This window comes from Coenobita brevimanus, chromosome 94 (genome assembly GCF_032717465.1).
Source record: "Coenobita brevimanus isolate Jiangsu-jjx chromosome 94, ASM3271746v2, whole genome shotgun sequence".
Taxonomy (NCBI): Eukaryota; Metazoa; Arthropoda; class Malacostraca; order Decapoda; family Coenobitidae; genus Coenobita; species Coenobita brevimanus.
Window position 1 is genome coordinate 1,036,641 of NC_137047.1, and position 72,089 is coordinate 1,108,729.

Here is a 72,089-nt window from a genome sequence, read left to right on the forward strand (position 1 = left end):
TTCCTTTTTGTTAAGTGATGGTAAAACTGACCCTGTCAGTTAGTCAAGATATTCACTACATATCAATGTTAAATTTTTGCACTGTGTTTATACACAATATCAAAGATAATCGAAGAACACAACTATGCCCCTGTGACCATGTGTGTATGCATCTTGTGTATTTAGAGTAAAAACATATTGTAGGTACAAGTTTAAATTGCATGTCAGTTACAAGTGAGGTGAGGAAGTAAGTGCATAGATGAACCAGCAACTGCCAGTTGGCACCGGGAATATAACAAATATTCTCAAATATCAGTAGACTGGTAAATCATATTATCTATGAAGCATTACACAGATAACAAAAGTAGATGTAGCATTTCAAAAAAAGAATACAAAATACAATACAGATATGTAAGTGTTATCATTTAAGAAAGCATGAAGTTCATGATTATACACAAATATAATTTTATTTTTGTATAAATAAATGACTTTCTTAAAACAATATACTGCTACCAAAAGTCCAGATTTTACTTAATCAATGACTTGCCACCATTCAAATAAAGAAGCACCGATAGCTAAATGTGGACCTCAAATACAAAGACTGAAAAATAACCAATACTGTATACTTATCTACAGTCTGTATTGTGTACCATGAATTATTCACTAACAAGTGAAAATTAGGCAGTTTCTTGGCAAGACTACACAACAGTCAAGCCCCATCACTGACAATTTGAAATGACACACCATCTATAATCATTTTTAACCTGCACCTAGTCGATTTACTCATTTCCCAGTCACTGTTAGGATTCGTAAGAATATTAATGTTGAGTATGTATACGAGTACAGTATTGTAAATATTCTGGGATTGACTCACAATATTAAATAACAACTTCCTAAGCCAACTGATCATCTACAAACACCTCTGGTAGTCATACACACAATATACCACATGATGAAAACATGCCTGCACACGCCCGTCCACAAACACACATTTTTCATGGGCTGACCTGTACCCCCAAATGTGGGATCACTAGCATGGTGAAAAGTGTGGGGGCCAAGGAAGCCTCCACCGCCCCCTTCAGCTACACTACCGTGCCACCCGAGGCGATGGGTCCTCCTCCCATGGCTACTGCTGTGGTTGGGCTCGGCGTAGAGTGTTGGTTACTGCCAGGCTAAAACGGAAACCACAATCTATTAAAAACACAACACTTATTCCAAGTAGGCTAGAAACATGACAATTTCACTCCCCATAGGCTAAAAAAACACAACACTCTTACTCCAAAAAGGCTAGAAATACAAAATCTTACTCCGTATGGGCTAGAAACAGCAGTCTTACTCTACACAGGCTATAAACACAACAATCTTATTCCACTTATACTAATAAAACACAATCTTACTCCACACACATTACAGTTATCAACAATGTAATGCTTATGGAAACTATAAATCTCTTAGGTGGGAATGTGAGTTGGGATGATGATTTGAATAATCAAATGTGATACCAGCAGTCAGGGATAAAATTCACCTAACATTTAATCTCTATATCTTGCTTTCTTCTGCTAGCTAATTCTCTTAAGCTTGCTACGTTTCTCAGCTGACAGAGTATTCCATTTTACCTCCACCAAGAAGGTTATGTTTTAGCCAGGTTTGTTTGTTTGTTGTCTGTCTGTTGGCAGGATTACTCAGAAAGTTATGAACAGACTTTGATGAAATTTTGTAGTAGGGTGGGCCATGGGCCAGGGAGGATATACTGTATTATCAAATTTGGGGGTGGATCTAGATCTGCAATATCCTGCACAATATCTCCAAAATTTCTCAATGAATTTCAATGAAATTTTGTGGAAAGGTGGGCCGTGGACCAAGAAAGAATTGATTAAATAGCTATAGGGGCGGATCTGGATCTGTATACGGATCCTCTATCCACGGACCCGGATCCGGGATTACCGGTACTCAAAAAGTTATGAATGGATTATGATGAAATTTTGTAGAAGGGTGGGCCATGGCCAAAGGAACAAATTACTAAGTTTGGGAGCAGATCTGGATCTGGAGTATCCCACACAATATCTCCAAAAATTCTCAATTAATTTCAATGAAATTTTGTGGAAAGGTGGGCCATGGACCAAGAAAGAATTTATTAAATTTTAGGGCAGATCCGGATCTGGATCCTTTTTAATGGCAATGGCATTGGTGGAGGTATGCACTCTCTGAGTACTTTCTAGTTATGTACCGGTACTGTATTATGTCAGGGAGGAAAGTGATGGACTTGTTCTACACAGAATGGCTAATAACAAGCAAACTTTTGCTTCTGAGGCATTAATACAATATTTACCAGTCCCTGCTTAGTACAGTACACACAAAACGGTATGTGGTCCAGGGCAAATGGTGATTCAATTATGGTAAAATTTTACATACAGAATTATAATACCTGCTTCCCAGGCCTGCACCAAGTGAGGACACAGCCATCCTGACAAGATGTGATGACACAGTCCTCACGGAACACCAGCCCCGACAGCCGCTCATGCCCAATCTTCTTGCATATCATGGGCTCCAGCACAGGGCACTCATCCAGTCGGGGACATACCCACGTACCCATGGGCTTGCACCAGTCTTCTGAGGACCACGCTGACCCTCCAACTTGATTTTTATTCACTGAGCCTTTACAATTTTGAGTGGAATTTTTTGATGCTAAACTTAAGCTTCTTTTGTGGTCCTTTTCCCCTTTTTCTTTGTCTTTTTTCTCACCAAAGTTTAAATTGGCTAGCTTAGCAGTAAGGGAGTTCGTGGAGTGTGAATGATGCGAGGAGTCACTGCCCACAGAAGAATCTTTTGCATTGTTGCACTTTGCATTGGCTGTGGATTGTCCAGTTTGAGTTCCCCCACCTCCTCCACTCCCACTAACTCCCCCACTACTACTTACAACTGTACTTGATCTTGGTCGCAAGTATGGCTGCGTTAACACATCATCCTTGAGGTCCCACAAACATAGTAATGTGTCTTGGCCAACTGATCCCAGCCGGTAACTTGTCACAGATAACCCGAGTCCATCTGAGGCTAAAGAGTTCCGGTTTGAGTTAGGCTTGGAATTTGGTGCACCATTGCTTGCTTTACTTCCTCTAACATCATTACCATAGCTATTGTGTTTAGAAGTGTCTTCACTGCACATGTCTAACCCATCCATATCACTATATAACGTTGTATATGAGTCAAAAGCAACCACAGTAACCCAGCTCTTGTGCCCTTGTCCTCTGGCAACAACTCTCTTTTCATGAAAAGACCAAATAGTAATAAGGTCATCCTCACCTCCAGTAACGACATAACGTCCATCTGGCGACCAACAAACACACAACAGCCCACCATAGTAACTTCTGGCACTACCAACTAAGTCCATAGTATCAAAGTTAAACACTTTCAAGTATCCATCCTGGGACACCACAGCCAAGTATTTTGAGCATGGTGAGAAAGCAAACTCATTTATGCTTCCATCACCAATAACCCATCTGTACAATGGATTTCTAGTACTTTTAGTTTTACAAGTATACACAGAATATCCCTCGCCCTGTTTGAAGAGCTGGTAGTGCGGCCTGTCAACGCCACACATAAGCTCCTCATTGTAAGTGTACATGTGACCACTGCTATGTGCAGCCAGGAATTGGTTGGGGGAGCCAGGGATCCACCGTACACATGTCACCTTGGTCTTGTCTATTAGCCTCTGAAACAACAATGCACAAAATGAGCGTCTATGCTATTTTCAGTTCAGAATGAGCAATATAGTAATACCAGTACACTGTCATATGGCTTTACTCTCTGACAGAACAATGCATGAGCTGAATCTCTAGGCTCTGCCAGATGAAAATGAATAGAAAGGAAATACCAATTATGTTAGGAGTGGTTGAAGGAAGTTCAGGGAGCTGTTTTTCCTATGACTGAGAGGGCTCTCCCTCTATGCTAAGGGTCATTGTATAAGCATGTGTTAGGAATGCACTGCTTTATGGTAATGATACACAGGCAGTGAAGGAAGAGGATATTTGTAGGCTCACATGTACAGAAATTATAATGATCAGAAGGATGTGAAGTATTGTATGTCTTTGAATGAGAGACCTGGGGAGTTAGGACTGCGACTGAAGAGTTGAGAGGAAGGATGGGACTTTGATGTATTAGTGCTGTGATAATGAGAGGCAAATTGCAGTGGTTTGGGCATGCTGTGAGGATGGATGATGACAACTGGGTGCAGAAGGTGAGAGATGTGAAAGTCAAAGGTAGGGTTGTGAGAGGCAGGCCAAAGAAGACCTGGAATGAGGTCACAGAGTGTGACTTCAGGGACAAGAGACTGAATAGCAAGGCTACCAGAAACAGAGCAGCATGGAAAGCCAAAATTAGGTCACCAAGACTGACACATGCAGGCATACTGGAGCCTTTATAAACAAAACGAAACTAAATGAATATAAATTACAATTATGACTGACGAAGAGAGTGTATGTGAGTGAGGTGGAGGGGGGAAGAGGGAGGGGGAGGCCGAGGATGAGATGGAAGGATGGGGTGGAGAGGTATATGAGAGAGGGGGGTGTGAGTTGGGAGCAGGGCAGTGAAATGGCGGGGGACAGGGCGACTTGGAGGCGATTTGTTTGTGGCCACCCCAAACGGGATTGAGGCGTCTGGCAATAGATAGATAGATAGATAGATCACCTAGAAAGTGTGTTTCATCTGAAATATGGGAAGACTTCATGTATGGTGCAAAATACTAATAAATGAACATACAGCAATGTGAGCGCTGAAGAATAATCTATTATCCAAAACAACGAAACTTTACTTAAGCTATCATAATGGGGACAACTCCGAAGAAACCCACAGGGAGCTTTCAGAATTTTTTATGTATTCCCCCTGCAAGTAACTCTCCATCAATCATCTTGTAACAGCACTAGAACAGGTACTGGTACTACATTACGAACACAACATATCATTCATTATCCACTCCTCAGACTCCAAATACGGTATATAAAGAACATCTAGGTCCAGGGTTAGGATACTCAGTCTGGAAATATAAGGCAAGAGTGACCATCCAACTGCTTGCCCAACCATTCCTCAGATTTAAACCCTTTTGTAACACAACCAGTTGGTGGTAAATTTACAGAGAAGTACAAAAATATTAAATACCCAAACCTATATGGTAAAAGTTCTTTCTACCCTTAATCATCCTGTCCTTGAAAAGGATGAAAGTATACTTTTCTGCTGTCATGATGAATGCTGTACTGCAGTGTCACATGAAAAATCAACTCCCTGATTTTCAATCCACCTGTACTGTGTCAAAATCATACCCAGGACCAAATTATCTACAGTTAAAACCCAGGGCCCAAATGATCTGTTGTTACACTTACGGTACACTGAAGGTGTTATGAGAGTGAAGAGCATGAGTAGAGTATGTATACTTTCTGGGGTGAGATGAAACATATAACAGTAACTGTTGTTGTTGTTGTGGCCTTAGACTCATATGAATGTAAACTCAATGGACTGCAGGCATCAGCTAGCCTTCTGGAGTCCACCATCTTTCTTTCTGGTGCATACATAAAACTGTTAGGCTAAATGACTGACCTCTCCAGCATTATATGCCTTATTAACTTCTTTTGTGATGGGGTCTATCAGCTGGACTTGACCACCCAACAACCCCACCAGAAGTGACACTCCCTCTGAGTTTGCTGTTGTGGCATTGAAGTCATGACACGTTGGTACATCTTCTTTGTTGTAAGCTCTCTTGTCAATGGGTTTGGTAAGGTCAGCTGCCTGAAAAGTTGGAAAGGCTTAGTTATCACAAAGGAAACTGGGATACACAAGTATTACTGCAGAACTGTACTCGGAGTGGTACCGTATGTATGGTAAGATCTGTCACTTGAGAAGTCTGACAGCCTTTGTTCTCATACAGGCAAGTGGGACACATGAGCATTATTGCACTGTAAAATCAGTAGCCTACTGTACACATCAACCTATTTTAACCAAAAGGCACTGCAAAATAAGCTTATAGGACAAAGTTCAGAAAAGTTAGACCTACAGACATCCGTATCTTCAGCAGGACCTATAGGCCTAATCTCTGCACGTTTGTAACTCAATCAAATGAACCAAATCTAACTACACAAAAAACTAAAAAGGACTGTATGTAGTAGTCAACCAAAGAAACCTCAGTGCCTTTACCTTACCCACTGGACCACAAGGCATCCATTTCCTTATACGGAACCACATAACCTTACCACCTAATACAGTAACTAGTTACTTAGGCTATGGTACAAGAAAACACTGTGCTTGTCACTCAGTGTACAGTCACCTACAAGTAGCACTAGCTATGGTACATCAAGTGAGATGGTGGGTGCTCCAGCCCGCCAACCCAGGATTTTCAGTTTCTATTTTGTAAAAGAAAATTGATGTTAATATTGGGGGTGTGGTTATGAGGGGTTGACCGAGAAAGACATGGGATGAGGTCATTAAGTGTGACCTCAGGGTTAAGGGACCAGACTGAACAGGGAGGCTGCAATGGACCGTGCAGCATGGACAGCCGCCATCAGGTGACCAAGGCAGACACATGCAAGCATGTTGGAGCCTTTAAAAATGAAACGAAACGAAAATTGATGCTCTGGTTGCATATAAACCTGCTTTTCCTCTAGTACAGTACCTGCTTCACCTTTAAGGACATGGAAAAAATGATGAATGTTTTCATTCAAATAAAAAACACAAATCCATTTGTTCCATTATCAAGGTCAAGTACCTACACATCTAGAAGCCAAAGATCAGTGTAGTGATCCAAAAATCTGATTAAAAAAAAAACACACACACAAATGTCAACCACAAGGGAATACAGTGTATCATCAAACCTAAACAATTTAACCCAACCCCCTCACAAAGCTTATGAATTGGTTTATTCTTAAAACCTCTAAATGACATGATTAAAATCTGAAAGAGCTCTCATAAAAAAGCAGTTAGTTGTTGTTGTTCTTGCTTAATCCCAGACTGCCTGTCTGAGCAGATCCGTCAACCTAAGGTAAAAAACTGTTTCTGCAAGGCCATACTACAGGTAGGCTAGCTACAATATAGTATATACAGTACTCCGTGTAGCAAAGGATCCAGTGCCCCGATGTGGCAGAGAGCACCTCACCAGGATCAGACCAGGGCTCTTCCCACAGCACAGTGCAAAGAAGTATGAGGAGGTGTGGCTACAAGGTGGATATTGCAGATGCTCCATCCTCAGTGCACAGCACCATCATGCATAAACTCTTAATCTGTGCCTGAAGGGATTGGTGAACACTACAGCAACCTGGCTCTTCCCACAGCACAGTGCAGAGAAATATGAGGTGTGGCTACAAGGTGGATGCTGCAGATGCTCCACCCACAGTGCACAACACCACCATGCATAGGTTGTTCATCAGTGCCTGAAGGGGTTCGTAAACACTACAGCAACCTAACTTCTCCAGTTCAAAAGGGCTCCCTAAAGCTGCATAAAGGCAACTGGCAGCAGCAACAGCTAAATTAAATTGTCATCGTAGTGAACAAGTAAACTCCTTCAATTTGATGACATAATGGTCCAGCCTACCTCCTGATGATCCTGGAGAGGGATGCTTTCACATGGTGGCACACATATAATTGCCTGGTTAGCCCATACTGTACAAACGTCACACAACTACTTCCCTATCCCCAAAAGAAGAATGGTGGACAGCAGAAGGGCAGTTTAAGCCTGTAGTCCACTGGGTTCACATTTCAGATGAACCTGCAACTACTATTACTATCTCCTAATTATTTTATTCACCTTACCAGACTTTTCAACTCTGAGGGTTTAGATATAGCATTCCGGTTCATTAAATCTTCGCTGAAATATGTTTCTCCTAATCTGAATAAAATAATCAAACAAACAAAAAACTACTGTACATCACCAGATTGAAGGAGTTACAGGTATTACTTCAAGGTCAGCATAACAGCTTAACGGATCACTGATATGCACCTGGGGAGATCGAATTATCTCCTGATTAGGCTACAACACCAAAGGCAAAATCAATTCAACGGAATGGAACTGTGTTTCCTTAACTGTATAGACTATGGGGCAGCATTTAAAAATGGCACACCATATACCGTATCTGTACCATATTTCCAACATCACCCCACTCATAATTCACTGATAAACTTGTTGGGCTTAGCCCCCATCAACCTAATCACATATTTTTCTGCTCTATTACTGCTACTTTCAGTCACTTTTACTCAGCTTAAGAGGGTGCCACAGCAATGAAAACTTAATGATAGCTAGCTTGTACCGGTATCTAATCCTTCATCTAAACGCTCTCTCCTAAAGTGAATAAAGCTGTATGGCTACAGTATATCACGAACACTGCAATATGAAAAAGTACCGTATGTCATAAGGGTAGTAGTAGTAGAAGTTGTTCCCTAGGCAGTCTGGCTGAACAGCCCCAATTCCTTAGGGAAGGCCACAGCTGAGACCGGGCTGTCCCACAGAGCTGTCAAGGAGTGTATGTTGTGTTGTTGGCACAGGCCATTGTGTGCAATGCAGTTGTCCATATTGTGCTTAATAGTATGGGGTGCTGTGTTCCATCCTGGACAGACATCAGTGACTGAGTCATCCAGCCTCTTCTGATAACTCAAGAGGGCTGGATGGTGCCCACATCTCAACCTGACCAGGTGGACCCTGTCCTCATGAGGGAGGTAGGATTCAGAAGGGTGGATATCAGGAAGCCGTGCATGCAGCTGTCTGACGTCTTTGAGTGACAGGATGGTGCGACGAGTGATTTGAGTACGGATATGCTTCTGGAAGCTGGTTTGAGGCGGGCAAGAGGGGAGAGATGACATTACTTGTGTGTGATATCGTGTGCTGAATGTTGTTTTGATGTTCCTTGGTGTGTATGGATGTACTGCCATGCAGTGTAGTGGATGGTGTGGGTTTGTGGAGGATGCGGCAAGAATTTGTGTGCCTCTCATGTTTAGATGATCCTTGACTTTGAGGACTTTGATTTCTTGGTGTCGGTGGTTTGTATCCTCGGTGCAGTTGCTATGCAGCCTGTGATTATTTTTAAGGCCTTGTTCTGTATGGTCTGTAGGGTACTGTAGTGTGTTTTAGTGAGGTTGGAGGCCCAAGCAGGACTTACATAATTCATCACTGAACGTATGCATTATTTGTATACTGTGGTGGTAGTTTCTCTGTTGTGTCCGAATGTTGCATGGGCAAGTGACCTTACGGTGTTGAGTCTTGGTGTTATCTTATTTTTAATGTTTGTGATGTGTTGTTTAAATGACACTGATGTACTGTATGTTACATCAAGAATTTTGGTGTGTGTGTGTTTGTGTGTGGTAAGGGGATGCTGTTTATGGCAAGGTGTGGAATGTGACTATGTTCTGCTGTTCAGTTTGTGAGAAGGGCCACTGTAGATTTGGCTGGGGCTATATTGAGTCTGTTTGCAGTGAACTGTTCATGTAGAGTGTTGAGGTAAGGTTGGAGGATGTGTGCAGCTGTGTCTGCATATTGGTGTGTCGCCTACATGTACAGTAAGTGCTATGTCATCTGCATAGGAGGTTACACGTATCCGTGGTGTGTGGGGTGTGGATATGTCATGCATGTATAAGTTAAAGAGTGTAGGGGACAAAACAGATCCTTGAGCGACGCCATTTATGAAGTTTCTGATATTCGATGACTCACCGGCAAATGTTACATGCGCACATTTGCCTGCTAAGCCATCTTTTTGTGTTACTGTGCGTGTCTGTGTTGTAAACCCTATTTTGTTTGTGAGGTTATGGTGAAGGATGGCATCAAAAGTTTTGCTAATGTCTACTGTGACTAGGAGTGTTCTATGTGGTGGCCTAGCTGAATTGATGCCATCAAAAACTCTTTGTGTAATGTCTGTAAGAAGAATGCTTGTGGAGTGTAGTGGCCTAAAAGCATGTTGTGATGGGGCTAGGGGGATGTGAGGTGTTACTAATTATAATACTAGTCGTTTAGTGACTTTGGAGGGGTGCAGGGGATTGTGATGGGGTGGTGTAAGGAAGGCAATGTGGGGTATTTGTTGGGTTTGGGGATAGTGATGATAGTATCATGCTTCCAGATGTTGGGTATTATGTTGTGTGCGCAGCTGTAATTTGATATATTGGTGAGTTCTTGTATGCCTTGTGGTCCAAGATGTTTAAGGTGTACATTGCTTATGCTGTCTGGGACACTGGCCGATGAGTGCTTAAGGTTGCTAATGATGTGCTTCGTCTTGTTGTAAGTGAAGGGTGTGAAGTCTGAGTCTGTGGGAAACTGTCTCTTGCGTCGGATGACGCACTGACGTGTGAAAAGTGACTGATGAAAGTGTCTGCTTGTTGTCTGTTTGAGGGTATGGTGTCTGTTGTTGTGATGGCAGCGTGTGATTGTGTAGTGTTGCTGTTGGAGAGTGTGATGCTGTTTAATGTGTTGTAGAGTCTGCTGGCGTTTGTTTCGTGATCAACTGTTTGGAGATGGTTTTTCCAATTTAGTGTTTGCTGCTCTGATATTTTATTGTTTATTTGAGTGTTCAGTGCTTGTATTTACTGTACAGTGTCTTGTGTATGGAGTGTTGAAGAGTGTTGCAGTGTCGTGTTGACTGATGAGGCCTTGAATTTCTGGTGTGGAGGTGGGATTGCATCTCTTTCTGTTGCCTCTAGGGATGTGTCTTTTGTTTGCATTTTGAATAATTGTATTGAAAGTGTGCACAGCAGTGTTGATGTTTGTGATGGGTGTAGGCTACTGTTTCTGTTTCAGTTGTGAAGGCCTCCCAGTTGGCTCTCTTATAATTAGTGTATGTGTGTCTGTGGCCAGCTGGGGTGATTCTGGTTTTGACAGTGATGATCAGGAGATGGTCAGAGCCAAGGGTTTTGACCACTCTCCAAGATGTTGTGAGGGTGAGGTTTGGGGAGCAAAAGGTGATATCTGGGGATGATGGGAAAAAGAGGGATTGGTGTGGGATATGGGTATGTAGGCTATGGGTATGTCGTAAATGTAAATACAGTAGTTCTTATAGTACAGTACAGTATAGCCTATCTACATTACACTGCACAGTATAAAAAGTACCTTACTGTACTAAATCCATGAATGTACAGTGTTATCATAAAATTTTTCCATAAGTTTATCCTGTCAGTAAAGTGATACCTTTTCTTCCTCAATTCCAGCTAACAGCATAGCTGGTATGATTATTTTTATTTAGGAATGCTTTCAACTCCAAAACAATGATGACTTTCTCTGTTTGATTTTTGCTACCAGTAGCCTATCCTCTGGTGATACGTGATGGCAACCATCATCCACTCACTTGATGTAGTGCTGCCTACTTCTTCCTTCACCCTTGATATTCTTTTTCTGTGTCTGCCCTCCTCACTTCCTATTTCTCCCATCTTTCCTGTCACTAATTACTACTACTCTTTCCTTTTCAGGTGGCTTTACATTGAGTGACACACCTTATAGTTTCCTGTAGGCCAGGAAACATTTACAATGCTGGGTGGTAACCCTAAAACTAACCCATATGTGTTCTCTACATGTCAACAAGTGGGTTGGTGGAGGGTTAGTGCCCCTCCCCATAAAACAAGTACCGTACCTCAAAGTCAAACGGCCACCCCTTCTAGGATTATGGCGTCTGGCTATGGAGAGACAGATATACCGTATGGGGAAGGCGGTGGCTGAATCGGTAGAGAGGCGGCTTGCAGTCCTAATGGACCCAGGATCGAATCCCGGCTGGGGCAGGGAACAGTTTAAGGATTTGAATTTCCTAAAAAGCACACTTTCCTGATCTACAAGATGACCCGCCGACATGTCGTAAAAGTATCCCCGCTAATACCAATACACCAGTCTTGTAATGAGACAGCCCTAGCATGTATTTAATATGGACGGTGGGTGTTAGCGCCGAAGTGGAGACATGTGGAGGTGTAGGAGGACTACTGGGCCTTGGGATAGGCCACTGCCCCCAAGAAATAGGCCCTGAGCCTTTGCCAAGAGTCGGACACATAAAAAAAAAAAAAAAAAAGCTAGATCTTCTGTTTGGAAGTAAAAAAGTTGCTGCATGATAGTACAGTACAGTATTGTGATACCGTACCAACTCTAACATATGGAAGCGAAGCTTGGACCTTGTTGGAAGGAGACAAGTCAAGAGTGAGAGCAGTGGAAATGTTACCTGATAGGAGCTTGTGGAGTTACATGGAGAAACAGACTGACAAATGAGAAAGTGAAGGAGCACTGAGGTGTGGATATGGATGCGACAGAAAGCATTAGAAGTACAGTACGGTAATACACTGAGGTGGTTTGGCCATGTGGAGAGGATGGAGTGCATGAGACTAATGAAAAGAGTGTATGTGAGCGAGGTGGAGGGGGGAAGAGGGAGGGGGAGGCCGAGGATGAGATGGAGGGATGATGTGGAGAGGTACGGTAGGGTATATGAGTATGAGAGAGGGGGATGTGAAATGGCACGAGGGCAGTGAAATGGCAGGGGACAGGGCAACATGGAGATGATGTTTGTGGCCACCCCATACAGAATTAAGAAGTCTGGCAATAGACAGATGGATATCGTAGATCTTCTGACAATTTTATTCAACTTGGAAAACATCTCTTTTATTGAGAGATTAATGAAGGCTACATCTAGCTAACCCTTCCAACTTGCTGGCCATAGTCACAGACCTGTAAACATTTTCATACTAGTAAATTCAGTTCAAATCAGATAATAAATATCAGCTTAATAAATACCAGTACAAGCATTTATTTCTAGAGGCAAGAACACCAAAAACATAACATGAAAATTTAAAGATGAGAGAAATGCACTAAGGTACATTCTGAGATACAGTAGCCTACATAAAAATTATATTCCATACCGGTATAATTTTTGCAATAAAATGTTAATATTTTTGCAGTTTCAGTCCGTGAAACTCCTCACTTCGACTAGTTGGGTTATGGTGGGTTAGCTTATTTACGTTAGGTTGGTTAGGTTTGACTGTTAGGTTAGTTTAGTTCAGTTATGGTACAGGCTATTATTTAAGGTTATGTTAGATGTTCACAGATGACTTGTGGTAGAAGGCCTCTTCTCTACGCCTGTGGGACAGTACTCTATTCTTTAACTGGGTTAGGGATGGGGGGGAGGGGGGAATCTTGGGCTGCAATTTTACTATAATAAAATACAGTATCTGCAATGGTGATGATATAATTGTGAGAGAAGGTGGTATGACTTGAAAAAAGGGCAGCCTAATGGCAGGCAATGAGAAATGGAGGTAGGCTAATCTATCTATAGCCACATGTGTTAACCCCTATTGGGGTTAACACATGTGGCTATAAGCCTAGATGGATGGATATAGACAGGTACAGATGGACAGATAGGTGGAAAGACAGACACAGATACAGATAAATGTCACAAAAAATTATGAATACCTAACCATTCCATCACCAATGCAGTGGTATTATTTCATACCTGACCTTTACCGGTATTAAATTTTGATACCTTCTAATGCTTTAACCAACATATATGCATCACCAAGATGATCTATGTAACTAAATTCTATTTATCTTAACCTGGCTTACAAATGACATTTCCCTATCTTGAATGCTTACCGTACTGTATCTAGCCTATGCTGAAAGAATAAACTGACACATGAGCATAGCACTACACTCTGTTAACTTTAACATAGACATAAAATTAGTTTTTCACAATCTTCAATGCTCTGCTGTGATGAGATGCACACTAAAATAAGATGCTAATAAAAAAGAAGGGTGAAACAGCAGGAGGGCTCCCATGCATAGAACTTACAATTGCTGATTCTTTCCTCAGTCATCTATATACAGTATAATGTAATTATTACTGTGGCAGCTTTTAAAAGGTTGTGGAAAAGTGCAATATTCAAGAGTTAGACTTCTAGGTTGATGCAGTTCCAGAGTCAATCCATCACTAATTGTTCACCTCTACTAATCTATGGTAATTTACTATTACCTAACCTAACCTAATTCAACCAAACTTAATTATTTTGGGATGAATGAATTTTGGGTCCAAATGGACCCCTTGCCCTCCATTTGATGTCACTGCCGTCAAGAAACTTAACTTCGTGTTTTCGAATAACATGTTATTTTCCTGAATTTGGGTATCGTGAATGAATTACACATTATTTAGTACAGTTATATACATATTTCCACAGAATCTGGATGCCATAAATGAATCTACATTTGCGAGAGATAATTCATCAAAAAATTTTCAACATTTGTTAGTGGGAACTACAGAAGGGATACAGAACCACTCTATCTGTATTAAGTTAATCTGCCACTGATTACAAGACTAACTAATCCACTCTATCTTCACTAACCTAACTAATCTCTTACTAAATTTAACCTAACCTACTGTTATCTAAAATAAACAGGCGGCATGACTGGCCAAAACTGCAAAAACAGTTACCTAACAAAAAAATAAAACGTAATCTAGCCTAACCTACTTGTAAGCTAATATAACCAAGGGGCATGACTGTCAGAAAATGCAAAAATACCTAACATACCTGTAAAAGGCAAAAAATTACATACCCTAATCTAGCTGACATAACCAAGAGGTGTGACTGTCCAAAACTGCAAAAATATCTAACATAAAAGGCAAAAAGTATCCTAACTTAACCAACCTGACATAACCAAGAGGCAAGACTGTCCAAAACTGCAAAAAACAACACTCAAAAATGGCAAATTGTCCCTATCAACACTTTACCTAGTATGATTAACTTACACCACTGCAATATCACAACTGACCTTTAATAAACTTTGCTAGCTGGCCAATAAAAATGATCTATTATTATCACTACTACAACCTGATCATTATTATCCCCAATGAAATCTGCAAAAAATCAGTGCAGTGAGACAGTGTGACCCAGATAGCCCACATTCCCTAGAGGGCAAAGCAATACCCTCATTAAATTCACACACACAAATGCACAAAAATTCTTACCCCACACACCCCTGCCCTCACAACTGATACAGACTGATGCCGTATACTTGTATTTCATATATTATTGCCTACAAGGTTAGGAAGTCAATGACACTGACACTGACCCGTCTTCACTGGAAATGACAGTCCAACATTAACCCCCAAATGGTATAAGTTTCCCAATGAAAAATACTAACTTAAAGAAAAACTTGTGGGTGTACTTACTTTCTTAATTCCTCTATACGTATATACAAATAGTTCTCTGCCATAATTAAAACAAATTTTAGTTCTATCACCATTTACCGAATTAACACTCCCACTCGCGTCTGGTAAACTCACGAAAGACACTCGAACAGGAGGACTGGTTCCACTTCCTCCGCTGTTATTATAGGCTACTCTGTTAGGTCTACTATATTCGGATAGGGGTAATAATCTGTACACTCCTTCTATTGTGGTGAACTGGGTTTTAATTTCATCTTTAGTCCCACTATCACCTTGCACCGCCATGTTTTCGCTAACTGACGGATCACAGACACAGCTCGACTACCCAACTGAAAATTAGGAAAAAAATAATGTAAGATCTTTGCAATGAATTATATTTTGAGCACTAAAAATCAAATTTAACAGTAAATAATCCACAGTTAATGATCTGCAACGTCTGTATGCTTAACCAATAAACCACAGCTCATCTAAATTCTATAAATTGCTATTATTTTCAAGAATGTACACTTTCATGTAGCAGATGACTTCAAATTATTTTGGAAAGAAATTTTTAAAGATTTCTGCGTTTGTTTAACACAGAAAAAATTTGCCTTAGGAGCAATGTTGACAGAATAATAATTTACAGTGTGTACTCGAGCGGTTTCATTGATGAGGAAGAAGCCCGGATGGGACAGGACGCATGCGCTTACTCTAAACGTATTTTTTTTTTTTTTTTACACTAATCACCTCAGTAATTTTACAGCTAGGAAGTAGACTGACCAGATTCATTATACATTTTATTACATTTCGTGCTGAGAAGTGGGAGAATGCGCTCAAGTACTTGCCCTGTGTTCATGCCGAGAAGTTAGGGTTCTCTGTAAATTTCCTAGGACAGTTCAAACTGCTTGCACAAACTATTTTAGAGTTCTGCCACCGAAAACGAGGCAATTAAAAAAAAAGGGGGGGGGGAAGGTTACAGATGAGAGTCGAGTCTGTTGTTCATTACGTTTTCTATTGGATTTCCTTGACATTCGACAAACTCTGGGAAGACAGTTGTCTTATATTGTACACTCCTTTCTTGCTTTTCACTATAAAGGCAGTGTAAAGGTGGGGGGATAGACGCCATAAGGCGCTTAGCCGTGGTGCTCATCTCTAACAAGGCCTTTGAGCCTGTAGCAGGGTATTCACCCAACATCCTGGGATACACGGCCATTGCATCACCCAGGTCACCACAGCTACCTCCCCTGGATGTTACCCTAGGCCTAGGTGCTCATTTTATATACCAACCCACAAAAGGTGGACACACTCTCCGCCTAAGTCGTGGTTATAGCTGCTGAACCCTGGCGTTAACGTGCCAACAGCTTCACAGTCAGCAATTCTAGCCACCCAACCACCATATGTAAATACTGTATATAACAGTAACTTAAATGCCACACCTTCCTTTAATATTAAATGACTTATTTCGTGCCATAATGAAAGGAAAGTCAACCGCTACGTGCAAAGTTTATACAACTTACACCTCTATCTCATGCTGACAATGAACTACCTACAACCTGGAAGAGTACCATCATAAAGGTATGGATATTTCATTCATGCTGTCTTCCCAAGCCTGTAAAACAGTAAGTTTGCAAAATTCCCGGTCCATTTTTTTATAGCATCTCAATTATGGAATACAGTATGCTTTACTGGTGTGATAATCACCCTATCATTTGTGGTGTGTGATGGATATTTAAAAAAAAAAAAAAAATGCCACAGGGCAGAAGCTGGAGGAATTTAAAGTACAAAACTTTAAAGGACAGCTGGCCTTGTTTACTGACTTGTGTTATTTCAGCTAAGAATCGCACACCCCACTTTCCAAAATGCTGGATCTTGCCTTGATATAGTTGCTAGACACTGTAGTAAATACTTTCCCAGGGTACAAGAAACCACTTAGCTTGTCACTTAGTACAGTCACATGATACCACTTTTTTCTTTTTTCACAGGGGGCAAGGGGGGCTAAAGGTGCATGCAGAATGAGGAATAAGGTGTCATGAAGAAAGTACACTTTCTAGGTGTTGCAATGTCTAGTAGTAGTAGTAGTAGTAGCCAATAAATCCCTAATTGTCAAGCAGACTCACCAACCACAGGCAAGTAATCATCCCTGCAGAGCTGATTCATGCAGTGAACTGGTTTCCTTGCAGTGGAAAGCACCTCACTAACAACACAGGAAAGTATGTGGAGATTTGGTGCCTGGACAGATGTCGCATTTGCACCTCTCCACCCATGTAACGGGCACCAATATAGGCTCCAACCATTTATCTGGTTATATAGTTACCACCCAACACTGTATATGAGTTCCTGAGCTACAAGAAACCATTATGCTTGTCATTCAGTGTATAGTTACCTAGGAAGAATTAGGCAGTACTACATGAAGTAAGTACATGATGGTTGCCATCACCTACCATTACCTGTAATAAGCACATGTGGGTAGTATATAAGGTTAATACACTACATATACTTACACAGTAAAGCATCTAAAAACTGTACTTTCATCATTTTATATAACATTTCCCAATCTGCAATTCCAGTTAAATGTTTTACATGAAAGAAAGGTAAGGCATTGATAAAACCATTCCCTCAATTTCTACCCTATCCCCTGAAAGGACTGTGGAATAGGGGAGAAAAGCAATGTCAGCCTGCAGTTCCCCCCCAAGTTCACATCTGGATAAGCCTACGGCCAACAACAAGAACATGTGCAAAAACTAATAATAAAAGTCTGTACAATACTTACATACTGATATTTATTGATAAATTTAACTAATTATATCACATTATTTAGTTCTCTTTATTTTGCTTTTCAGACAGAACTACCATAAGAATATACAAAGAATCATGAAGTGTCCAAGTACCTTTGAATAGACAGAGTTATTGTGGAGTATGGAAAAACAAAGCTGGAGAGAAAAAAAAAAAAGGTCTGATCATGCATACCATCTTAGATTAACCACTAATAACAAGAACCACATCCACAAGAAGGTGCAGAATGATGGTTTTTAGTACGCAATGTATGTAAACCTTAGTATTTTTACAGTATTAACAGCCTCCCTTATATATCAACTGAGTAATAAATGTCAATCAATTTCTCTATTTATGACTAAAGTTTCTTCAAATCCATAGTCCTGATAATCAAGAATATTTTAATACCTTTAACTTTGTAATCTATAATGTACCAGTTACAAAACTAAACCTATGTGATTGGTGAGCTAATCAAACATGAAAGGATATATTTAAACAGGCTAGACATTTTTGGTCTTAGCTCATCATAATGTGTGTGTGTGTGTGTGTGTGTGTGTGTGTGTGTGCAGTGTGTAAAGAGTTTGGAGTGTGTGGAAATTGTGTATATATATATATAGTGTGTGTGTGTGTGTGTGTTCCTTCCTAACAAAGAACAATTCAAGGTACAATTATGCACTTCATATACATCTGATAAATCATGGAATATACATTTACTATTGAAACTAATGGAATAATTTCATGTACCATTTTAGATAAGCTCCCATCCTTTCTCAGTAGCTATACTATTAACAGTTATTTTTAACCTCTCTATGTACAGCAGATCAGCATGTTCAGTCCTGTGATACAGAGCTGAACACAGATACCATGGTGCAGTATATTTTCCTTAGAAATTTAACATACAATATGAACAAATATTTAAATGTATGGGATGGCCAAGATGCTCAGATAAGCAGTTCTTCACTTAAAAGAGCAATATTCTTTTGGATCCTTATTTATACAGGGTACTATACAACTGCAATTTCCCAGCCATAGTTTACAGCAGCAGTGTAAACATTTTTGTACAACTGCTTAATTTAAAACATTAGCTGCATAGTTACTACTGTAAATGCAATTATCTTTTAATTTAGATAAAAATGTGGGATAAAGGCACTGAAAAAGGAAAGGGAGAACTTTAATACATGGCTGAACTGTACTTGTTCGTAACAAAAATCTGCATAACGTCCACACTGTCTCATTATATGATAAATACCAGTAACCTCAATAATTTTGGTTCATAAAAGCCAAATTTAAAGATTTAAGAAAAAAGCAATATACAGTACATTATGCTGAGCTAAATCCAAAGTCAGATTTAAAATAAGGTAATCATTCCTTTCATTCATGCTACTCATATCCCATTCGTCAAGCGCAAATGAAAATCTTGGGGAGGTATACAGGTTGTGTCAGTGCTTGAAAAATAAACTATGCATCAGTGTTGTAAAGATCCAGTGAGCATATCACATATGGATGGGTTGTCCACAATAGGGTGGCAGTCTACAAAACATGGGTATCATAACTGGCTACAGAAGTAAAACTTAAGACACAGCTCACCTGTAACATCTGATATGGGGTAATGCTGAAGAAAGAAGGCAAAATAAAAGATATTCCTTGGAATTACTCCAAATCCCAACTATAAAGATTGGACACCATCTATTTTTGGAAACACATCCCATTCTCCCACACAGCAGATCTGATAAACACCATTACTGTCACAATAACAGAGTATCAGTGTACAATTAATATCCATCTTGGCCTCATGGACAGGTTGGGTGACTGGGGGGCTCAAGTGTTACGAATCTTGCCAGGCACATAATTTTTGTCAATGACTGGCTCCTGGATGAACATGTGTAGGCACTTTTCATTCTGGGCAAGAGGATGTCCTGCAATTCTGTAAAGATATTATAGTTAGTAGTGTTAATAGTCTTCCCACTTTTATACCTTTCTAACTTCATTTGTAGGCACTCTTCATTCTGTGCAAGAGGAAGTTCTGCACTTCTGTAAATATAAACATACCATTTCCCACTACTGTAGCTCTTTATTGCTGATCCTATCTCATCCCACCTTTATGCATAAATAAGCCATGACGACAATGATGATGATGACAAAACAGTATGTTGTCTGTATTTGGGAGGTCAGCATATAAGCAACATTTATGCATGTGCATGAATTAGTAATTAAACAATGAGACTGAGCTATATGCAAAGCTGGCTATTACTCTGCAATACACAATAAACAGTAGTTCTGAGGACAGTCACTGTGCTAACTTATATAAATATCTTACATGCACAGGTTTAGGAAGTACCTGACAGGTACTACTGTTGGTGCCTTTGGGTATATTACTTTGGCTATCCTCAGCAGTTTTAGTTCAACTGAGAAATCCTAACAGCCAGGGTCTCAAAAACTATCCTGAGTAACTTGTTCTCTGTTCCTGGTTCTATCAAAGTCAGAAGTTCCATTTCCTCTTATGCTTTTCTTTCCATCAGCTTTGAAAATCAGAAGTGAATCTGAAGCAAATGATAATGATGACACTAGGCTGGAGCCAAATAAAGTTATAAGAGTCATCTGCTGAAGATTCATGAAGCTGAATTTCCAAGTCCATGGAGAAAGAGAAAAGACTGTTGCTGACAGTACACCACTGAATTTTATTTTAGGTAACAATATATAATTTTGTTTACCTAAGCATAATTTCTGACAATCAATGGGTTAACAATGCAACTTACTTGTTGATGAAAACTTCTAATCCTTTACGTCGATCCTCAATAAATTCTTCTTCGTAAATGCCATCATCACCTCGGAATGGAAGTTGCCTCTTTAGTGCCTTGCCGGGAAGTGCTGGTACAACTATCTGAAAGGCAACCATAGCCATTATCTCCTTTGATAAGGCAAAGTCTGTATATACAGGGCAGTCCATAAATAGCACCCCAATCAAAACTCACCTGGTTGTTGAAGGGATGGCTTAATCTGCTCATGTGGACATGGAAGTGGCAGTAAAAAAAATTTAAAAAAAATAAACTGATAATGCAGACTGTGTTGTCCCAGGAACACATGAGCAACAGCTAGGCAGAGTGACAGAAGCATTATATATGGAACACCTATTATATTATTCTTACTACTATCAGTTAATGTAAAGCACATCGATAAAGAAAAATAGTGTGATATTATATATATATATATACTGTATATATATATATATATATATATATATATATATATATATATATATATATATATATATATATACACACACACAAAAAAATAATAATAATATGGGTGAGCAAAGTGAGTGCAAGCATTATCATGGCATAAGTTTATTGAGTGCTGTAGGGAAGGTATATGTTAAAATCATTATAAAGAAAGTAAGAGAAATATCAGAAGTCCTAGTGAGTGATGAACAGGGTGGTTTGGGGAGTGGCAGAGAATGTGTGGATCAAATATTTGCAGTGAGACATAGTGGAGAAGGCTTGTGAGAAAGTGTTTATGGCATTTATGGATCTGGAAAAAGCATTAGACAAAGTAGATATAGAAGGATTGTGGAAGGTTTTGTGCATGTACGGCATAGATGGTAAGCTGCTAGGTGCCAACAAGAGCTTCTATGATGGTAGTCGGGCACGTGTAAGGGTAAATGGGCATCTAAGTGAATGGTTCACGATCAATGTGGGCGTGCAACAAGGCTGTGTGATGTCCCCATCGTTGTTCAATATATATATACGGATGGGGTGACAAGAGAAGTAAAACTGCGAGTAATGGAGAGAGGGATGGTGTTGGTAATGAATGGATAATGTATCTCAAATTTGTTGTATGCTGATGATGCAGTGCTAATGCAAATACCGAACAAGAACTTGGCAGACTAATGCAGAGTTTTGCTGATGTCTGTGAGCATCATGCCTTTAGAGTAAATTTAGAAAAGAGTAAAGTAGTGGTAATCAAGAAAGAAGGTGACCCCCAGTGTGATGATACAGTGAATGGAGAGAATCTGGCATTGGTGAATTCAAATATCTGGGTACAATGATCGAAAACAGGAAAATGTGCAAAAGAAGTGAAAAGTAGAGTGACACAAGGAGGGAAAGCAGCTGGTGCTATGAAGGCCTTGATAAACAGAGGAATGAGTGTTGCAGCAGCGCGAGCCTTACATGATGGAGTGTTAATGCCAACTTTATCATATGGGTGACAGACTATGGTGTGGCACGAAAATTAAAAGTCAGGAGTGAGAGCAGTGGAGATGATATTGCTGAGAAATGTACGTGGAGTACAGAGAGTGGATAGGATACGAAATAATGACATGATTCATGAAAGATGCGGAGTGAGGAAGTTTGTGGACACCAGAATCGAAGAGACTGTACTGATATGATATGGTCATGTGGAGAGAATGAACAACAACAGAGAGGTGAAAAAGGTATATCAGAGCAAATCTGGAGGAGGTGAGGTAGGCCAAGGAAAAGGTGGAGGGATATGGTGGACAAGTGTGTGTGAGGAAGAGAGGTATGGAAGTCAGTGAGGCTAGGGGACTGACAAGAGATTGAGCTGGCTGGATGAATGTTGTGAGAAGTGCATGATCAGGGATTTGGCACCCCTTTTAACGTGGCAGCATTCAGACTGACTCCATCAGATACGTTTATGTTAAGCTACAGAATGTGGTGAAAGCTTTTTGGCATATCATATTGAGCCAGGATTCCCGAGGCTTGAATGATGAATGAATGGAAGCATGGCCCATTGGATTGGGCAAACTTGGGCTGTCTGGACGTTGCTACTCCTCATCCTGCCCTAGGATGGGAAAGGAGGTCTGGATGATATAATGATGATATACATTCATACATACATACATATATATATATATATATATATATATATATATATATATATATATATAGTATATATAAACTCAACCTTTATTAACTCATCAGCAGCACACAGATTCAGGGCCTGGTTATTTGGAGGTAGCCCAGACTTTCCAAGTAAAAAGTGGCCAGTTGGTAATCCACTGTTTTTCAATCACAGACTGTATATGCTATGGCAATATTAAGCTATTTAGCTTAGAACCTTATTAGTAACCTTTATTTGTCCAAAAGTTTTCCATGACTATCCTGTTTTTACTCTAGTTTTGCCTAAAACTGCCATCTCTCCATCTTCAATGGTGAGTTTCAACAACAGATTAGCAGATTAAGTGTATGATGCTGTCACAAACCACTGTCATGAAAATAATGTTATGTCATGCTACTGTCTTTTTCTGCCACTGAGCTATTTCAAATTAGCAGTAAAAAGATGGAAATCTGGGCCAGGGTAAAGCTGATGATGATCAACCCCAGTCTGTCTGGCTAAGCAGACCCATCAACTGCAGGCAATCAATCACCCCTGCAGGCCATCCTACACAGTGAACTTATGTTCCCCAGTGGCTGGCACAAGTAAAAGTATGAAGGTCTGGTTCCTGGAGGGACGTTGCATTTGTCTCTCTCCACCCAGCTAGCAGGGGCACCATAGCAGGCACCATGTCAACCTGTTATATGACTACCACTCAGTGTTGTAAATGGTTTCCTGGGTTATAGAAAATCATTAGGCATGTTACTTTGGACTGAGTCACCTGAAGTGGAAAGAGTACTAAAATGAGACAGGAAAAAAGGGAGACATAGGAAGTGAGAAGAGTAACACAGAGACAGAATGATAATGGTGAGGAAGAGGCAGGCAGTACTGCATCAACTGAGCTGACGATGGTCACTACCACCTATCACCAGCCAGGTTATGGTAAAAGAACTACACAATCAGTTGATTTTACTAATTTATTTATTTCATTACCAGGACACTAAATTGAACGAGACAATTACAGAATATTCACATTACTGTTTATTGTGAATATACAACTAATGTGACCTGAAGAGGTTCCAGTTAAGGCTGACCAAAATTATACAGCAACTTTGGCCAGAAAGAAGTTCAATTCAGACTAAACAAAACTAGACTACAGTTTTAGTCTAAGAAGAGTCCCAGTCAGACTGGCCAAAATGATACTACAATTTGGCCTGAAGAGAATCAAATTCATGCTGGCCAAAACTAATATATTTTCACAATAAAATAATTTCAATACGAGGGTACCATTCTCCCGTCTGAACTATTTATGACCCTGTGAAATAAAGACAACACATTTACCTTACCTTGCTATCCCTCTCTAGTTCATTTCTTAGCCATTCAAAGTCACTGTATCTCCTCCGTACACTAGACTCCTTCACCTTAAACACTGGTAGGTTGGTCTGAAAGAGACATGATTCCCATTAGCACTAACTAATGCAGGCTTTACCCAATGGCCCTCTTTAAGGGTTCCCCATACTGAGGTAACCAAGGTAATGTTGATGTTTTCTATGGACTGTAAGCTAAATCAAGTGCCAAAACCAGCTAGCTAATTATGGTACTTCCAAACACTTCTGGAAACTGCAAGGAAAAAGAAATCAGTGTAGGCTAGTAAAATCTATAGTAATGTGAGAATCTCAGCTCAACATCTGACTCTAAGTACTATCATGATCACTTATAATTTTAACCCCCTGGCAAGATGAAAGTGGACAACAAAACTGGAGAAAGGCTAGGGAAGCAGATGCTGACATCTCATCAGACACACACACACATTTATACATTCTACTGAACTGCCATTATCCATTAGTTTCCCTTGACACAAACCTTGTTTTTCACCTCCTCCTGTCAGGGGGATAAAGAAACTAGTGATTATGATAGCACTTGTGGGTGAATGATGCCTGATGTTGACTATGAGGCTAGTTACGGTACCAAGCTGGTAACAGCATTTCACTAACATGGCTTCATTGGCTTTCCTGCAAAACATTCTCTCTCCCTGTCCAACCTGCAAAAACAAATACACATGTATGACAGGGAGACCATTTGGCCAAGTGTTGAAAAGAAATTACGAGAAATTAACAGTATGTGAGGTAGGGGATGTGTTGGAGAGAGGGTAGCCTGAAGGCAGAGGGAAGGATGACAGGGAGGAGATTCATCTGTGATCACCCCTTCTAAGATTAAGACACCTGGTTTTAAGACACAGATTTACCCATGGGCTGCGGCAAGAGGTATTGCAGACATCCCCCGTGGTGTGGCAAAATGGCAATTTTGGACACTCTTACAGATTTCCATGAAAGGTATATCAGTGGCTATGAAACTGCACCATGCAGCTACCCACGGAATTTATTTTTATTGAAACCGGCATAGTTTTGGAGAAATAATTGTCAGAAATTGCATCTCTGGCGGGAACATGAAAACTATGCTTAGAGAGAGACAGAAAGAGAGAGAGAGAGTAATGCATATTGGGGCAGACGAGACACGTTGTGAACAGGCTTTTGCCAGTCTCCCTATCTGCCAGGTGGGTTGCCAGCTCGCTCTGCACACTGCAATACAAGCATAGGACGCTACTTTTACACCTATTATTTACCATCCTACATCTGTTCCATTACCTCCTATTGACCCTACATTTGATTTTATCTTATCCTAAACACTTCCAACCCACGACTGCCTTTCCTGGGGTGATAATATTACAGAAAATGCATTACAAAAAGGGTATTTTGGGGTCATCGTTGCTGGTGCAATTTAGCAACTGGGTTCAAGATGGGGAGGGTGAATGAGAGCTACCAGTTACCCTAATACCTCATAAATTTTGTCATGCTGATCCTTCTATAACCTTTCTGGTGCGTTGTTGAAAATCTCGCAGAGAAGAGGTATGTCATAGCTTGATGAGACACCCCCACAAGAGGTATGTCACAGTCCATGGGTTAACTGATGAAAGCATGTCGTAAAAAAAAAAAAAAAAGGGGGGGGGAGGGGCCTGATACCTTGCAAGAGAAAAAAAAAAAAAAAAAAAAAAATCACAATGCAATGTTAAACTCTGACAGCATTAGACTACTGTATTATGGTTTAGCTTCACATTGGCAATATAATTTAACGTCTTGCATCAACTCAAGTATCTACAGTTTTATTCAACTCAAGACTTTTCAAATTAGAGGGTTTATATAAAGCCTTCAACGACACCATCACACAAAGAGGAACTACCTGTGCTGAATAAAATCACCTGGCAGTAGCAGGAATAAAATATGTATTCGTACTGAAGAGGTTGGTGCATGGTAACATATAATTCCATCACAGTAGGTAAACAAGATTTTTGGCACAAACATTGTTTGTCCTGAAGCCATACTACTCTTTTACACTGAGGACACAAGTACAAGGGGAAGCAAGATGAAAAGAGAAAGAATCACAAAGCTCATTTCTAGGTCACCTGACTGACTTATAGGGTTTCTTCTGTCACACTTACACATAGGTCATTCCATGCAAATGTCAACCTTTAGTGTCAATCTCAAAACTGTTCAAAATTATATGAGTTATACTGTATATCATTTTAAAGCTTAAACACTGAATTTTATGAATCTGAACTGAAAAAGTTTCTAAACTGTCTACTGTGAGCAGGGTATTAATAAATGTCATACCATGTCACTGATGAAAAATTCATGATAAAATTAGTGATTTTCTTATCACCGCTGACCAGAGTATGTACTTGTTTGGTATGCTGTCATTGGCTTTTAATGAAAAAGCATCTATCTGCACTGTAATTGTCACTACAATTGTTTACAAATACTTAGCAGTCAGACCGTGGCACGACTTTGCAGTAGAAGTACTTCAGGAATAATGTGTGTGACACTTTTTAAAACATTTTTCCCATGCATAGCTTATGAATTGGCAAAAACAAACGTAACTTTCTGGCAATCCCAATTTTGGATATTCCAAAATAAACTGCACTATTAAGTGGCTGCACACTCACCATGTAATACTATATTATCATCTTATCCAGCATTAAAAAAATATATATATGTATCATGTCACTGGTAGGCGGTTTGTTTGCAAAATAGTAAACTTACCTCACTGCAAAAAATATATAGTAATAATTTTTTTTGCCTTTCATTATTATTTACGAAAAAAAAAAAAAAACTAACGATATCATAAGCTTACAGCAGGACAGGAAAGTATCGTCCCACAAACAGGGGAAAGTCCTTCGAATTTCACCCTAGTGCTCCCAACTGCGTTTTCAGATGTTTTTTAAAGTTTGTACCCCTTCCATTTGCACTACAGATATACCGGACATTGTTAATCAAACTGCATCATGACTGTCTGATAAATAACATTGCAGTCTGTAAATTTGAGGTAATTTACTCCTAGACATGAAAGACACTTGGAGACCCACCCGCATTCGAACTTCGTAGTCGGTGTATCTTTTGTTGCCTACGCCATGGGTTATGGGGTTTACTACGTCAATTTCTAGGAAATTGGCCGGTGCCGCGTAGGCGTCGTCCAAAGTCTGTTTCTTTGAGACAAGGCGGCGGGTAGAATCGTTCGTAATGTTGTCAGCCATCTTCACCGCGAGTCACAACCCCAGTCACCAGTCAGGTCCACCCACTGTCATGAATGCCATCGGAAGCAGGTAGGGTTCACAATGTGGAGGAGATCGTCACACCTTTCCCTTCAAATTATTATCTCATTACTTCACAACAAATTAATATTCCTGCCTTCTACCCTTTCAATAGTGTTCTCTCTCCGGTTATTAGCAAAGTATATCTTAGGCGCTGTATCGTAAAAACGAAATGTGTATCCATTTCTCAATCCTCTTTAGCATATGATCTCGAGATGGCAGCACTAGTACAATCACAAACATCATTTAAATCTATTTATCGAAATTAGCCTTATTATGAACTCTGTCGAAATAATGAAAGAGAAACAAACCCACTCATAAAACAAAATCTCCCAGCATTAATTCGTATAATTAAGAGTCCCCATTCACAGACGTGACGAAATAGAGGACAATAATTATGACTTGTTGTTGCTATTGTCCCCCACCCCCATATAGCTGGACAAATCTCAACAACTACAGTATTGTTGCCTCATCTGTAATGTCGTAATCAACAACGTCCGCATTCAAAACATTCTTGGTGGAGCAAGTTGATGAAGCTTCTGAAGTGATATATATATATATATATATATATATATATATATATATATATATATATATATATATATATATATATATATATATATATATATATATATATATACACCCACCTACTAGCATCGCACAGAAGCAGGCAGGCCAAACTAATGTATGTGGTTTCTGCTGGTTGCCTAAAGACGGGATTCAGGGCAAGTTAAGTTCCCTGTGGGCTGTTATATTGTGGATTCACATGTCCTCAGCCATGTGGGATATCGTGCATAAATCCTTGTATCTTATTTATAACCCCATCCATATACAGACTGAACAACCATGGCGACATGACACATGGGGAAATGGGTCCAAGTGGAATTGTAAATCCAGTGAATAAAAACATGTCCATTTAAGGACTGGATGTTTCCCTATGAAGAAAAAATAGTCCATGAGGGAAAAGAACTCTATGGGCAAATAGGTCTCTGAGACAAAATAGGTCCATGGGAGAATATAGGTGTGGTAGAAAACAGGTTCATGGTGGACAATAAGACTTTCCAACAGCAAACCCACACACCTCTTATATGATCCTGGACCAGCCATGCTTAGGACCGGCCTCTCAAACATATTCCAAAGGCCGAAAATTCACACATTTATTATGAGCACTGAGCCTCACTCCAGCACAATCATATGAAGACTAATTTTTATCGGTCAAACTGATATTGTCTGACAGAACTTACCACATAGTCATTACATATGTACAGCAAAGATGCTGCCACAGATTAGTTGGTTGTTCAGTTTATCTCCATGGAGTCTAGATGAAGTGACCTTTGAATTACTTACAAAGCAGAGGGCCATGAAAGAAGAGCTGGAAAAGAGAACATGATAGAGGGATGAAGAAATCTCAGCTGACGGAATGGAAAGCAGAACTTCAGCCATGTGATTTTGTCAGCAGCTGCATGACGATGAAAGCAAGCAATTGTGAGTAGATAAGACAGTGAAGATGGCAACCTCAGTACCAGAAAAGCATAGAGCTGAATGGAAAATGAAGAAATCGACCAAATGAGATTCCAGGAGTTCGATTTCATTGGGCAGATCATGAAAACTGGCAGTTTTAGCACCAGAAAAGGAAAAAGTAGGTATCCTCTAAGTAGACTTACGATATCCCGAGCAGATAGTGAAGATGACTGGTTACGAAGTTCGCTGGAAAGTCGTAGCCTGGGCGAGTCGAAATAGCATCCCTTATCACTGCAGTATGAAGAACGTAAATTCGTAGATATGATAAATGAGGGATGATTGCATCGCATTTTTTTTTTTTTCGTCAGCAGTTGCCGTTAAAGCCGTCAAACTTTGATGGAATGCGCCGAACACAGTATGAACCGAATTCTCGCCTTGCAACCTTGCATGCTGGTAAGCATGGTTGTGTGACCCGTTGATGATGTAGAAAGGTGATGAAATTATTTACTGTATTGGAATAACAGAGATGGATTCTTGTTAATTTTAGGATAAATGATTCCGACGCATCAGTTCGACATCTCATCGAAAGCAGAGGTTTAGTCAAATTTTGTTGGCTTTGAAGCAGAGGATTTTGTGTAGGTGTCCTATAATTTTGTGGTATGAGAAGGTATTTTAATAAATATGGGAGTGTATAGCTGACCCTGTGTGAAGTGTAATTATTAGTATACAGTAACATTAAACTGACATCTGTGAGAGTGGGAAGTGTTTGACCTCAAGTACATCACTTGTTTGCTTAATCAATAGTAGTCAAATTATATTGCATGTAGCAGTTATGTTTTGAGTTAGGAATTCTGAAGTAAATGTCATGCAGTTTGAAGGTGTCAGTTGAGTTTATATGCTGTGCAGGCTGGAGTCCTCAAATGGTGGCACTTCTATGTCACCAAGGATCTGTCATTATTTTTTAATTACATTTAATGGACACTGGAACATATATACTCAGCACTTAATTAATGCAGTTCTAAGTAATGTGCCATTAGTAAACATCCATTGAAAATGCAATTTTTGTGGTGCTGTCTCCATGCGTTATCACATCTAAGATAAAATTTGGTTAGGTTAGGCTGAATTAGGTGAGCTCATTTTTTAATGTAGATGTGGTAACAGGTGGAGATGGGAGGTGGAGACTCTCTCCTTCCATGTTTACTAAGTACGTGTACATAAAAAGCATTACCAATGGATATTTACTGTAGAAGAGGAACTGCTTAGCAGTGTGTGAACTAATTACTGTACATAGCGGTATTAATTTCATTGTCTGAGAGTTGGGTGCAATTCCGAAGGTTTACCAAGTCTCACGTATCCTTAATCCCTTCCATCCGATGACATAGTTTATTGATATAGAATTCTTCCTGCCACCAGACAGTATTGCCTGTAATAAGCTTTGTGGAATACCTCTTTCAGTAAATGGGTAAATGGAGGCTATATTTAACATCCCTGGTTCAGACAGTTACTCCAAAGCTTAGTAAAATACCTAATAGTCTGGAGATACCAGTAGCAAGAATTAGTGAAAAAGACATTACAGGTATTACAGCCAAGAGGTTAAATGTTCTGAGTTAATGATAGCCTAGCCTCAGCCTTCTACTCCTCCAAGGGGATAATCTGGGCCTGGCTGTTATCATTACAATAGAAAAAGTCTGCCAGGTTGTCTGTCCATGTAACGTCACATGTTCCTCTCAGATAATTCACTTCCACTCCTCTCACTCTTGACAGTTCCATCCAGCTGTAATAATACACTAAGTACATTAATGCCACTTTAACTTACAGCTCAGTATGTCCGGGTGTGGAGGTAACGGACACAGCCATGACCACTGCGGAGGAGGGGGGGGACACGAGCACACCCCCCCGGACCTAGGGGTGGCGTACAGTCTGTTTACACGTATTGACACCAACAACATTGAGTGCCTCAACGAAGCTGTGGAAGGGTCAGGGAAAACGGTATTTAAGGCTTGGGAGGATAGAATGGATAGAGATAAGGTACAGTTCATCAGTCATCAGTAAAGCAGTGAAAAAACAAATCCTAGTTACTGTATTATGTTCAGTATGCTATATAAAGATAGGTAGCTGTATACAGGCATATGGATATAAGTCCCCACCCACAGAGTAAATAAATAGCTATTTAGTAAGATACTGAAGAGCACTGATCAATACTGTATTTACTTGCAGTTTGTGGAGAGTGATGCAGACGAGGAGCTTCTCTTTAACATACCGTAGGTATACAGTTCCGGGTGTCTGAATTTTATACAGTACTTCTTTTATGACTAGTATGTATAGTGGTTGTGTCTCTTGATCGTAATATTTACATTGTCTGATTATGTACAATAGTAGTTTGATGTAAGACAACTTGCATTGTCATTGGCGGATGGTGGGGTCATTGCATCCTCGTGCCAAAGCAGGGACAACCACACTTACCCCTGAGGAATTTGTGCATGTGACTAATGCTGTATTGATTCCTAAATATTAAGTCTTCATTATAAGCACTTTATATGTTCTTTTTTTTGTTATTTCACAGTAACACAAAATGACCAGCTCATGTTCTACTGTTACTCAAAGCTGATCTGCCAGCTGCTCCAATTTTTGGTATCAGTTGTATGGGAAAAGTTATGATTTTTTAAACACATCCATGACGTATAATGAAAACTTGCTATATACTGAGAGGAATTTGGACAAGGTAACCTAACATAGAATCTTTCTTTCCATACAGATTTACGGACAACATAAAGCTCAAAGGAATCATAGTCATTGGTGGTGAGAATGGTTATCATCCCAACAAGATGAGATTGTAAGTGCACTGCCATCTACTCAGTAATATTCCTCTGTTTGGAAGAATTACAGTACACCTACTTGTTGAAATTGTGCTTATTAGAAAGATACAAAGGAATATCCCTCATCACTCATTCTAGTGTTTTCTTTTTTATATTGAGAGTGTTAAGTTTGTTTGTGTGAGAGGGGGGGAGAGGAAGAATTATTAATACTGAATAGAAAATTCTTAAAGAATCTTCATATTCCAGATACAAGAATAGAGAACACATGACTTTCGATGATGTAAGCCTCGCCGCTGATCAGGAGTTTGAGCTGCACCCAGACCCATCAGGCACATTAGAATATACAACCAAGTAAGTCACTGCTTTATAAATTACCTTCAGTGGTATGAGATGGAGGGATGGGGTGGAGAGGTATATGAGAGAGAGGGGTGTGAGTTGGGAGCAGGGCAGTGAAATGGCTGGGGACAGGACGACTTGGAGGCAATTTGTTTGTGGCCACCCCAAACGGGATTGAGGCGTCTGGCAATAGATAGATAGGTTTAATAGTATGAGTCAGGGATGCATTAATTCCTACATGGTGATGATGGATTTGTTGGGTGTGTTACTAATGATTTGTTCTTTCTCATACCATCTGTAACTCTTATTTTATTGTATTTTTACCATGGCCATGTGTATATATTATAATAATTATTTTCTCATCATACATAAGCCAACTAGTTACACAGCAGTGCATACCTTCCTTATTTTACAATATCCATTGTATTCATCTATGATTAGTAACCTGGGAACTGTACTAGACTCTTTATCTATGGTATGTATTTTCCCATTGTGTCAGGAGACAACTTTTAGTTGCCCCATTGGTTACATAATTATTATTTAGTTACATAAATGTTAATATGGACAATATGTAGCTATGTGTAACTATGTGTAGGTGTGAGAAGGGCTATGTGACTGATTTTGCTGACTTAGGTCTTGCCACTGCTTGGATTTTGATTTTGTAGCATCTTTTGATAGCCAGGGTTGGGAGTGTGCCTGGCTGTCTGGTAGTTCAAAGCAGGGCATCATTCAGGGCACGACTGTTGCATCTTGTCTGGAATAAAGAAGAAAAAGTAGGGAGGATTTTGAGCTTATCCTTGCCTTCAATCATTGTTTCAGGTGAAGTCACAAATGACACATGCCCCACTTGTAGTATAGGCCCACATGATAGGATACACGTAATGGAGCACTTCACAGCACATAATACACTAAGACAAAGACATAACCACTGGTGTAGGGAACCTGTGGGACAGTCCCATTGGGCCAGTTTTCGTATGTGCAGTTGATGGGTCTGCTTGATCAGGCAGACCTGCGTTGAGCAGCAATGAGAAAAACAACATCCAGGTGATTTTATTGAGAGTTGCTTAGTAGTGAAGGGGTTACTGAATGCATTGCTTAATCTCTCCAGTTCAAAAATTCTCTCTGAAGCTGAATAAAACCATCTTGAAGTAGCAGGACGAAAATAAAAAGTATGACCTCAGAATGAAGGGGTTAATCCATGGAGCCTGGGTTTTGTATCAGATATTTGTGTCACAGGTATATAAAGCACACAGCAAAAGAGTATGAGAAGAATGGATACTTTTTGGTTTTCGAGGAGGAATAAGCAATGTGTCAAGCAGGACACAGTACTGGTAGGGGATTGTCTGCAAAATCATACTCATGGTAATACAGTACTGTACTGTAGATTTTAATTTTAGACCACTGTTATTATGCACTGCAGCACACACACCACTACTAATGTTCACATTGCTTCAGGGAGCAGTATAGAAGGCAGGATACAATGCTGCCAGAAGACTATCTGCACACTTTTGCTCATGGTACCCTGTACAATACAGTAGTACTGGTACAGTATGCCATATACTTTTTACTTTTGATAAATTACTTTAGTACAGAAAACACTGCTAGATGCCCACCATTAACATTGGCTTTGTTTCAGGGTGGTTACGTTTTCCTCCGTGACTCACCTGACCATCCATTTCCCGAGCAACTTTGGGGAGGACACAACCAAGATCTCATACATTGGTTTTCGTGGGGAGTACACCAAAGCACACCGACACGGGGTCACCATATGCAACTACGAGTCTGCCCCACAATTATCTGATCATAAAGACAAAGCAATGGACTCTGTTGGCAGGCCTGTCATGTGAAAGATGCTTGAACTTAAGCCCTTCAGCCCATGGACATAGTTTACTCCTCTTTTTTTTTTTATTATTATTTTTGCTCATGTTTCCACTGTAAACTGCAGAAAAATGCTTATTAAAGTTTCACTGTTAACCTGTAAAGCTGATTTGCCAGTTTCTCCCAGTTTATAGTACCAGGCCAATTCATTTTGTTTCATTTACCCCACTACTCACTTGATGTAGTGCTGCTCTTGGGTGTCTGCCCTTTCCTCTCTTCCTTCCTGCTTTCCATCCTTCCTCTTCTGTCATTATTTCCTTCATTTTTTCCTCTTCCTTCTGGCTACGGTTAACTTTGCACTTCCCCTTCTGTCTTTCCTTCATTCTTTCCTCCTCCATCTGCCTGTGGGTGAGTCTACACTGAGGGACAAGACAAATGGTTTCCTGTACACCAGGAAACTATTTACTACACTGGGTGGTAACCTTATAACCAAATTATGGTGCCTGGTGGTTTAGTGGGTAATTAAGACGTTCCAATCGGATTGCGCCTGTGCAGGTTTATATCCAAGGGGTGATTTGGGTGTATTGCTGATGTAATGCCACTCAGGGATGAGTGAGGCCGGTCACCCTTATCTTAAATGCCAGGACCAACTTGACTAGCCCCGGGCATCTACGCTCCTCATGGGGCAGCATAAGATTGGATGATGATGATGATGTTGATATAAAGGCTCCAACATGCTTCTTGCATCAGCCTTATTCACCTAATGTGGTTCTCCATGCAGCTCGATCTCTGGCAACCTCACTACTCAGCCCCTTATCCCTGAGGTCACACACTATGACATCCCAGGTCTTTTTCAGTTAATTATATAGAAAAATCATGATAGAACACTCCCACGACCGATAATAGGGACTGCCTGTAGGTGTTGGGGATGTGTTCCAAAATACTGTACATGTAACAAAAGTTTTTCCATACATTTGATGTAAATTGAGGGAACTTCAGCCTTTTGGTAGCAGTGGAATCGTCAGTGATAATATTTCTGCAGTTTAGTGAGAATTATTCAGCAAAAATAAACATAAGAAAAGACATGATGAAACAAGGACTTGCTGATATTTTATTTTTGCTGCTTCCAGATTTTTTTTTTTTAATAGGATGACATATAATAAAGACTTCTTGGCATTTTATTATTGTTGGTACTGGATGATTCTCTTCAGTGTAGGAGAGCACTCTCTACTTGTTTTCCTCTAACTCAGCCTAAAATTGCCATCTGTCCATCTTGAATGCTGAGTTGTAAGAAGAGTTTCACACTAGAATATGATGTTAGTAGCAAAGAGGTGCTATGAAAAAGATGGAGAGTCATAGTTTTGTCTTTTACTGCCACTGACCCACATGAAATAAGCTACAAAAGGAGAAATAATCTAGGCAAAGTTAGTGTGAAGGGTTATAGTTGTGAAAGAGTTACTGAAGGCTATTTTTATTTAGCCCCTCCCACTTGAAAAGTTTCAAGGTAATGAGCTCATAATAATAAGAAGATTAATGAAGGCTATGAATAACCCCTCCGACTCAGAAAGTTGACTCTGAGCTGAAGAAAATGGTCTTATTGCAGTAAAAGTAAAATTAAGAAATCATCATATGTTAAAGGGGTTAATAGACTCTCCAGGTGCCAGGAAGAAATGCCTTCATATGGTGGCATTTTTATAACTGCCGAGCTCAAAAGATGTCCTTCATCTCTCTCCCCATCCCATTAAAGGAGGGTGATGGACTGAAGGAGGAGGGAGGGCAGCTTAAACTTGCAGTCCATTGGGTTCTTGTCCACATGAACCTTGGGCCACAAGAAGATCAAAAAACAGAGCCTGAGCTGACTTGCACTATACTGTAGGTTCTGTACTATTGACCCTCATCAGTCCCATGAGATATTCCATTCACTACCTTCATATGAGTTTGTTTGCCTTTTGATAGGTTTTTAAACTTTCCTACATGGCTTTCTTAAACTGAAGAAAATCATCTGGGAGCAGAAAGAATACAATAAAAATGTCGCCCGCGGATTAAAAGAAGTTAGCTGTTCACCCGGATGTCATTATTTTGGGCAATGTACCAGTACTATCTCTCAAAGTTTATTTTTATTTTATTTTTATTTTTCCATAATGAGAATGGAGGAAGGAAAAACAAATGAATAAAAAAAATAATATACACCAGATTACTGGTGTCCCCTGTTCATAAAACATCTGTAACAGTTAGATTTGAACAGCTATGGGTTGAAATTTGGAGGGAAGCAACTCTGGGGAAGCGAGTTCCAGAGAGATGCAGTTCAGGGAATGAAAGAATTCTGATAGACAGAAGTTTTGCAATATGGCTGAGTGACATTCCAGCCATGAGCGCTACCAGATGCCCGTGTAGCACAAGGGAAGGCATGGTGAGGTGGCACCATGGATGCAACTTCGTCTGGCCATTTGCCATAAAAATATCTGTAAAATAATGCAAGGGAGGCAACATTCCTTCTTACTTGTAGGGGAGGTAGTTTATTTGTAATGGCAGGGTTGTTAATAATTCTAACAGCTACAATCTGAATTTTGTCTAGTTTTAATGCAATCTCTCCACATCCACTCCACAAGGGTGAGCAATATTCAAGCTGAGAGTGCACATGGCTCTTATGAATTATAGCTAACTGCTCGTCAAGTCTTTTTGAGGCGGTTTTAGCAAGTGATCTAACATGAGAGGTCCAGCTGAATGCTTTGTTAAGTGAGATGCCAAGAATTTCAATACTTTTGGAGATGGGATAATTAGTAGCACTGAAGGTAATGTACGAATCTGGCAATATCTGCCTATTAGTAAATTGTATATATTTAGTTTTACCAGCATTAAATGAGACAAGGTTGTTTTGTCTCCATTCACTGATCATGGATAGGTCTTGATTTATGGAGATGGCTGTACTGAGTTGAGAGGTAGAGATATTAAACTTTGTAAATGGGTGTCTAAGTGTGAATGAACTATGTAATGTTGAGTTATCTGCATACGAGTGGATGGGATTGTGGATGACAGATAAGATTTTATTAATATGAACCAGGAATAGGGTTGGTTCCAGAACTGATCCCTGAGGCACGCCAGCATTAATTGAGTGAAAAGTGGAATATACATCATCTACTTTTACTCTTATTTTCCTGTCACTAAGATATGATGCCAGAGGACAAGCTGATTTGGAGGAAATTTATTCATGACCACCCATTATGAAGTTCAGAGGCATTTAGTTATTAATAGATTGATAGATAGAATTAACGGCAAACTTCCTGTACCTTTGAAGATAAATAATGTGGAAGAACAAGGAAGTAACAATTGAATGTTCAGGAAATGATAGAATAAAAACATGTTGCAGACCAAATAATTGTAATAAACCATCTGTAACTCCGTATAAACTTTTGTACAGTATGTTCCTCTCTTCTTCATGACTGCCAGCAAATGTTAGTGTTAATTTCTTGTCACAGTTCAGCATTAACTTTGGACAGATGGCAGTTTCAGGGCATGTTAAAGTGGACAGAATATAATTAGCATGATGAGGATTCAGCAGTATATTTAATGAAGTAGTGGTACAGTAATTGCAATCCCAGTCATACAAACATAAATACAGTGGACCACAGGCTGAATTTGCCCTCCTCTGGCAATCTGCCAGCCTCCTCTTGCTGGATAGGAAACATGTCATCAGATGTGGATATGGTATCCAGGCAGTTGTACAGTTATATCAGTGCCACCACATGAAAGTGTCCCTTTCCAGTATCATAAATAGTTAAGTGGAGTACAAATTTATTCACTTCATTTAACCATTCAGTCCAGTGATGTATTTTAAAGTGGGATACAAATTTATTCACTTCATTTAACCATTCAGTCCAGTGATATATTTTAAAGTTAGTTCTGGCTTCATCCAGATGATTTTATTGAATTCAGTAAGGACCTCTAGTGGTTAGAGAGGTTAATAATGCTATATTTAACCCCACCATTTCACAGAGTCTATCCTGAGGTACATGAAATTGTCTAGAAGTAGGAAGAGCATCATAAACTTAAATTTTTTTTTTTTTTTTCCAGCTCCACCTGTAGACAAACCATCTACAGTTTTCCTCTGACGTGTACATTGTAAACATTATTTTGAGCCATTTTATCAAGTTAAAAAAGGGGTGCAGTCTTCACATTGTTCATTTACCCATTTCTGTCCATCAGTTACACTTTTTCTGCCATTTCACTTTATGAGCTAGATTCAACACCAGTACAGTAAAGCACTGTAATCCTTTCACTCAAATTAAGAGGTTGGGGAAGGGGTCCTGGAAAAGTAAATCGCTACATTACCTTACTTGGTGGTTTCCCTTCACAGGATAGAAAAGATGAATGAAGCGCTAGGAGATATATCCCATGTTACACATGAGTATTCTCTCCCTGTGAGACAGTTCACTGATGGATGACGGGAGATCTAGGGGAGGCTTTCTTGCTGTGTATTGTATTGACATAGTGCATTAGCCATGTTGCCACTGTACAGTTTTTTTAGACACCTGCTGGTCTGGTGAATTAGGCACTCCATCTACTTGTGGCCCATTGGGGTGTATTTTTGAGGGGTGGTTGGGATTAATTGCTCATGTAATGCCACTTAAGACAAGCTACAAGTGACTTTTGCCTTGAATGTCTGGACTGATTAGCCTAGCCCCAGGCTTTTATGCTCCTGGTAGGGCAATACTGGACTTGATGATGGATGGATGTAAAAATAAACAGTAACAATCTATTCCTCTTGGACCCAGGAGAGTCTGAGGTTAGGCTACAGTAGTCCAGCCCAATAAAACACACTCTGTTGTCAGGATACAATTAAGAATAATTAAAAGATCATACTTTTTATTTGATCATAAGTAAAAAAAAAAAAAAAATGTGAATTACTATATACATGGAATTCTCTATTATTGATATTACCGAGATAAAAATAATGATTGCCAAACAACAAGGTCCTGGAAATTACGTCACAACAAAAGGCTAATGTGTTCATATAAAAGAAATATATATCTGAAATACAAATACATAAAAATATTGTTTTGAATTAACTGTGAGCATTTTAAAATGCAAGTAGGCGTCATCACCATTCATTGTCTCTCAATATAAAAGGCAGTACTGTATTTTGTATTATTATCAATTTCCCAGTGGTCAATGGCACAGCACCACTTTCTATGGGGGGGGGGGGAAATCAGAACATAAAGGGCTTGGGGAAAAAAAAAAAAAAAAGAACATAAAGGGCTTGGAAAAAAAAAGAAATAAAGGGACAACTGTTACGGCTGGTCATGAAACATTAATTTATAACAACAAACAAGATTAAAATTCAATTTGTTGATGCTGGTAAATATGCATTGGACCAGGTCATATAGCCACAGTGAAAAAGTATTACTTTCAGTGAGAAGTTACTTCACAAACTGTACAGGTATGGTGCATAGTTATAGCTGAAGTAAATATACACATTAATACTGTCATGAGATTGTATAGCGTAGTTATTTTGTATGAGGTCTCACATTTACAGTAATTCAAAACTTGTTATTCAGATTATAAAGTAATTGAGTTCTGTTGAAGTTACCCTATCACACTGCAAAATACGTACAATATATCCAAATGACTGAACTTTGAGTTTTCAATAAACTAATTCCAACACACCTGATAATGCAGCCAATAATTTATTCACAATCAACTTCACTTTTATGCTTATACTGTGCTCTGAAATCTAGAATTTGGTGTCCTATGATTTTCCTTTCATATGTGATTGTTATTAGGTACCAATCTGTAGTAATAATGACAGCTTTCCCACAACTCCCATGGAAACACTAGAAGGTTGGTACTAAAAATCAGTGATGGATCAACTCTGCCTTACCCAGTCTGACTTTGTAGACCATTAATGAACCTAAATTACACAGAAAACATTCAAATATATTTTACATTCTGATTCCCATTGTATGAACTATTTTATAACTATACGGATGGCATGAACTATTTTATAACTGTATGGAAAATTAAGTCCTTTTTACCATACAGTTTAACACTGAAAACTAAATTATCGTCATCATCATCATCCGAACCTCCTTTCCCACCCTAGGGCAGGGTGAGTAGCAGCAATGTCCAGACAGCCAAAGTTTGCCCAATTCAAAAACAAAATAGGGTGCTTAAAAACAGAGAACAGTAATACAGAATAACTGCTGTTTAAAAAAAACTGTGATATCACTAACCCACAGAAAAATACCATTACATGTTTTTGTAAACTGTTATCAGAGAATTGCATAAAACACACTTAAATACCGTAATATTAACCCGAAGTTCCTCATTATGTAATGCTTATGTAATGAAAAAAAATGAAGAAAAAATAAATTGAAATCCCAATTTTTAACACGCTGCTGTCATTACCATGTAAAAAAACTAAGATGAAATACATTTACAGTTGTCTACCTTGACTTAAGAATCCATATGAGGTCCAGAGCAGGAACAGATTTTCTCCATGCAGAAAGAGTGATAACCAGAACTAATACACCCATGCTAGCAAGTATGATCAGAGAATGGGTGTTTGTAGTGAGAGCTGAACTGATGTAGCAGCTATGGTAAAGTGTTCTTACCTAATTGTAAGGTAAGAACACTTTACCATAGCTGCTACATCAGTTCAGCTCTCACAAATTATACCAGAATATTATAGGACTCACTACCAGCACCCACTTTTAAAATATGCCATGGCCTGGGTTTCAAATGACTAACTCAGGGCAGACCCAGATCACAAGATAAGTTCATGACAGCTAAGTCAGTGTAGCTCCTGCTTATACTGTTGTCCTTTAAAATTACTCATTGTTGTAAGAATCACATGTCAGTAAATGCATATTTCACATGTAATGAAAAAATACTCAGTCAAAGATGTAAAAGACACTCAATAGCTTTACAAACTCCAATAAATAATTGTATTTTACCTGCATTTTTTGCAGCTGTTTCTTTAATAAAAATTCTCAATGATCAGATCTCTTACATATCATTATGAGGCACTATCAGCAGCACTTAAACTTCCCCTATGATAATCCTAAGATGAGGTACCACGCAGTATTTTGTTAAATCACCACAGATGAAAAGTATGCATGTGTCTGGCACTCAGAATGAAACAACATTCTGTCTTCAACAGTGAGTTACGTACGGGCCAAATTACCTGGTTTGCAAAATAACTTGTGTAATCACTTTCTCAACTATATGCACTGGCTCCCATTGTACATGTATTTTCCCTACACTTAAAAAACAGTAAAAATATAGTACAATCTTCAGGTCCTCTACTCTGAGTCAAAGGAAGGAAAAAAATAAAATAAAATAAAATAAATATAGGTATCGAGTGATAACTGAAGCTGCAAAAGCTTATATCCTTGTACAAGATTACAGAAGAGGACCAAACCTAACTTACACTACTCTGATAAAATATAAAAAATACTGGCAAGACCTTACATGACTTAAAATTCCATTACTACAGTATTACAATAACATGACTTTGAGGCAGATTTTTTTGTTATTTAACCGTGAGATTTGTAGTTAAAGTGTGTGTAGACAGTGGCAGAGGTTTTACTGTAGACATTAACACCTGTAGCATGAGGATGTCTTTCTTATTAAATTTCTGCATACACTTAGTTGGATGTTTAGTGTAACAAAAAACTTGATAAATATTTCTGAACGAAAGAAGGGCAAAAGAATGAAGATGCGGAATTACTATCTATACCCATCATTCAGTCCATTTTTTTTTCCAGTCAGGTGCACAGGGGCCTGGGGTATGTGGAATTCCAGAATGGATAAAAAAAGGGGATGGTATGATGAACATACTCAGAGAATGTACACAGACAGGTTGCAGAGGTTGAGGGTAATATTGGAAGAGACAAACCTTATGTGGTAAGGAAGAACAGAGTGCAGCAATACACTGGTATGAAAGAAGTAAGTGGAAGATGAGTGCCTGTGACACTGAGAGAAGTATTTTAGGACAAAGCTGGTTTTAGGTGGTTCTGTCATGGCCATCCTTTCAGGAGGGAGAGGGTGGGTTCCCAAGAAGGAGCAAGGTGTCAGAAATGATGATGGTAAACAACCATTTTAATCAGCTTGCTAGAAACACCTGGTTGTGAAGTGGCTAGACTCAAACTGCACAGACCTCTTCACAACAAAATGTCTCCCCTAAGCTGCACAGACTTATGTGGCAGTGGTGAGAATATAATAAAAACGATGACATCTTGTGATGAGTCAATGAAAAAAATTTATAACTTAAAAAATAAGGACTGTCATTAAACTCTTACAATAAAATAAGACTTACTGTACATGATTTACGTAGGTAATGTTTTGGCTGATTTTTGTACAAGCAGTATAACCCAAAATGAAACTTTGTAAAGAGAATCAACACTTTCAGCTTGAGGACATGTCATTTTATTCTTGCTACCACAAGACAATTTTATTCAACTCATGACAGCATTGATATGGTGAAAGGGCCAATGAAGGCTATACAGTATTCCCTCCTGCCACTTACAAAAGCTTTTCCTGAACTGACAGAAACAATTGTAGTAACAAGACTCGAATAAAAGACATCCTCTGGCTGAAGGGGTCGAATGTGACACTGCAGCATTAAGGCTCATATTTTCATCTGTCAGGAGGTCTTCAAACATCTCTCCCCCAGCGATTTATTCTGCATATTACAACTTATTATCTCATATTTTCTTCGTGTCTCCTTTGCATCAACTATCTACCTATAGCCAGACGCCTTAATTTAGGAAGAGGCAGTCACAAACAAATTGCCTCAATGTCACCCTGACGTCAAGCTGCCCTTCCTCAGTGCACCTCATACTCACTCATACATCTCCATTCCATCATCACATAAGATGCAAGTACAGTACACATTAAAATATTACAAACAGAAACAAACTGTTAAGGAAGAGGTGCTAGGAGCCTTCTCACCCAACGAGAATACGCCCTTTGTCTGGCCTACTGGTTATGTATTATACTGTACTGCATAACATGTACCTGGGCAATATAGAAACACTATCAAAATACTGGCTGCTCTACGTTATCCTGGATGAACTGCTGATCTTGCTGCTGATGTTGTTGTTGCTGTTGTTAAGTACCCACTGCACTGCTACACCTGGGAAGCTTTGACAAATATGGTAACTAGGAATTACAGTTTGTTCTCTCTTAGGGCTATATTCCAAGTAGCACACATCTTGTAGCACCTTTTCCTCAGTGATTTATATTGCATATTACACCTTTTTTACCCTCTTCTACATTACTAAGGCAAAACTGTATCAACAGGAGATATATACAAATAACAAAAATGGGAATACCTAAGTGTACCCTATGTATAAATTGTCATTAAAAAAAAAAAAAAGGTGCTACAAAGCCTCCCATGTCTCTTAACATATAGCCTTTAAGGTCTTGGATAAGTGCGAGCAAAATCTTAGAGTGATGCATCATTATTGAGACATGTTTCTAGTTTACAACTGAGCAGTTACAAAAACTGAGAGCAATACCAACTAGCAGCAGCTGCAGCCCCAGATTCATATGAAATGTGAACCCAGTGGACTGAAGTACAGTATTAAGTTGCCCTCCTTCTGCAGTCGATCATTCTCTTTTTGGGGACAGAGAGGAGACTGAAGGACATTTGTATAACTACGCCGGGACCAACTTGCCTAGCTCCGGGCCCCTATGCTCCTCGCGTCGGGGCGACATAGGATTGGATGATGGATGGATGGATGGATGGCAGCTTCACTGCCAGGTCATACTGGTGCCACCACATGAAGGAACCCCTCACCAGCATTGTGAGCAATTAAAAGACAACATAAACAACCTACCACCTAGTCCTGTTGCATCCTCTGGGCACCTTCTCCTTGGAGCTCAAATCTGGGGTTGCCCATCCTGATACCCTGGAGAACCTCATTGAACCCGTTGATCTGTGCAATAAGGTCTTCCCTGAAATTTGGTTGGATGGGTGCAGGGCGTGGCGGGAGGGGTGGGTGCCGGTGGTGGATGTCTTGGTGTTGCCCATCTCCCCTTAACATCTGAGGGCAGTATTCCTATCAGTTAAGCAGGCTTACTTGTACCCCTTCCTTATTAGTTTCTCTCTGCATATGGCACATTAACCCCCTCCAGCCCAATGAAGTATCTTAGGATTTTCTTCTTCCCATCTCCAGACTAATTCATTCAATTTAGGACAGACTTTGGACCCAGAGGGGTTAGATGAAGCCCTCATTAACCCATTCAATGCATGATGTCTCCCTAATCAAAATAAAATCATGCAGTGATGGCAAAAGTAAAACAAACTGAAGGGGTTAATACTTTCCTGTACACTATTTATGCACTACTGATAACAGACCAAACATAACACACAAGGCAGCAGTGGAATGCAGGAAGCAATACTGTATAAATTACTAAGGAACAGGTGCCACAAAGTCTCCTAAATTTACAAGAATGTGGAACAAGGAGGCTCTACAGTGCTTCTTCCTTTGCCATTTTAGTCTTTTATGTGATGATGGTATTCTCTTACAAGTTATTGATACAATCTTTGTTGGTATAATCAAGATTTAGGTACAACACAGGAAAATATGAAGGTTTATTAAAGTAAACTGCTAAAGAAAAGGGGTTATTCTCTATGCCAACCAACTTGTCTGTGAAGCCACATCCTTCCAGATACCATCCGAGACTCATGGGAAGTCAGTGCAAAATTTATGGATAAATATGACCATACTCTGTGGCAGCTCACCATTTTATCAGTAGAAAGAAAATTACTAAGTCAGTCAGTGGAGTCTACTATGAGAACGTGTGAATCTACGGACAAGATAACTGGTTTGGAGTAAAAGCCTCCTTAGATGATGCTAATACTGACCTGAGGATGGACAGGCTGGTGGGCAGGTGGGGGTGGATTATTGCGGCCCAACCACACCGGCATAAAGGGCATCATATTAAAGGCTTCCGGGGGTCCCATGGGGGCAGGGGGAGGAAGTGGGGGTGGCGGTGCTGGAGGAGGTGGACCAGCAAGAGGTATGTGTAAGTGGAGGTTCTGATGTGCTGGTGGAGGGCGGTGGTGGTGATGGTGGTGGTGGTTGTGGCGGTGATGATGGTGGTGATGGTGGTGGTGATGATGGTGATGGCCAGCATTCCTCTGCTTGTTAAGGTACTTGGGAACCTGGGGAAAAAAAAAAAAAAAAAAAAACTATGAGAGCCTTGTATACGAGATGTATGCTTGTTAGAGAGGCACTCGGGAAACTGAAAAATAAAATCAATATTAATATGGGAGGCTGAAATGATTGGTATTCTTTATCATCATCACATTCATCCTGATCTTTTTTAACACCTACAGACAGGATAAGACAAGATTACAAAACATGGAAAGAAAATGTACGAAAGTGGGAGAATGAACAAAAACTCATACACAGTGAAAATGGGTCACATAATCATTCACTCATTTATTGGCCTGCATTTACCACTCAGGACTATTAACAATTATATGAAAAGTATAACAAAAATTAACAGAATACTGCACAGCAATTTATAAGTCCAAATATCAGCAATTCCTTTGACCATCATTTTTCTCTAAATATATAGGTAGGATATATGATGTTTATTCATATTTCCTTCAGACTACCAGTACTGTACTTTTAGTGCTATAAGATAAAAGAGAACATTCTGAAGTAATACAAAAGCAAGTCCTCAATATATAATTTTTTCCAGCTTCAAAACAACCTTATAGTGAATCATTAGAGCTAATTCACCAGTAACACAGTAATTAAACGATGTTAAATAAGGACTATACTCCTTTTCCTCTAACTTGGCCTGAAGCTGCCTTCTCTCCTCCCTGGATGCTGAGTTGTAAAAAGAGATCAACACTGGAATTTGGAGATAATCACAAAGAAGCATTATGGAAAGGATGCAGAACCACATCATTGTCTTATTCTTCCACTAAGTCCCAGAAAATAAGCTGGAAAAGAACAAACCTCTATGTCAAATTATGGTGAACACACTATATATAACTGTCAAGAGGACGGGTGTACTGACTCACCTCTGGCAGGTTACTGAGGGGATTGTGAACCAGCTTAATGGCTGGGTCTATCTCCTTCTTCAGTTTCTCTGCAGCATCACGAACTTCCTCCGCATGGATCTTCTCAGAATTGCTCCACAGCGGACATCTTGTGGAAAAATACATCATCATCATCATCATCACCCAGCATCACCAAATACATCAATCATCATCATCATCATTATTATCAAATACATCATCATTATCATCAACCACATCATCATCATCATACTCATCATCATGACCTTCATTTTCATCTAAATGTGGGATAAGATAGGATTCAGATGCAAAGAGAGAGAAAGTACAGTATTTCACAACACTCTGAGAAATTAAAGTTGCTGTATGAGATGAGATAAAAGTATGAACATATTACGTTTTTTTTTATGCACCTCATACATAAGAAAGTTTGTGAATATAGACCACTGATGATTAGCTGTATAAATAAAATTCAGTATGGTAACTGGATTAAAGACTTACTTGGATGGATCGGAAGGGACAGTTTTATCTTCGAAGTGATCATATCCTTTGATGGGTTTCTTGCAGATGTAGCACATTTTGGCCCCACACGAGCAGCTCATCTTGTTGCACCCATCCTCTTTGATGAATCTCTTCTTACACTTCCAACACTCCCTAAAAAGTGTTAACATTACCAATATTCTCAATCCTCATCCTCATTGTTATCTCACTGGTTAAATGAACATTACAAAAATATTGTGTGTCAAAACTGATTAGCTTCAGTTAACAGTAGTACAGAAACAGTTGTAATAACTGAAATAAAACTTAACATTTTAATCACACTGTCCTGGCCGGGATTCGAACGCAGGCCCATTCACACATACATTACCACTGAGCCAAACAGAGGATCCCCCACTTTGCCTACAGGCAATGTGGGCATTTATAGACCTAATTACATCCCTCTTTTCTCCCCTTGGTGATTAATTTGATGAATTTCATATATACATGGTAGCATAGCACTGAAGGCCACCATTGGGGATACTGCGGACCATACCTAACAGCTCATCCCAAGGATATAAGGACTAGGACGCTGCCAGCTAACCAAGGAACAACATCAAATTGCCAGCCAAGCCTCACCTCACATCCCACACCGTTGCCAAACAATGTAATGACTGATATGAAACTTAACAAATTAATCAATAGTCTGGCCAAGATTCAATCTCAGGCCCCCACACTCCAAATGCACACATGTTACCACTAAGCCAAACAGAGGATCCTCTACTTTGCCTACTGGTAACGTCAGCATTTATGGACCCCATTACACAGTAACTGTGATGAACCTCTTCTTACACTTCAAAAAGCCCCTGGGAAGTGTCAATATTACCAATCATTTCACCATGCTAAGAAAATACTTTAAAAATATGTACAAAAATTACTTTATTTTAACTGGCATTTATATAAGGACAGTAAAGGCAGCATCCAATCCTTTATTACGCCGCTGACAAGAAGGCATGGTGCAAAAACTGCATCATTATCTAAGTACTGTAGGAACTGTAAAACAAAATGTATACCACATTACCTAACATAACTCACCTGACCATGGCCTCAGTCATTTTGTTTTCCAAGAAAGTTCGAGCATCCTTTTGATATTGCTTTTCAACCTCCTCACATCGCAATGGTACATGGTTGGGCTCTTTGCATAACCTGGAAGATAAATAAATATACAGTACTGTACCTACATCCATCTACCATATTTATATGCACTCAAGACACCTTCATCCCAGAGGGAGTGGTCACAAACAAACTGCCTCCATGACAACTTGTCCTTCATCATCAGGCTGCCCTCACTCCAACATGCACTACCCTCATTCATATACCTCGCCACTTCATCCTTCCACCTCTTCCTTCTTAGATGGTAACTAGTGGCATAGAGTAAGTCTAGTTTAGCTACATTAAGAGAGTTTGTCTATTTAATCCTTTCATAAGCAAAGTACTGTACTGTTATCATCATCATCATCACATCCACCCTTCCACCCTGAGGTTGGGGTGAGGCTGAATACAGACACTAGGAAGAAGAGAGTACAGAAGTAGGAGAACTGTTTACCATCCTTACCCATTTTTCAATCTAAGAAAAGAGAACAGGCAGAATACTAAAACAAGGAAAATGGAAAGTATAGTACAAAACTGTGACAACCAGTTAACATTTACTGCACCTGCAGGAATCCTTCATACACTCCGGGTTGAGGCACTTAAACACTTTATCCTCTTTATTAGGCATGATGGTCTGGAAGTTGCAGAAGGGACAAGCTACCAGATCCTCAATGCCAGCAGCTGCAATCTCCTCTAGCTGTTTGCGCTCCAGGATACTCGAGAATACCGAGGGTTTCATCAGTTTCTTCAGTGTGGCAAGGGAAAATTCTGCTTTGCATCCATCTGCCAGGCAATGAAAACTCGTACGACCCTGACCAATTTCCTCCTCGGCAAACCTGTGAGAAAATTCAGGCATATTCATCATCATCATCATCATCACCATCACTTACATCATCATCACTATCTCAACTTCTTTTTCACTTGATGATGGAGTGAGGCAGGGTTTAGAAGACAAGGAAAAAGAAAACATAATTGAGGGAAAATTATTCAAAAAAATACCCAGTGAATGTGGCACACTTTCATTCACTCCATTCAAGTCATTTTAACTTCAAATTTTATTAACAAGTCAAGTACTTACTCACTCACTGAAACAGACATCTCCTTTTACAAATGCTTCAGTACCATCACGATGACTCTTACAACTGTCAACATACAGTATATACAGTACTTTCACGGCATACATATGCATAACACATTCCATCCATCCATCCATCATCCTGTGTCATATGCATTTTCCAGATCCATAAATGCCATATATATTTTATAGTCTTTCAAACTTGATTTTTCCACTATCTGCCTTAATGCAAATGGAAGAGTTGAGAGGTAGGATGGGACTGGAGTGTATTGGTGTTGTGATGAGGAGAGGTAGATTGAGGTGGTTTGGACATGTGGAGAGGATGGGGGATGATAGTTGGGTGAGGAAGGTGAGAAGTGTTAATATTGGGGGTGGGGTTATGAGGGGTAGACCGAGAAAGACATGGGACGAGGTCATTAAGTGTGACCTTAGGGTTAAGGGACTGAACAGGGAGGCTGCAATGGATCGTGCAGCATGGAGAGCCGCCATTAGGTGACCAAGGCCGACACATGCAAGCATGTTGGAGCCTTTAAAAACGAACGAACGAACACCCTCCATCACTCCTACAACCATGTAGTCATGACTCGCCTGATGCTGGGTAGTGGTAACTTTCCAATCTCTTCTAGGTTTCTTTCATATACCAAACCTTTCTACAACACTCAGCAGACTTATTCCACAACAGTTTTTGCAATCACTTGGATTACCTTTACTTAAAATTACAATTATATTACCCAAACTACTGTTGTACCTCATGATACAGTTGTTGCAGAATTTATGTTTCGTGTCTTGTGAAGAGCAGGTGTCCATGTCCTCTTCTAATATCTCATCATTGCAACAGATCTGACACTCATGCAGCTGGTTATTTGCCTTTGCCTATAAGTAGAGAAGAGTTATTAATGGCCAAACTCTAGCTTATTTATATATTTATTTTTCAATTCAACACAAGCCTCAAAAGTCTGTGGTTACTAACAACAATCCCTCCTCGATATCCCTCCACCAGTATCCGGACAACTGCCCCCTGGACAATCGCCCCCGTAGGACAACTGCCCCCCCGGGCAATTACCTCCCGCTAAAGATTAGGTTAGGTTAGGTTAGGTTAGGTTAGGTTAGGTCAGGTTTGGTTCGGTTAGATTAGGTTAGGTTAGGTTAGACACTTGCAACCATTTGTACAGTGATACTTTGCAGAGACAATTGTCCAGGGGGCAGTTGTCCAGGGACAGTTATCCGAGGGGCAATTGTCCTAGAACCCCCTCCAACATATAAACCTAAGCTGTATGAAAACCAACCATAAAATATGAGGTGCCACCATTGTACAGTGCTTTTTTATTTTCATCCATACATACCCATAAGAATGCTCTCCTCTTATTTTCCTCCTTTTTCCACAGATATTCCTTTATATCTGACTGCATGCGGACATAGCAAACTTCCTTGATGAATGCATCGTCAAGGTCGCTCTCCTTCAACTGAGAACTTCGCTTAGTCTTGCGCCTGCCAAGCTTTCCATTTTCCTGTAAGCACGAATGTATACAAAAATATAGCTAATCATCATAGGAGGTTACCATACTAAAACAGTTTTCTGGATATACTATCCTTGAGTGTTGCTATCTCAAGTTAGGTCTTCTGCATCATCATCATCATCATCATCATCATCATCATCATCATCCCAGCCTCTTTTTCCAAACTAAAAGGTATGGTGAGGTATGGTACAAAAAGGAAGGATAAACATCATGGGGAAAGTTTGTTTTTAACAGTGTACTGTATGACTCCAGACAACCCAAAGATAAGCTGATAAACCGTGAAGTGTCAAGGGAACATACATGACGTTATGCAGAATTACAATATAGTTAATTATTAAATATATAATGGTTACATTACCCAGTATTACGCCAACAGATTTAAACTGATTAAGTTAAATACAAATTATGAATAATGCAGAACGGTAAGAACGGTACAGCTGCTAGAGACCAAAGCTGAAGAGGAAGAAGAGAGATAGAAAGTGAGATAATAAGAAAGGATATCATGGCAGCAGAAACTAAAAGAGGAAGGGGATATAGAACAAAAGGATAGGAACAGCAAGAATGAAAGAAAGACAAAAGAGAAGGTCAGGCATAAGATGATATGGCAAACAGGGAAAGAAAGAAAGCTGCCACAGAAGGCAATTCATCATCAGTTCAAGGGGATAGCAAGCTTTCTTTTAGAAATCCCCATAATGAGACTGGCAATGATACAGCTGATGTTTTCAATGGACTGGAAGCTAAATCTTGAGCCAAAATCAGCTAATTACTTCCAAACGGTTGATGGAAATTGTTGGGAATCATGCTGCTGTGCTTTTTCGCTTCCTCCCTCTCACCTGTAGTGCCCTTAGAGTTGGCAGATAGTGGTAGTTGTGCTTTTTGTGTTCACTGACGATGTCCCTTTGTAGATGGTAGGGCAAGTCTCTCATCAGCTGGACCTTGGCATTCTCCACATAGGTTTTACTCATCTGTGTTGAGGTGTCTGTGAAGACCTGTGCAGCAGGGAAATTATTCATCATTATCATCCTTAGTATCATTATCACCACCCCCATCTCTATTATCCTCAACATTAATACCAACATCCTTACTAACATCACCTTAACTATCACCACCAGCATCATAATGTTGCATCCCATCAAAAAATGGAGTGCCAGGACCCAGAAAAAGGAAAAGGGTAGAATAAAAGTAGGAGTAACATCAGTACCGGTATCCATTAACATATCTCAAGGTTCCTAGCTCCCAACAGCTAATACAAAATTTCTGTACATTAGTACTGTGTACAGAGTATTTTGTTAGGTCCAACAAACCTTCTCAGGGTCATCGAAATACTCCAGGAACTCCTCAACTGTCATGCCTTCAATGAACTTCTTCTTGATCTCCAGTCGTTTCTGCCGTTTGTAGTATTCCTCAATCTTGGGATAGTTTTTATCCTTCAGTAATTCCTCCACTAATAGCTGGAACTTCTCCTGGTCCCCATTGTTCTCTGTGCACCTAAGCATCAAAAGAAGCATCATCATTATCATCATCATCAATCATCATCATTATCATCACCATCCTAACCTTTCCTCTCCACCTGTGGATGGGTTGAGGCATGGTTCAGAATACTGTGTAGTACAAGGAGAAAAACACAAAATGAGGAGAACTAATCAACAACAATCCCAGTGAAATAGGCCACACACTTCTTCACTCACAATTCAAGCCCCTGGAATCCTGACTCCATCTCGCAAGCATGACCATTATGTTGAATATTTTTAAAAATTCAGAACTTTAAACAAATTGGTAGCTACTACAGTTCTTTACTGAGCACATCAAACATTCTAATCAAATTTGCATCCTGGATTAAAATTACCTAACAAATGAGTACAGTATCTCCATCATCACCACCATTCGTCCCACCAGTCTTCATATAGAAAAGGTAAGATCTAAAAATGATGAACCACTTAATAATGTAGCAGAATTATCTGCAGTGCCCAGCAAAATGAGAAACAGTCACTGACTCATCATTCATGCCTTCTAAATTTCTTTAAAAATACCAAACAGATAATTCACTCATAAACTTGAGGAGAGGCACTGTATTCACCCAACATGACCTTAGCTGTAAGTACTGTAGTGTGGACTGGCATCACTGAACACTGTATACTGTAGCTATAAAGGTGATTTACTGTGGGGAAAAAAAAAAAAAAGTGGCTTATAACATGAAACAGTTACAGTATACAACTCTTGCTGTCAACAGTTTGGATCAGTATCATTTAAAATACTATAGCTAGCTATTAATTTACTGAGAATTTTTAAACAGAATGTCAAGAAACGTGATTTATAACACGGACTCTGCTACTGTACTCTTCCTGCTGCATTAACCTTTGCTCTACTTGTAAGTAATGTGGTCTGGACCATCATCAGCAAACACCTCAGCAAGCAGGGTTATGTGTGCTTTTGCTCTCTGTATATACTGTGGTTATAGAGGTTGAGTACTATGCACTTAACAAATAGCTAGATACTGTATATAGATAAGAGAGAGAGAGAGAGAGAGAGAGAGAGACAGACAGACAGACAGACTTGCTAGTCTATGTAGACTATTCATTCCTGTGCACTTACTTTTCATGCAAGTAGTCTGGATCAGCATCAGCAAACATCTCAGCGAGCCTGGCCACATGTGAAGCGATCTGATCCTCGAGGTCGGCAGAGGCACCACCAGTATCGTCACTCTCAGCTCCCGATCTACCCTCACCTGACGTACCCGGAGTGCTGAGTTCACTCCCACTGTCTTGCTGCACCTGAGACGATGCCCCCTCACTGCTATTATTCCTCTCGACTCCATGAAAGGCACTTGCGCTGGGCTGTGCAGTGTTAGTACCCGGCAATAGGTTATTTTGTTCAGGTGGCGGCAATTCACCCATATTGAGGTCAAAGGTTTCCTGTTTCACCATCAGCCTCTCTATTAGTGACTCAACATCAGCATCACTATGACACAACTCAATTTCACGATGTAACACACCTTCGTCTAGATCACAAAGCACAGCACGAACAAATTCCAATTTTTCTTGACACCACTGCTCTCTTCCTTTATTTGCAGGTACTTTTTCAGGACTATTTTCTTTATTATCAGCTACATGTATGTCATTGTATGTATTTGCCAAAAACAAATCTTCAACTGGTGGCGCAGAGGCAACTGAGTTACCACTAGCACCACTAGTGGAAGGAATGGTCCCATCATGTGTATTGTATCCTCTCATATTAAACACACCCTGGTTAGGCTGACTGAAAACAGATTGCTCATCAAAAGTGGAATTAATCTTGATTTTTTTCTCTTCAACTACTGGTGTTTCATCTGCATCTACGTAAGTCCGTTTTCTAGCAGCACGGAGTCCTTGAAACACAGCATCAGGTACATATTCGTCTCGATCCACAGCCAGATTAATGTACTGCTCAAGAACATAAGCTCTACGGTCTGGATGGTAGTAATTATCCACCATACTCTGATGAACGTCAGCTAACTGAAAGTATGGTAAGAGGGAACAAACATAATGTGCATCTTCCCAAAGCAAGTCACTTGGTTGACGTTGTTCCCCTGACTCATAGCCTAAGAAGTCAATTACTCCATTCAGATTAGTATTCTTGTCTAACTCTGTTAGTTGAGGAGACACATTTGCCACTTCATTTAACACTTTATCATTTTCCATATCAGAGTTCTGAATTCTTTGTTCACCGCTGTAATCTTTAAAGTTGTCTGTTAGTGCCAAAATATTTGCATTAGGCTCCACTGGTTCTGTTTTTGGTCTCACCAACATGGTATTAGTATTTTCTACCACTGTATTTGAACACCTTACAGTACTCAATTCTTCACCTGAGGTGTCCCCATCTCCATTCACTAATGCATGTGCTGCTCTCAGCAAAGTTTCAATGTTTTTTCCAGTAAAACCAACATTTTCTGCACCTTCCGTATCAATATTATTCATTGTTTCATTCCTTGGCTCTCCTACAATCACTTCAGGTTCCTTCACACTGGACACACTTAAACTGGAAGATGAGCTAGAGTTAGAATTATCCTCAGTAATGTCTATAAGAGGAGCAGGGGAACGAGGAACGGGGGTCAACACACGGATATCATCATCATCCACAGACGTTGAGGATGAGGGTGATGGGTGAGCTTTGGGTGCATTATCTCCCAGGCCACCATCTTCATTTGTACTTGATTCAACATCCCGCCCAGCATCTTGAGGATTACTCCAAGAGGAACTTGGTAAACTGCTTTCTGAAGTAGCACTGCTTATATGAAACTTTTCCTCAGCCTGCTGTGCTTCTGGGGGATATTCTGCATCATTTTCCAGGTTCCTACTACACTCGCCCATCACTTCCTTGGAGGTCCTAAGTAATTCATCTCTTATCCTCTTGATATTAATAATCTTGTCTTCCAACTTTTCCCGAACATCCCACATTAAAGACGGTGCTATTGAGTCGACAGCTTCCTCCACATTCAGGCCAGTCAGGATTTCATGCTCAGCTCTGACAAATATTTGATCACGGCATATGTGTTCGTCCGCTTCTGAGCCAAGTTTCTCACAAATATGAGCAACAACTCCACTAACAACAGCCAGGGCTTGTTCTAGAGGTTCCATCTTCTGAAGACTGAAAAAAAAAAAAAAAAAATATATATTGTGGTAGGTGGGGGCGCTCACCATCCACTCACTTGATGTAGTGCTGCTCTTTCCTCTCCTCCATCCTTCTTTCCTTCCATCCTCTTCTGTCTTCCTTTCCTTCTTTCTCTCCTTGTCCTTCTGCCCACGGGTAACTTTACACTCTCTCTTCTGTCTTTCTTACCTTCATTCTTTCCTCTTCCTTCTGCATGTGGGTGACTCTGCACTGAGTGGCAACCCAAATGATTTCCTGTACACCAGGAAACCATTTACTATGCTGGGTGTTGGTAACCATATAACCAAATTTTGGCACCTTGTGGTTTAGTAGGTAATTATTGCACTCCAATCGGATTGAGCCGGTGGAGGTTTGTGTCCATGGGATGGTTGGAGTTTATTGCTCACATAATGCCACCCAGGGATGAGTGAGGCTGGTCACTCTCATCTTAAATGTCAGGACCAACTGGCTAGCCCCGGGCTCCTACGCTCCTCGTGGGACAACGTAGGATTGGATGATGGATGGATGGACATATATATATATATATATATATATATATATATACCAGTATCAATCAAGTACAGTATGGTACATTCCTCATCAGGATTTAATATTCTAACTTCTTATTCCCATCTAAGGACACTGATGAAAATATATATATTGTACCAGTGGCTAATAAGTTGTTGTTGATCAACCTGTTTTTCTGGCTGAGCAGATCAATCAACCACAGGCAAGCAACTGCCACTCCAGGGTTGTGCCATGCAGTGAACTGGTGTTCCCTTCCAGATCACAGCGCCCCACCCTAGCGAGGCAATGGGAATAATGTGGAGGTTTGGTTCCTGGATGGATGCCACAATTATTTACATCTCCACCCAGTTAACAGGGGCACCACAGCAGACACCACTTTACCTCGTATATTGGTTATATATGGTTACCACCCAGTATTGTAAATGGCTTCCTGGGTTACAGGAAACCATTAAGCTTGTCACCCAGTGCATGGCCACCTGAAGTGGAGGAAGAAGAAAAAAAAAGTGACAAGAAGGAAAGGGAGAACTGGGAAGAGAGAAGGGCAGACACAGAGATAGAATGAGAAAGGGGAAGGAAGTAGACAGCACCACATCATGTGAGTGGATGATGGTTAAGTACAGTAGTAAAAGTAAAATACTCCACAATCTGTATAAACGATAGTCAATCCATCCATCACGCAATCCTTTTCTGCCCCAACAGGAGTACAGGAATGTGGAACTAAGCTATTGTACTCAGTTCCAACATTTAAGGTGAGTGTGACCAGCCTCATCTGCTCCTGAGTGGCATTATGCGTGCAATTAACTTCAACTACTGCTTGGAAAAAGAAAACCTTCACTGGTTCAGTCAAGTTGGAGCACCGTACCTATTAGACCACCAGATGTTACCTGGTTACTGTATATGGTTACCACCCAATGTAGTACAGTAAATGGTTTCTTGAAGGAGTACAGTAAATTATTTCCTGGTTTACAGGAGACCAATTGCCTTGTCACTCAATGCAGAGGCATCCAAAGGCAGTAATAGCCTACAGTGAGTGAATAGATGGTAGACTGCCACCTACCACAAAGTGTCCCTCAAAATGCATTTCTGAGTAAATGTCTAAGAAAATATGTGAGAGAAATTGCTTGAAGACTGCTTTAAACACTCTAACGTGGTTTGGCCAAGTGGAGTGAATGGATAGAGAAAGACTATGGGAAATATTAGCATAAGGTGATTTGGAGGAGAAATAGAGGGAGATTAAGACTGAAGTAGGGAGATTTGGTGCAAGAGTACCAGGCGTATATGAACAGAAGGGTGGTGTACTGTACTGTGGAACGAGGAGTCATTACTGAGTAGGAAGAAACCCACCTGGAGGTTGTTTATCACTGCCTGCCCAGCAGGGTATGGTGTCTAGCAAGACAGACACCTCCCTATATATATAAATACAGTATATACTGTATATATATCATTATCAAACATCATCATCTGCCGTTTGAGTGTCCACTGCAGGACCGGCATATCCCCACCAAAGCTGGGACGATACAGCCAATGTATCTCTACCTAGTGGCTTAGGATGTCTGATAGAGACTGTATGTAGAGTGAGAAGTGCTTGTAAGTGTAACTGTAGTGTTGGTGTGGCTTTGGATGTGTGTGTAGGCTGTGAACCATGTGTAATCAGCCTGCCTTAAGCCGACTGGGTGCAAGCATACTAGTATGCGACACTGGTTCAACGATAGCACCCCTTATGTCCACCAAATAGTAAGTGGCTCGGTGAACGTTTCCCAAAGTTTTTACAACTCTGGCGGGAGGCAAACCCGTGTCCACCAGCATGCAAGATGCACACTCTACCACTGCACCACAGATGTTCAGGTACATGTACGACAGGTGATCAACATAGGTGTGATAAAGGCAGCAGTGTAAACTGTGACTAATACCTATGATTGTGTTGTCAAAGAAATACAGGGAGGTCCATATTTTATGCTAACCAGTTCTTGTGACCTGCAAGGAGCGCTCAGTCAGCACAACCAATGTTTACCTTCCTTTAATTTCTACCAATACTTCCCATTACATTTTTCATACTTTATAGTGCCTACTTTTTTGTTACTAATTTTCATATGGCAGCAAATTTTTAAATCCTCATGCCATCAGACTGAGTTAATTCTGCAACATACAAAAATATCACAGAAGAAACCACCAAATCTGAAAACAAGTAAAAGCTGTGGCAGACAATATATATATTTTTTGGCCAGATTTAATTATATCTTCTAACCAGCTGCATATTTGCATTAGATCCTTCCACAGATTATCTGAATCTTGGATAGTGTTCATGTTAGGGTTGGTCCAGGTGTCTTCAACAAAACAATTTAACTCGGGTGCCTAAGCTACTTCCATTCTATGGTCTGCATGTCCCATCATGATTTGTATAATGTTGGTCTCATAAGAAGTTAAGGGGACATTCGGTAAAATTAATTTAAAAAAAAAAAAAAAGGTAAAATTATAATTCAAGCCCCTAACCTCACTTTATTATTTTTCTTAACTACCCTAACCAAACCAATCCAACCTAACCTATATGAGACTGTGCTGTATTAACTGAAGTAACTGGTACTGGTACTCAAAATTATCATAGTTGGGAATTTCTCCACTGGAGAACAGAAAAATAATGAATTCCGTTAGGGGTTGAAACGATAACAGGACCCCCCCAAAAAATTACACTTCATTCTCACATACGCTGCCTCTATCTCAAAGCAGGATAATTCAGGGCATCATCATGCCCTTGAAGGGAATCTTGAAGTAGGAAAATTCAGTTACAACGCATTTTTTTAATTATTCCATTATCAGTCGGAGATGCATCAACTCTAGCAGCAATGAGTCTATATAACAACATTCCTCTTAAAAATAAAAGGCTGTAGATTAATACATTAAATCTACCACTACATAAAAGTTTCAGTCGGGAGAGCAAATTTTTCTCCCCTCTTTAACCACAGTGACCACAGCATGCCCAATTATGATCAAAATAACGTTTGAAAAACCTCAGTCCATACCGTGCTACTCATTGAGAGTAAATAAAATAAAGCTGGTGATGATTTGGCAAGGTTTTCCTGTTTCCCTCCCGAAATCTTCAACAGCGAACCCACCTTCAGCAACACTTGAGTCTGTCTCCTAGGAATAGTTATCGTTTCCAAGGCACTTTCGTTATGTTTTTATTTTAATGTTGACTTTTTAACAACGGAGAAACAGCTACTGTATGTATTGCAATGAGCTGAATAAATACAGCGTGCTTTTAGCCGCTACCTGAAAGTGTATGTTATTAAGTATATTCAACAAACTATAACAACTCCCGACAATAGTTTTTGGTAATTATCGTACCTCAGACATGCCGTCTTATCGTAAACACAAATTCACACGTCCTGAAACAAAACAAAAAAAATAGCCACAATACGAGAACATTAAAATAGCATGTTCATATAATTAGAAATAAATCGTACACACTATATAGATTTACTTACTGTCAGGTGTAGTAGTTTTCTGAACGCAGGTCACATTAGTAATTATTTCGTCTGCCACATATGAGACTATGGAAAGCCACTTGCTATTATAATTCAATATTTATATTATACCATGCTGTATTAAATTTTCCTTTAAACAAAAAAAAAAAATCATTAATTAAAATTCCTTCACATACAAATGTCTTCATTGAGCGGCCTCATATTTTCCGTATCTTCAGGTTATTTTCATATTTTATCTAGAATCCGGATATTACATTCTTTTTGTTGTAATCCTTATAAACCCTTCTGAGTCGCAGAAAAGAAAACCATTTCTTTTTAGGTTCGATCGCGCAGCGTCAACAAATCAGATTCCAATATGGCCGCCAGTGTCAGTGTACAGGAGTGGAAGGGAGGCTGTGTTCGTAGTTGTGTGTGTATTTCAGTACTCTAATTTGTATCCATGAGTATATACACGGGAATATCGTAGTACAGAAGTTCATCCATACATTGTGGATTCCAAAACTACACAAAATGAGGTAGGTAAATGTGTTTTGAGCCATAAAATCCACGAAAATAACAGTGAGGGTGTTGAAGCCACTGCCGAACCGACTTATTTCGGGCGGTCTCCTTTGTTGATATGTTACCGACGGTGCTTACAGACCCTTTTCTTGGAGGTTATTTTGGAGTTCCAGTTTATTGTACCGGGATTTGGGATTAGTTGTGGTGTATATGAGAGGTAGTAGGATTGTTACATTGTTCTCCCGTAATTGTTTTGTTGAGATGTAAACCAGCAGCTTTTTCTTCGCTAAGCATCCTGTGGTCCTCTCTCGGAGGAGGGTGTCGACTACTGTATCTCAACCCCTTGAGTCCGGTTGAATGATTTATCGATTTATTTGGACAGTATATATATTAGGTCCGCCAGCCTTTTGATTAGTATTTTAATTTTTTCCTTAATTGCTTTGATGTAAATACTGACCGTTCATTTTTTCAATTTCCAGACGATTTTATACAGCTTTCGGGAGATCTGTTTAAGGAAGTGGAGTAGTGATAACCATAACATCTACAGTTCATAAGTCTGGGCAAAACGGAATATAATTGTCCGGAGGTTAACATGAATAAAATGAAAAATACATCTTTGGACTGAAGGAGTTAACATCACCGACCCTTAAATGTACTCCTTTATTTTTGCAGTCCATTTGATTTTATTCAGGTTAGGGAAGACCTTTTGAAATGAGGTTAGATATAGCCTTCATTAATTCATTCTTCATTAAACGCACTCCAAAGCAGAGTAAAATAATCCAGTAGCAGCAAGAATAAAATAACATGGTCATCTTAGTGAACGGTTTAAAGCCACCACCTGGCAACCCTTCTTTAACTGCTTCCATATATTTGACACCATGTATTAGTTTATTCTTGTTTGGTCCATGTGATTTGATTTAGCATAGGGGATTAGGGATAGCCTTGATTATCCAGTTCAGCACCATACTCTCTTTACCTCAGTTAGGCCGAAATTTTTGCCATTCTTAGCATATTTCTCGCAACTTGGCTCCAGAAAAAGATAATGCTAGGTTGTGCATCCTTTTCATAGCACTGCCTTATGATTAACGTCATATTAATGCTAGGCTGTGAATCCTTTCCATAGAGAGATGGAAATTTTAGGCCAAAACAAAGTAGACTATAATGCTCTTCCCTGAGTTGCTTAAGACAGTTTTCAGTTGCCAGAGTAAAAGGAAGACTTGCTGATTTAAAGGGTTAATTTGATAGAAACAATTTCTGCTTCGAGAATAGCAGTGCAGTAATTTTTTGGTAATTATTATTTGCAGTGCCATATTTATCACTTACTCAGTCCAAACCTAACATCCCTTCACATTGGCTAATTGTCAGAGCCACATAGCAGTACTCTCTCTCTCTCTCTCTCCTTTTGCCAAGGCTAGGAGCTAAGTACGGTACTGTATAGGATTATATGGTATATAGCTACATTCTTTTAGGTTTGTTCAGTGTATCATCCGTAAATAAGACATTAAATTACCGGTATGATCCCCCCCCCCCTTTGTTACATTATACAATATTCAAATATTAATGAAAGGTAGGGACTACTCAGGGGATGATTTCCCCCCCCCCCACCAGATGATGTTAAGATTAGAAGACTTTTTTTTTATTTTTAATTTTTTCAGCTGGAGAGGTTAGATATAGCCTTCACTTCACCACATGAGATTTCCCTTAAGCAAGATATGTTGGTGACACTTTTGTAATTGTCACCGAAGGGTTCACAACCTATATTTGTTGAACATTAAATATGGAGTACCGGTAAGATATTTGTAGTCCTATTTGGATGTCTTCAATAATGATACCGTACCGTAGTTTAAAGCTTAGGAAGCAATGAATTTCAAAGACGACTGGGCTTTACTAGCTGTTGTTTACAGTATCAGTATATACTGTTTACTTGGTTAAAAACTTGCATCAGTAGTAAATATTTGTAGCTAAATCGTGCATATTGAATATCAGAATTATACAAGATTTCATTTTATAATATTCTATCATAATTGATTTTTGTTATAATTGATTTTTGGTAGGCTACACAAGTTTATTACATTTGTTGCACGTCAGCACCATGTATAGATTACCCAGCCGTTATTAGTTATATAGCCTAATGGTTATACAGTAAATAATTTTTTCAACTCACTTGTGTGGAATATAATCGAGAATGTACCCACATACGTTTTCAACTCACTTGTGTGGAATATAATCGAGAATGTACCCACATACGTAACTAGTGTGTTCATCCCATGTTATAAGTAGACTGGCATGGGTAGGCACTGGAATTCTTGATATTTTTGTAGTGGCAGGAATATGACGATTCTTTTACCAAGCATTTGTGACACACTGCTTCATATGTTTATAACATCTGAGATATTCCTCTCTTTTCTGATTCATGTCTTTAAAGGACATTGCTGTAGAGCTCCCCATCCTGTTTGCAGGAGAAATTGGAGTAGGTTGATGATCTCTGCATCTGTGCAGTACGGTACTGTATCTGTTTGGTTTTGATAGACTGAACCCAAGAGCTTTATATCATACAGTAGGTAGCTACTGGTACTCCTAAAGATATCTATCTACTATCTATCTACTGCCAGACGCCATAATCCCGTACGGGGTGGCCATTTGACTCATGAGTTATTTGTTTTACAGGGAGGGGCACTAACCCTCCACCAACCCACTTGACACGTAAGGAAGCCGTTGTGAATAACTCTTATTTGTTGTAACTATTAAGTCGCAAATTGTGAAAGGGGGAAATTGCGATCATACAAAATGTGGTAGGTGGTGCCGACCATCATCCTCTCACTTGATGTAGTGCTGCCTACTTCATTCACTTTTATCACTTTTTCTGTCTGCCCTCTCTCTTCTTATGTCTGCCGTCTTTCCTGTTACATTTTATTGCTCTTCTTTCCTTTTAAGGTGGCTTTACATTGAGTGACAAACCAAATGGTTTTCTGCGAGCCGGGAAATCATTTACCTTGCAACTCAGGGTGGTAACCATATAGGCCTAACCAGTCCATACGTGTTCCATATGTGTTAAAGTGGGTTGGCGGAGGGTTAGGCTGGTACCCCTTCCTGTGCAGCAACTAACTCAAAGAGAAATTTCCACACCTTAGGGGATTATGGGGTCAGGCTGTAGAAAGGTATATGAGTACATATTTTGAATATGCTGTAGATAAACTTTGTTTCGGAAGGTCCATTCTCTAATTAAGCCCCCCAGTTATATTAATGCCACCTCATATAGGCGTCCCTCCCAGTAACTGCTGAAGGGAGTAAGCATCCATTCACCTTATATGGGCGACCCATCCAGCAGCTGGTGAAGGATTTTGAAGCATCCGTTCGTGACAGGTGACATGGGTGTTGACGTCATTAACACAGAGGCCCCTGTGAGTCAGCCGAGTAAAAATCGTCCAGCGTTTTGTGAATAACGGTGCCAGAGCTCTTAATGGTTACTATGGCTTACCAAAGAGGTGTTTAGGAAACAATGTCCAGAAATAAAATTTATTTACAAAATTTACATAGCACCTAGATACAATATATAAAATTATAGCCTCAGTTGACCCATTCCAAACCCATACATATACATTACACCACTTCAGTTTCTTAGTCGATAGGAAGCCAAGGGTGATTTTACAGGTTAATAAGGGTGACCATAGACAACAGAGGTTGGAACAACAGATCTCGTCAGAACAGGGTCAGCTCCATACTGAACTGTCAAACACTAATTTCGGGATGCCTTTCACGACGGCCCTCGGTGCGGGTAGCGTCCCTCCTGGTCGCATAGGAAAAAAAAAAAAAAAAAACTAAGGACATGTACGGATAATTATAATGATCAAAGAGTGAATAATATAAACTAATAAATATCCATTACAGGTGGAACCATAGTGCAATATTAACAAATAAATACGGAACGAACACTTAAACAAATGATCTGTATCCACAAACAATACATTAATTTTTACGTATGGTAAGTGAAAATTAGCAAGATATAAGCAGAGGAGGGAGAACTTACCAGTGCGTTCTGGCTGAAGTTCGGGAGTCTGATGAAGACAAATCTCACCGAGCCTTCCTACATTACCTAGTACGGGGTTCACGAGACAGCGAAGCAGACAAGATGACCATGGCTTCATCTCTTGTACTCCGACCTTTACAGAGCGGAAGCTGGTTCAGTAAGTGATTGAAGCTTCCAATTTAAATTAACTTGCCTTTATAGCGTTATCTGTATTAAAATCGTGAGTATGTTGCCCGACACTTGTTTTCTCAAATTCATTTCTTCATCACCTAGTTCTTCCTCTGTCCCCGCTCTTTTCTATTATGCGTGCTTTCCATGTCAGTCACATCTCACATTCCTTTCATGTTTTTTATCATTCTCATCTCAGAATGCTAACTGGACGGTTCATTTACTTTTACTGTAGATAAAGCAGTATCTTCTGAGTCTGGCATTGAGCTTGAATTTCAGAGAGGCGTTGTTTTCACCCATTTACTCGTACAACATAGGCAATAGCTATAGGAAGGTAGTTACCGTATACATTTATATAAACGCTGCCTAGTTTGGACCAGGTGGCTTACTATAATGATCCTTTTAGGTTTCTCAGTCCCAACTTGTGTAGGTGATGCACACATTCCTGGTTTGCTTTAGCCCTGCAATGCACTGAACCACTTTGCTGTATTGATTTCTGGTGAACGTCTTGCAGTTTTACCCAGACGAGGGAAACGGTCCAGCTTATGAAGAATGAGGCCTAATCCCATGGGTAGTCTGTACCCAGTTAGGCATTTGGTTAAGGTAATGTCAAATAATTATTTAGATGAATTTGAGGGTAACCTTCTATCACTCATAGGGCCAATTATCAGCCAAGACAGCAACAGGTAGGCTAATGTGTTAGCTAAGAGTTATATGAATTTCTTTGGGTCTTGTTTAATAAACTTCGTCTTTCTTTAATCCATCATTTTTCTGACGATTTACTTTCGGTTCATATATTTGCTCCCTTTTCAGCAAAGAGACACGTTTTATAGATTTATCCATCTTTAAACTAAAGAGAGTATTTCCTGCCGTCAGACTTTGTTGCAGCACTCCAAGTTCTGCATTTTTTACCTGTTCTCTGCCTCAGGTTGTAATACTTGCAGTCCTACACTGTTTACCCATTCTCCATCTCAGGTCGCAATACTCCCAGTTCTGTATTTTTACCTCTTCTCTGCTTCAGGTTGTAATACTCCCCTAGTCTTGCATTGTTTACCCATTCTTCACATCAGGCGGCAACACTTCAAGCCTTGCATTGTTTAACCATTCTCCATCTGTTTTTTTTTTTTTTTTTTTTTTTTTTTTTTTTAATGTGAGGAAGAAGGAACCAAAGGTTGCAACACTTCAGACCTTGCATCGTTTACTTATTCTCCATGAGGTTGCAGCACTTCAAGCCCTGCATTGTTTACTCATTCTCCTCATCTAATCAGACCCTCTGCCATGCCATCCTTCTTTGGGGTCCAAGCAAAAGGCATTCCCATGTGTGCCTGCCTGGTGGATCAGTCTTGTGTGTGGCGTGGAGGCACCGGACCCTCTCCTGATCGTCCTCGCTCTTGCCTATGGTGTTGCGTGAATTAGCAGACTCTCTGGCACCTCCTTAGCCGATTGTTTTGAGTGTTACACCTTCTTTGCCTTGTGTGTATCATTTGTCATTTTTCTATCAGTCTGTCTATAACTGTATCCATATCTGTCTGTCTATATCTGTATCTGTCTATAGCCTATTTGCCTATCTATCTATATCTATCTATCTATATCTGTGCGGAATATATAAGATTAATGCAGCGTGGCTAAACAACCTGCAGCAGAAAATAAATGCACCGTATTCAGAATAAAGTGATCAACAAGAAATAAGAGGGAGACTCGTATAATTGAGAGAGTACCGTAGGCTGTGGTATGAGCCATAGTTTACAGGGGGAAAAAAGAGGATGATTTTTTTTTTTTTTTTTTTCGATTCAGAGTTCCGATCTGTAAATTATTTGCCTGTGATTACAATACGTACGGTACCGGTACGTCTGCGGAAGAAGTCGCAAATTGAGAGGTGTTGCGATCTCTGAAACCAACCAAGTAATATGGTTCATAGTATTAGCGCGATACTTCTGATCCGTAAATTATTTCCCTGTAGTTAAAAGAATCACTTAAGGAGAGGTATTGCGAAAGTCTGCGAAATCAGCTAGAAATACGGCTTATTGTATGACCGCGCGATAACCCGCCCTACGCCTTTTTTTTTTTATAACAAGATGAACAGAAAAAAATCAAATAATCCCCATACCTTATTACAGGTCACCTCTGTTCAGTCAAAAAAATAAATAAATAAATAACAGTTGAACTTGAACAGGTGGCATTGGTGTTCTCGGGGGGAAGTGGTTGTCTGCGCCGATAACACGATAAGGGCACCGATAAGCTCTTTGTAAGTGGTTGTGTCCGGCGATAACGCGATACGAGAACTGATAAACTGGCGACGACTTTGCTCTGCCTCCGGTCATCACTACAGTAGAGTTGAGTTTGGAGTGAGTGGAGGACGTCTTGATAGTTTGCTGCGGCCAGAGTACTAATATTATGCTGCTCAACTGTCGAAAGTGCCGATATTATGCTGCTGAATTATCACAAGTGCCGATAATAGGCTGTGCTACTGAACTGTCGAAAGTGCCAGTATTATGTAGCTGAATTGTCGAAAGTACCGATATTATGCAGGTGTAATAACGAAAGTGCTGATGTTATACTGCCGAATTGTCGTATGTACCGAGTGTATATTGCTGAAATGTCGAAGCTACCGATATTATGCAGCTTAAATAACGAGAGTTTCGGAATAGTAACTGGGGTCTCGATAGTACCGATATTTTGCAGCTTAGTACCGACATAACAACTACAGCTAAAGTGTGGGAAGTAGCTACCGGTACCTGGCATGTAATTCTGTACACCTGAAGTTCATAGTTTTTGAACAACTAAAGGCTCAGTTAGACGAGAACAGTGCCTTTTTGAGAAGTTACATTATATTAGTGGAGAATGTGGAGATGGAGGGATGGAGTAGGAGGGTATATGAAAGAGGGGAGTGAAAGCTGGGGAGAGGGCAACGAAACGGCTGGGTACAGGGCGACATAGGGACGATTTGTCGGTGGCCACCCCTTACGGGATTAAGGCGTCTGGCTATAGATAGATAGATAGAATGTGGAGGAAGTGTGCGATGGCGTTTAAGTCAGAAAAAGAAATCATTACCGTAGTGGTTGAAGTTGCTAACGATGCATTGGATGTTGCAGGTCAGCACGTTGGTTCACAGACTGACCGGGTACCTAATGTCGACTCTCTCGTAACCATGATTTACTATCATTATACTAATGATGATGATATACCGTAATAATAATAATAATTATTATTATTTTTATTATTATTATTATTATTATTATTATTAATCAGTTCCGTATCGTAACTAAGAATGTTTAATTTGCACAGGAAGGATGAGACACTATTTTACTCTTTCTTGTCTGTGCAATAGAGAGAGAGAGAGAGTCTGTCAAAATTCACACGCGATAACAACATTCATTAAAAAGCAGGGGCGTACCTGGAGATTTGGTGGCCCGGGGGGCTAGGTTCTTTGCGGGACCATGGGGGCCCCGCAATGAACATAGCCCCCCTAATTCTCAAAACGTATCTAATATCTCAGCCGGGATTGTCGGGATGATAAAAATATGTTTTTAAATATTAATAGAAAAGTTTATAAATTTTTAAGGCTTTTGGGGGCCCGGGAGGCAGTTTCAGACAGCCCCCTCCCCCCTCCCCCCCTCAGGTACGCCACTGCTAAAAAGAAAAGAAATAATCGGAATTAATCTGTGTGTGTGTGTGTGTGTTTGTGTGTGTTGAAGGGGAGGAAGGGCGGATGCTAGCAAGGAAGTCAGCCTCCCTCCACCACCACCACGTCCAGTCCCGATACGGTACTCTTGGTGTGCAGTTCCTCCCACCCTCTTGCTCTAGATACTCCCTCACGATAATTCCTCTCGTAACTAAGATCTACAACGAGAGAAAGAGTAATATTCACCGCCCTCCCTGTAGAAAAAAAAAAAAAAAGTCTTATAGGGACGTGGTTATATTCCACTATTTCCCCGCCTTTGTCCTTCCTGTTAAACAAATCTTACAGGGGACATGGGAATCCTCTGCAGTGACCTCTCCTAGTTCTTCCTATGATAAAAAAGTCTTACTGGAGACAAGGGAGTAGTTTGCATTTTTTCTTCGCGTCTCCTTCCTGCAAAAACCACATCTTTAGTTGAGAAGAGAAAGTGATCCCAAGTTTGTGAACCGTCGTCCTGGGAAAAATACTCGTGATGTTAGGAGGCTTTACTAACCATACTCGTTTTAATCTAACTTGGCCTCAGATTGCCTACTTGTATCTCTTTACGACTTAGTTTCAGAGTTTGTATTAGTAACATACAAGAGGATAAATCGCTGAAGGAAGACGCGACGGGAGACTTCTACGTCCACAGGGGTACGCCGGCCACTCTGACTCACCCCGAGCAGACCTAATTACGGAAGAGATAAGATTACTCATTTGATAAAGGGCCGTCGGTGGAGGAGGAACCCACTCTTATCAACTGGAACTTCCCGAATATTAATGCAGTTTTTAATAGGCACTTCTGGGCGAGTATTGTATCAGAATGTGGAAATTGTTGCCTTGGAACATCACGAATAACATTGCAGTTGATATTTGCTTTGTGGGAATATTGAATCATTGTGGAAATTACCGTGGGACTTCCTGTATAATACCTCAGTTCTGATATTTGCTTTGTTGGTAAATTGGGACGCCAATAGTGGATCAGAGTATGTGAATTCGAGAGTAAATCGGCACAGTGTTACCCTAGCCTGTCATGTTGTACTATTGGGAAGTGTGATATTGTCAGGGTTTTGAAAATCATATTATAAATTGGCGCCTGTTTATTCTAGCCTGTCGTGTTTTGAGTTTTAAAGTTTTGCCTTCGTGTCTTACAGGAGCACAGTTGACAGTTTTCAGAGTCCAGTTCAGTGATTCATGACAAGCTTTAGAGGTTGTGTCTGAAAACGACAATGAAAAGTTGTCATTGATATTATAAAGGGGAGGACGAGAACATAAAGTACAGTAGTTGTTTGTGTGGTTGAACTGCATCCTCGAAGAAGAGGATTTTAATTGCTTGTGACATTGTTCAGGAAAGGACGAAAACTTACCACAGAGTAGACAATTTGTGTGTTCCAGTTAACTCCCCAAAAGGGGGGAGATTTGATTAGGTTGTGACTTTGTTCAAGGACGACCGTGGACATAATCAAAGCAGTTAATGTGTAAGTTGAGTATATCCCCAAAGAACAGCTTTTAAGGGAAGAAGGAGAACAATAGTAGCTAACTGTGTGGTTGAAATGACTTCGTGAAGAGAAGGATAGTTCCCTCGATCTAACCCGTGGCTCTCTGTCTGTGTAGCAGCGTGTCAAAGTCCCCCAATATAAACAGTGTCCCCTGCATTAACAGCCCGGCCACGCCACGGCTCGCCCCCCACCTCCACCACAACTACTAACACCAACCACCAGCACCGCCTAGCTACTCCTCCGTCAGTTGTCATCCTCAGCGGCTCTACGTGTTCCTCGCGATGGAGTCAGGGTCAGTTTTTTTCATCATTCTCCATCCAGATTCATCACTTAAATCCTCTTTTATGTACCTGCACGCATATGATTACCTTCCTCAACCACCCTCGTTACCGTCATTCTAAAAAAAAAAAAAAAAAAAAAACTAATTGCTGTACCCGATTGGCGAATTGGTGAATATTTTTGTCACACTCCATATTCACCACCTGATCTTTTTTTGTGTGCCTGCACGCATAATATTACCTTTTTCAACCACCCAAACTCCTTCCGTCTTCGTTATCATCACAGCAGCCTAAGAAAAGAGAATACATCCAATAGGCCGGCTGGCGAGTCGGTCAGTTTCATTTGATTATCCATCCGCATTCACCAATTTAGACCTTTTTAATGTAGCCCACCTGCACGCATATTTATACCTTCCACAGCCTCCCTACCTGTCTCCGTCACTCACAAACGCAGTACCGTACTCTACACATTAGACCGAATGGCGAGTCTGCCAGTTTTTAATTTACAATAGGCTACACACTCAACACTTACTGGTTCTCTCTCTCTCTCTCTCTCTCTCTCTCTCTCTCTCTCTCTCTCTCTCTCTCTCAGTCTCTTTCACGTGCACGCATACACTAACCCCCACCCCTCGTGCTTTCACATGGCCGGCTGTTACTACGAAGCCTCCCTCATTGTATTCCACTATGTATGGCCCAGGCAGGTGTTGCTGGGTGGCAGACGAGAGCACTCCACCACCTCCCATACGTCCTTCACCGCATCGTTCACATTATTAATTGTCTCAGATTTATCAAAGGTACACATTTAGCCTCAGTTATTGCGAGGTGAACTGCTGCATTGTCTTTATCTCTGGACTGATTGAGTGATATTTTAAGTCGTATTCTCGTTCCCTGCACTTCTTCCTTCCGGCGTTTTTTACTTGCCACACGTAAAGCCTTCGATTGTGAGTAGGGGGGGAGGGTAATCAGTAAGAAATAAAATCGCTTGACAGCTAAAGTAGAACAGATAAAACACCAGACGATGTTTAAGGCTGATATTCCCCTGTTTTCACTGATGTGTTCTTGACATACACTTGTTTAATAGCATGCAGGGTAATATTAACGTTGTCTGATGCAGGAATAAACCGGTAAGGAAGAAGTGTATAGGGACAGCGAAGGAGCAGACAAGAATACGGTTGAATTCGACTGATATATTTCCCCCACTGTGCCTGTCTTATTTTCACACACCCTTCTTTGCCATGGAAGCTTGATTGGAGTTGATGTCAGCTACATGTTTGGCTGTCAGTGTCATTAATTGTACTGTTTTTTGGAATGTGTTTTGTTATAAATACGTTGTCCTCCTTTTTATATAGCCTATTGTTTGAATACCCGGTATATTTTTGATAACTGTGCATTTATATTTGAGTGGCTGCTCTGTACAACGGCTGAAATATTGGATTTACCTTACATGGTTCTTGCAGGTGTTTTTTGTTATTATTATTATTATTATTATTATTATTATTATTATTGTTGTAAATTTCAACTCCATTTTCAGTGGGAAACGGTTTAGGATGATAATTATTAGACCTAGTATTATATATTATTTTCGTATAATTACCGTATTAATCATCTGGACCAAGGTAAGCTTTACAATGGATGTAGAAACATTGCATTGGTTTCCTTTGTTGATATTCGTATGTGCATTGTCCTTACTACTGTATGTGCCCCTCGTTGGGTAAGAGTGAATGCAGTCTAAGCTAATAGGTGACTAGGAGGCTTCGTGGCTCCTTTTCCTTGGCGATTTAATTTGCATATTCTACGTTAGCATTGTCTTGTATGTCACTAATATCATTCTGTTATGAACATAGTATGGATCAGTACAGGTAATATATATACAAGAGGATATTAAAGTGTAATGTGGAGAATAAATCGCTAAGGAAGAGCTGCTAAGTGTCCAAAGCAGCTTAAACTACCACCCTCCCTTCCTTGCACTGACTGCGAACGCGAAAATGTTTGGAGGCGTGGTGTGTTTGGTTTGCCAGGGTGTAGTGATGAAGGAATGTGTCCGTCTGAGTTGTAGGTGTTAAGGTATGAAATTCAGGGTGTTTTCTTGGCATATTTGAACACTGATTTTTCATATAGATTTATTTTTGTTTACATATTCACATTTTATTCACCGTTTTCTTACCATATAATTTTTTTTTTTTTTAAGATGTGCTTTAAAAATGTGTTTTTGTAGTACCGGTATTTCCTTCTCATCCAAGGATGATCCTGTATCTCTAATTAAAAGAATGTTGCTAGTTAGAGAGAGAGAGAGAGAGAAAGACAGAGACAGACAGACAGACAGACGGGGGGGGGGGTGGAGAGGCCAAGAATGAGGTGGTGACCTTAAACAACTGTAGAGGTACAGAATGACCTCCGAAGTCAATCGTAACCTAAATGACAGATACTTGTCATTGTAATAACACTAGTCATCGGAAGGCAAGCTGAGTCGGGGAAAGATATAGTGAGAGAATTGATCGAAAAAGACCCTGCAAATCTACACAGGAAGTTGACAGAGTGCGAGGGAGATTAACGAAGTCTTGTGTTAGTGTTATTGTTACGTATTGACTCGTAACGTGGATGGAGGGAGAGAGAGCCTTAATAGAGTGATTAGTGTGTTATTAGCATATCATTAAGTGGGCAAACAGGAAGGACTTAAGTGCTCCGCTGAGGAAGTGGATGACGGAGGGATTTCCTGGGAGTATTGTGGTGTAAGGAGAGATTAAGTGAAAGAGGGGGTGGGGGGAGTTACCAGTGTGTGTGTGTGTGTGTGTGTGTGGACTGTCGTGGTCAGGGTGGTGGTGACGTGACCTGAGAGGAGAGTGACTTCTTGACCCTGCCTTATCATATCTAATCACGGAGTACTTTGAAAATGTTGGGCAGTTTGATATGTTTGCGTCATGCTGACTTATCACTTACTGCGATTGTTTTACGTATTATTTATTATACGTACTATTTTAAGATATGAAAAAAAAAAATCTGCAAGGAAATAGTAGGATATAAAATTTGAAATAAATCGCTGAGGAAAAGGTGTTAGGAAATATAATAATGCACTGCGAGTATTAGATAAGGATGATGACGTGACTTAAGTGTGAATTCTTGAACAGTCTTTATCATATCTAATCTGTGAAAGAAGTTGAACGTTCAGTTTGACGGTAAAACCCGTGTTCTCGTGGGTTCATGATTTATTATAGGATGTGGCTGGGTAGCATCCTATTGTACGCTATTTTTTTTTTGCAGAGTAGGGCCATATTAGAAGGATTTTCATAA

General features: G+C 39.9%; 5 protein-coding genes across 7 annotated transcripts in view; 2 read left to right on the forward strand and 3 right to left on the reverse strand.

Moving 5' to 3' along the window:
- Positions 1-1,061: 1,061 nt before the first annotated feature.
- LOC145412941 (WD repeat-containing protein 20) lies at positions 1,062-15,404 on the reverse strand. Its single transcript, XM_080282755.1, has 4 exons — positions 15,123-15,404; positions 5,566-5,754; positions 2,405-3,688; positions 1,062-1,151 (listed from the first exon to the last, which is right to left on the reverse strand). The coding sequence occupies exons 1-4, from the start codon at positions 15,402-15,404 to the stop codon at positions 1,062-1,064; spliced, it is 1,845 nt and encodes a 614-aa protein (XP_080138881.1).
- A 3,092-nt stretch (positions 15,405-18,496) lies between these two features.
- Positions 18,497-27,363, reverse strand: Snx3 (sorting nexin 3). The gene is made up of 4 exons (XM_080282739.1): positions 27,121-27,363; positions 24,047-24,142; positions 20,627-20,751; positions 18,497-19,794 (listed from the first exon to the last, which is right to left on the reverse strand). The coding sequence occupies exons 1-4, from the start codon at positions 27,286-27,288 to the stop codon at positions 19,689-19,691; spliced, it is 495 nt and encodes a 164-aa protein (XP_080138865.1). The 5' UTR covers positions 27,289-27,363; the 3' UTR covers positions 18,497-19,688.
- Positions 27,364-29,248: 1,885 nt separating this feature from the next.
- Positions 29,249-34,118, forward strand: LOC145412806 (PITH domain-containing protein GA19395). Of its 3 annotated transcripts, none has more exons than XM_080282588.1 (6): positions 29,249-29,297; positions 30,625-30,834; positions 31,024-31,067; positions 31,562-31,639; positions 31,869-31,973; positions 33,595-34,118. In XM_080282588.1, exons 2-6 carry the CDS (start codon positions 30,631-30,633, stop codon positions 33,803-33,805), a joined length of 642 nt encoding a protein of 213 aa, XP_080138714.1. In that variant the 5' UTR covers positions 29,249-29,297; positions 30,625-30,630; the 3' UTR covers positions 33,806-34,118. The 3 variants fall into 3 exon arrangements, with proteins under 3 accessions (XP_080138714.1, XP_080138716.1, XP_080138715.1); XM_080282590.1 differs by having other exon boundaries at positions 30,625-30,795; XM_080282589.1 differs by lacking the exon at positions 29,249-29,297 and adding an exon at positions 29,316-29,445.
- A 9,503-nt stretch (positions 34,119-43,621) lies between these two features.
- On the reverse strand, positions 43,622-54,650 carry LOC145412972 (uncharacterized). Its single transcript, XM_080282795.1, has 12 exons — positions 52,630-54,650; positions 51,342-51,525; positions 50,871-51,026; positions 49,864-50,028; positions 49,269-49,393; positions 48,009-48,281; positions 47,389-47,499; positions 46,318-46,470; positions 45,823-45,949; positions 44,910-44,949; positions 44,650-44,780; positions 43,622-43,825 (listed from the first exon to the last, which is right to left on the reverse strand). Exons 1-12 carry the CDS (start codon positions 54,648-54,650, stop codon positions 43,622-43,624), a joined length of 3,690 nt encoding a protein of 1,229 aa, XP_080138921.1.
- An 11,735-nt stretch (positions 54,651-66,385) lies between these two features.
- Positions 66,386-72,089, forward strand: part of LOC145412974 (uncharacterized) — a 200,684-nt gene continuing 194,980 nt past the window's right edge. The window contains exons 1-2 of the mRNA XM_080282796.1: positions 66,386-66,458; positions 68,687-68,815. Coding sequence (XP_080138922.1) covers positions 66,386-66,458; positions 68,687-68,815 — 202 coding nt within the window. The remainder of the gene's footprint in view (positions 66,459-68,686; positions 68,816-72,089) is intronic.

Coding starts and splice junctions, on each gene's coding strand:
- LOC145412941 (XM_080282755.1), bottom strand. CDS start 15,404: ATGGCGGTGCAAGGTGATAGTGGGACTAAAGATGAAATTAAAACCCAG. Junction 3,689..5,565: donor AGGCATATAATGCTGGAGAG/GTCAGTCATTTA, acceptor TTGTTGTTTCAG/AGGCTAATAGACAAGACCAA. Junction 1,152..2,404: donor GGTGCAGGCCTGGGAAGCAG/GTATTATAATTC, acceptor TTTCCGTTTTAG/CCTGGCAGTAACCAACACTC.
- Snx3 (XM_080282739.1), bottom strand. CDS start 27,288: ATGGCTGACAACATTACGAACGATTCTACCCGCCGCCTTGTCTCAAAG. Junction 20,752..24,046: donor AACTAGAGAGGGATAGCAAG/GTAAGGTAAATG, acceptor GTTGCCTTTCAG/ATAGTTGTACCAGCACTTCC. Junction 19,795..20,626: donor TTAGAAGTTTTCATCAACAA/GTAAGTTGCATT, acceptor ATATCTTTACAG/AATTGCAGGACATCCTCTTG.
- LOC145412806 (XM_080282588.1), top strand. CDS start 30,631: ATGTCCGGGTGTGGAGGTAACGGACACAGCCATGACCACTGCGGAGGA. Junction 30,835..31,023: donor ATAGAATGGATAGAGATAAG/GTACAGTTCATC, acceptor ATTTACTTGCAG/TTTGTGGAGAGTGATGCAGA. Junction 31,974..33,594: donor ACATTAGAATATACAACCAA/GTAAGTCACTGC, acceptor GCTTTGTTTCAG/GGTGGTTACGTTTTCCTCCG.
- LOC145412972 (XM_080282795.1), bottom strand. CDS start 54,650: ATGGAACCTCTAGAACAAGCCCTGGCTGTTGTTAGTGGAGTTGTTGCT. Junction 50,029..50,870: donor CAACTCTAAGGGCACTACAG/GTGAGAGGGAGG, acceptor TCGTGCTTACAG/GAAAATGGAAAGCTTGGCAG. Junction 47,500..48,008: donor TGTATGAAGGATTCCTGCAG/GTGCAGTAAATG, acceptor TTTATCTTCCAG/GTTATGCAAAGAGCCCAACC.